At 36.2% G+C, this 72089-nt stretch overlaps 1 protein-coding gene across 4 annotated transcripts; it reads left to right on the top strand.

The window, feature by feature from the left end:
* The first annotated feature begins 25214 nt into the window (after positions 1–25214).
* Positions 25215–34754, top strand: LOC113333923 (protein SHORT ROOT IN SALT MEDIUM 1-like). 4 transcript variants are annotated; one of them, XM_026580286.1, is made up of 24 exons: positions 25215–25445; positions 25570–25671; positions 25840–26013; positions 26869–26935; positions 27053–27129; positions 27246–27275; positions 27895–27971; positions 28334–28978; positions 29085–29130; positions 29639–29731; positions 29817–29872; positions 29965–30079; positions 30234–30445; positions 30546–30609; positions 30778–30954; positions 31068–31095; positions 31176–32350; positions 32459–32533; positions 32652–32726; positions 32817–33125; positions 33597–33821; positions 33916–33957; positions 34289–34351; positions 34452–34754. In XM_026580286.1, exons 2-24 carry the CDS (start codon positions 25600–25602, stop codon positions 34545–34547), a joined length of 3993 nt encoding a protein of 1330 aa, XP_026436071.1. In that variant the 5' UTR covers positions 25215–25445; positions 25570–25599; the 3' UTR covers positions 34548–34754. The 4 variants fall into 4 exon arrangements, with proteins under 4 accessions (XP_026436071.1, XP_026436072.1, XP_026436069.1 ...); XM_026580287.1 differs by having other exon boundaries at positions 27249–27275; XM_026580284.1 differs by having other exon boundaries at positions 26869–27129.
* Positions 34755–72089: the final 37335 nt, after the last annotated feature.

A 72089-nucleotide genomic window follows, 5' to 3' on the forward strand; every position in this document is an offset into this window, starting at 1 on the left:
GTTAGTTTTATATGCTTTAATTACCAGCAATTAAATGCATATCTCTAGATAATCAAAATTAGTAATTTGCACTTACTAATTGGAGATTTTCTATTGAGAGATTTCGGGAAATGTTGTACAAAGCATTTACTGGGATTATGAAAACCGAATGGGAATTATTGCATATCTTGAGAATACTTTCCGTTTAGAAAATTCCTTGGTCTATAAATACCTAAGTTTTCATTTTTAGCAAACTATCCTAAGAACCAGGTTGTGTTGTTACTGGTGGAGCCGTCTAATCGGAGAGGAAAGTACCCTAATCATGCGAAATCTCTTACGACCGCTTGTTTAAAGACTTCTGCGGAATTAAGAAGCTCTACGAGTACCATTGGTGGGAAACTAGATAATTGCAGTGTTATTAGTTTTCGATTGATTTGATTGACTAACGGTTGTTCAAACTTTAATTGCACCTAGTTTGTTTATTCTTGGGAATCTTCTCTTCTGATATAAGATTCACTCAAACTAGATCGAAGTATCGACGGGATCTTTAGAACTGTTTGTATATCTAAAGACATATTGTGATAATCAATTGTTAACAGACTCCTTTTTGTGCGTGATTGATCACAAGAGATTCAAGTGGTGTTATGTAGGTTTTAATTGAAGATTAAAGAAGATTTGAAGACAAAGAAGATTTCTTATTGGTTTCTCATATCTTTGTGTTACACAAACCTTGATCAGTTGGGATACAATTAGAATCGGATTTATTCGATTGATTAGTTGCGTGAGATCGACATTCACAATATATCTCTTTGAGATTTATTTGGATTAAGTGTGAATCTAAACTTGACTGCTTCGGTAGTTACTGGATAGATTGATCAAACCATGCAAAGGAGTTATTAGCTTAAACGAAAGAGCCTTTGCATATGACTTGAGATTTCTTATCTTAAAGAATCAATGGAGTTGTTACCAAACAGATTTGTTGTTCCTTTAGTGTTTGGAATACGATCCAAAGGAATTGTTCCAGTGCGTGCACTCATCGAAGTCGGAAGCGCAGGGATACCGAGGAAACTAAGTGAACTAGGGGTAGTTGTTGGTCTCAATAATACGAAGTTGGTTTAGATTTTGTATAGCGGCTTAATTCTGAGAGTATTCAATTCTAGACTAGGTCACGGGGGTTTTCTGCATTTGCATTTCCTCGTTAACAAAATCTTTCTGTGTCTTTTACTTTTCTGTTTCCGCAATTATAATTATTTATTATAATTAGAAGTAAGATACACAAACGTTAACTCCTATTTACTTAATAGTGATCCTATAGAGTTTGGTTAAGACCAAACCTATTATCAAGTAATCACACTTTGGTAGTCGTATTGTCTCGATCTCGTATCCATAGAAAATCACAGAAAGTGTGAATACCGATTTGTAGTATTATCTCGACTTTGTTCATAGACAATCACTTTCGGTAGAGGACTTATAGGAGGATAAATTAAAAGATTGTGGTGTATTTGGGTACCCTCGTCTTTTCAATCTTCATAATTCATTCATCGGAATATTCACCAGATCCCAATGCGACATACGAATCCTCATCCTCTTCCATGTCATTTTTTTGCAAGCTCTTCTACAACTTGAGATTTACCACCTATACCATGTCCACTATATGGAGTTACGAAGTATAGTTTATGAAATTCGGGTTATCGACATTGCATTAATTGGTAGTTCATTATTATTTAATGTGTTGAACTTCTTCATGAATCCATACCTTGGAGTTATGTTTGAAAGCAATTTCAGTTACATAGTTCGAGGAAGTTGACTTGCTAAACTTGTTTCGTAGTTGAAAAGGTGATTTAAGGATGTATGCTAGGACCAACCAAATAAGGATTTAATCCAGGACCGATCCATAATCACGATATAATCCAGGACCAATCATAATAGAGTTTGTCCTGACTTTTCACTTTCGATATGTCTGTTATTTTCGGGTTTCTGCAGCCATCGAGATGTACATATATTATATTGGGAATGTTCATAAGTTTCGACATAGTGATTTGAACATGTGCTAAACTCTATTAGTATCTTAATCTTCAAGTATATTCCTTTGATACTCAAGGCATGATCCTAACCAATTCTTCAATATCTTTTTAGATATCGAAATATGCTTAACTCATCAAAGACATTCCACTGAGTATATCATAGGAGATGCCAATGCTAGAGTTATGACTCGAAGGAAATTCCAGAATGTCTGTCACTACACTTGCTTTCTCTTCTCAATAGAACCAAAAAACGTTGAGGAATCCCTCAACGATCCTGCTTGGGTAAGATCAATGCATGAGGAACTTAACCAATTCGAAAGACAAGGAGTATGGGAGCGAGTTCCTAAACCGGAAGGTGTAAATATTGTTGGAACAAAGTGGATTTTCAAGAACAAATCAGACGAATTCGGAACAATTGTCCGAAACAAATCCAGACTGGTTGTACAAGGGTATTCGCAAATTAAAGGTATTAATTTTGATGAAACTTTTGCGCATATTTCTCGTTTAGAATCTGTTAGAGCATAGCTCTGTTGAACCCACCAAGCATTGGCATTTCAAGTTTGGTTGTTATATTTTAGTGAATCAAAACTCAATTTAAGAGTCGCTTGATTATGTACTAGAGCCAACTTCGTATAGGTTAGCTTGAAAGTATTAGGATATGAGACATTACAAGTATTGCGAAGACTTGAAGAAGTGAAGAAGTAAGAAGCTACAACGACAACAACATCCTTCCACTTGAGGTTAGTGACATTTGACTTGAATTGTTTCATTCCCTAACGTATCTTTCAAGTCGTGCATATTGAAAACGAAACTGCGAAGCATGAACACTCTTCATAGACATAGTAGTAAGGAATACAATATGAAGTTTATTGCTTAACCATTAAACTTTGTAGATAAGACATTGACATAATCGTTTAAATGCTATTGTGATTATGTATGTGTATGAGGTGAGGATTTCATCCTAGGAAACAATGTTTTACATGTGTTTTAAGGAAGTAAGTTCATAAACTTGTTTATGAATCGAAAAGGAAATCGCCAGGCGTTATTTGGATTGTTATCCATTGTATATCTTGTGAACATCCAATATGTGTGATTTAGTATAACCGCTCATGACTTGTTTGTGTTCTTGGTAAAACTATTCACAAAGGCCTAACTTATGTATTGGTATGACTTTTTTTAGTGAAACCGATCTTAAGGAATCACCTAAGATGGTATGATCGAGTTTGTGTTTTGTTGAACCGAATCCGGGTAAAGGGGAACTGATCCTATGAAGAGGTGTAACACATCACAAAGGGGAATCGATCCTTGTATGAGGTGCAGCAAGTTTGTAGCAGTAAGGGGAACCTATCCTTTGGACATGTGCAACACGTTTTTAGGCAAAGGGGAACGATCCTATGGACATGTATAACACATATAAGTTAGATACCATATATATGCGGGGAACCGATCCTAGTACCTAGTCAACTGAATTTTGGAAAGCTAGTGTGACTATGCACAGTACTCACATGGAGGTAGAACCGAAACTTGTTTTGGTAGAACCATTAAACCCATGATTTGTGATTGAGTGTTTCTTAATCAATCGCATAATTCTTGAAAGTCAGATGAACCAATTTTAAACTTGTTTGTAAGTGTGGCAAAACGGTTTTAAGGTTGTAAGTATGAAAGAGGACTTACAAAGTAAGGATGTCGGCATACTTTGAACACGCACAGTAATGTTTATCTTTTATTTATTCAAATTTATTCCTTAATAGCTACAGGAAGAAAATCCCAGGATCGAAATATAAATAAGTTAAGAATCTTTTAATTAAGGTTGTTAGTTTTATTTTAGGAAAATGGAATTAGTAATGTGCATTTACTAGTTGAGATTTTCCAAAGAGATTTTCGGTCATTATTTTGGACAGAGCATTTCCAGGAATTATGAAAACCGAATTTGGATATATTGAATATCTTTGAGAATATTTTCGGTTTTGGAAATTCCTTGGCGTCCAAACTTCCTTGTCTATAAATACTTGAAGTTGGCATTTCTATCAAACTAATCCTTCGTGACAGCAAACTTCCTCGATTGTGTTGTTACTGGTGTAGCCGCCTATTCGGAGAGGAGAGTAACCTAATTAGGAAAAATTTCTTACGGCCACTCAGTTTAAAGTCTTCTTTGGGATTGAGAAGCTCTACGAGTACCGTTGGTGGGAAACTAGATAATTGCGGTTTATTTTGTGTTTTCGATTGATTTGATTGACTAACGGTGGTTGAAATTTGATTGCACCTAGTTTGTTTATGCTTGAGAATCTTCTCTTCTGATATAAGATTCACTCAAACTAGATCGAAGTTTCGACAGGGATCTTTAGACTGTTATTAGTGCTAAAGACGATCTTGTGATAATCCATTGTTAACAGACTCCGTTCTTTACGTGATTGATCACAAGAGATTCAAGTTGTTGTGTGCATGTGTTTATTGAAGATCTAAGAAGATTTGAAGACAAAGAATATATTGAAGATTTCTGATTTAGGGTTCATAATCTTTGGTGTGCACAATACTTGTTTCGGTATAAGAGGATCCAACTATAATCGGTTTATCCTTGTGGTAGATTGGATTGACTAGTTGTGTAGATAGGCATCAATACAACTCTTTTTGATTAAAAATATTGATTGCAAAATCTTAAAAATTAGCTTTGGTGATTGAACATAAGATAGATCTAAGAACCTGACGAAGGAGTTTATATTAAGATAAACACAAGTTCCTTTGTCCTACTCACATCACTTGGTTGAATAGAGTTGATACCAAACAGATTTGTTGTTCCTTTACTGTTTGGAATACGAACCAACGGAATTATTCCAAGTATGTGACTTATTCATAAGTTGGAGGCGTGGGAATACAAACGGAACTAGGTGAACTATAGGTTTAGTTACTTGGTCTCAACTATACGAAGTTAAGTTTAATTTTGTGTAGCATCTTAATCCTGAGAGTATTCAATTCTGGACAAGGTCCCGGGGTTTTGCTGCATTTGCGGTTTCCTCGTTAACAAAATCCTGCTGTGTCATTTACTTTATATTTCCGCATTATAATTGTTTTATTATAATTAAAGTAAATTACACAAACATTAATTCCTATTTACATGATAAGCAATACTATTGTGTTTGGTTAAGTCCGAACCTTTTTATCAAGTAAACATACTTCGTTATTATATTGTCTTGATCTCGTATCCATAGACGATCACACGAAGTGTGAACCGATTAGTTGCATTGTCTCGACTCAATCCATAGACAATCACTTTCGGAGAAAGGACTTATAGGTAGGAAAAGTTTTAGCTTGAGGTATATTTGGGTACTCTCGCCTTTTCAAAATCAATTATACTTTTACTTGCTTATGCCTGTAATCTTAAGATAAAGCTTTTTCAAATGGACATTAAATCTGCATTTCTCAATGGGGATTTAAAGGAAGAAGTTCTCGTTTCTCAACCCAAACGGTTTGAAGATCCATTATTTCCAGATCATGTCCTTAAACTCAAAAAGGCTTTATATGGTCTAAAACAAGCTCCGAGAGCTTGGTATGATAAGTTAACATCCTTTTTGCTTCAAAAGGGTTTTTCCAGAGGTGGTGCTGATAAGACACTTTTCACCAAATGGAATGGAAAGAACGTTCTCGTAACGCAAATTTATGTAGATGATATCATCTATGGATCCACCTCAAAGTCTCTAACAGATGAATTCCTAAATCTTATGAGTGGGGAATTCTAAATGAGTAATGTTGGAGAACTATCATATTTTCTTGGTTTGCAAATACAGCAACAAAAGGACAATATTTTTCTTTCCAAGAAAAATATGCCAGGAATTTGGTTGAAAAAATTGAGCTAAAAGATGCAACACCTATGGCAACGCCAATGCCAACTACTGGAAAACTCCAGTCTGGCCCAAGCGAAAAATCAATTGATCAAAAATTATACCGATCTATGATAGGTAGTTTGTTATACTTGACTGCAACAAGACCAGACATTGCCTTCAGCGTGGGATGCAAATGCTCATTGACTATGGCATAAATATTCCAACTATGAGTATTCTTTGTGATAACTCAAGCGCCATTCGTCTAACAGAAAATACTGTTGAACATTCTCGTACTAAACACATAGATATTATATACCATTTTATTAGAGAATTGTATGAGAATGGAGTTATCAAACTAGAATATGTTCCCTCTGAACGTCAACTAGCTGATATTCTCAGTAAGCCATTAGACAGGGAAACCTTTGAAAATCTAAGGAAGTCTATTGGCATTTTTAAGGTACATTAGTACCTTATGATTCCGGTTTTCAACTTTTACTATTGGCACGCATTAGTTAAAATCGATTCAACCTTTCTATGGTAAAGGTTGCTCTTGTTGTTCTTTTGTTCTTGCGAGAGGATGACAACATACTGGGGGAGAGTTCTAACTTGAACTTGTGCTTAATGATATATCTTTCTGGGGAGAAGAGGATGCGGAATCTGAGGTAACGAATTTTTTAGTTAATCGTTTTCCTTTTTAAAAAAAGCCTGCTTATATTGCATATATTTTACTTTTGCTTAATAAAATTTGGGTATGATTGAGATATATTCCATTATGTGTGTACGGATATGTGTGTGTGTGTGATTCAATTGTTTCCGGTTAAGGTTAACTGTGTCAATTTATTTGGCTTATTGTTCGATATCTTCTTTATTGTTTGGTATCAAGTGTTTTTGCTTAACGAAATTTCGGCGCAATTGCGGTGTTATAATGTTATGTTTGTTTCAATTGTTTCCGGTTAAGAGAAATAATTGTGCAAGAAAATTTATTTGGTTTGTATGTATTGTTTATGGCTTAACAAAATAAGGGATCATTTGTTTAGTCCAATTCGATTCCGGATAAGAGAAACTAAGTTAATTTTTGATCTTAGTTAGACTTATCAAATTGAAGGATTCAGTTATTCAAGTCTAATCGAATGCCTTGACAAGAAACACTAGTTAACTAACCTAGTACTTGTCTTGTCTAAAATGAAAGATCTAAGTTATTGTCTGAATAATTAAAACCTGATGAGAAAAATAAAGTTAATTCTGATCTTTATTTTGGTCTTATCGAAATAAGCGATTGTATGTGTAAAATCGGTTTAGTAAGGGAACTAAGTTTCTTAGTCAATTTTTTAAACTATTAGGGAAAATTGCTTCCGGAAATTGTTTCCTTGATAACATATTAAAACCAAATTACTTGTAGCTTTGGTTTTGATATTGGTTAAAAGTGGTATGTGAAACCCTCGTGCTTAACTCTTATAGGTTGTACAAGTCTTTTAGATTTGTAAGATCCTTTCGGTTTGACCTTTATTTGCTCGAACCTTTCTCATTTTGTGACAAAAAGGGGGAGAAATATATGGAGTAAAAAAATGACTTGTAATCACTAAGGAAAGGACAATTGTGCTTAAACGTTATATCTAACGAAAGAGTAAAACATTGACTAAGGGGAAGCAACATATCATATTGCTATTGTAGTTATCTGGACTACAAAAGGGGACTAACAAAGATGTTCAGATTGAAAATCTACTTATCTTACCTTTAGGTGGAGTATAAGCTTTGTTATTTAAATGTCAACAACGACATTTATTAATTGAATACATGCATATTATTGTGTTGTTGAAACTTGGAATCAAGCGTATGTTTAATGAATTATTGTAATTTGTTTATCCATATGTATTAAGAGTTTCGTCACTAAAATTGACAAAGGGGGAGATTGTTAGAGCATAGCTCAGTTGAACCCACCAAGCATTGGTATGTCAAGTTTGGTTGTCATATTTGCATAATGACATAAAAGATTATATAAAATAGAACTCTAGCAACTGGGAAACCTAATCCCCACACCTCATGTGTGATACTAGTTGCGACTAGAGTCGCTTCTCCATTAACCTAGGTTTTTCTAAAACCATTATAGGTTAATGACTTGAAGACTTCATTGGGATTGTGAAGCCATACCCAACTATTTTCTCTGTAGTTGCATGTTCTGATCTTGCTATTTTCTATCGTATTGAGTACTATCTTCTTTAAGATTTGCTCGAGATTTATTCTCCGATAGGCAAGATAAAAAGTAGTCACAAACATCTTCGTTTCATCGTTTGTGATTCCACAATATCTTGTTTAGCTACCATACGATTAAGATTATTGTGAGGTGATTTATATTACTAGGTTGTTCTTCAAAAGAAGGAACAAAACTCCTAGATATTTCTGTGGGAGACAGATTTATCTATTCAATAAAATTTTATGTGTGAGATAGATTGGTATATCAAGTCTTTAACTTTGGGCCGCAACAACTGTTAGTTGTGGGTGAGACCAGCTAAGGGAATCAAGTGCGTAGAGTCCTTCTGGGATTCAGAGACTAAGGAGCGAAACTGTACCTTGATCAGTGTGAGATTGGTTAGAGCTCAACTACATTCCAGTCCGAAATTAACTTGGAGTAGGCTAGTGTCTGTAGCGTCTTAATACAGTATGATGTTCAAATCTGGACTAGGTCCAGGGGTTTTTCTGCATTTGCAGTTTTCTCGTTAACAAAATTTCTAGTGTCTGTGTTATTTCTTTTCCGCATTATATTTTCCATATAATTGGAATATCACAAGTTGTGTGTAGTTCAATCAATTAGATAATCCAACCTTTGGTTGTTGATATAAATTGGTTGACACTTGAACATTGGTCTTTGGTACCACTCAAATTGTTTCACATAATAATCCGGCTCGCGGATTTCTATATGTTTGATTTGCTGATTACATTGTGAAACAGAGATACGACTCTTAGATATATAATTTCCATTGATTGAAGTTGATTCTCTTGGAGTTATATTAGAGTTTGTTCATACAGATTGCCTAAACGAAATATTGGGTGAGGTTGTTAGACCCCTGCATTTTCACAACATCTGGATCCTAAATCTCTTCACGCGCGATGATATTAACTTGTTGATCATTTGATGATGAACGATCAATGACATTAACTAATGCTTCATCATCTCCTAGGGTATGAGCTTTGAAGGTTCCAAGATCATCAGTGGATGGTGAAGCATTCTTGGCTTGCTCTGTCTGACGTTGCTTAGGCTTGAGAAATTCGAGTAACTTCGGTGATTATATCTCCTTAATTCTTATAAAGTATCTCTTGCATCTGCATCAGGTCGGCTATGGCAGGCAGAGCTTGAGTGTCTCCGAATTTTTTGTTATCGTTGTTTTTATTGACATCATTGTTTTTGACAGAATGATTGGAACGTGAAGTACCAATGTTGGAGAAAGGAGTAGTGTCATTAAGATACCATCGTCGCTGATTTTGTGATTACGGTTGATAGTTAACCTGAACTAAGACCGGCCATTTTATAAAATTAGGAAATTGAAAATTTTTGGGAATTGATTTGCAACCGAGAGATTAATATCCCACTATGGTCGCCAATTTTTAGTAGGGTAAAAAACTGATTCCGGAGAAAAGAGTAAAAACGGGTAGGTTGATGAGAAAAGAGTCTAGACCCTAAACAAATGTACAACGTGGGAGTACTTAAGATTCGAGAGATCAATCTATACAATCCTGGCCTAAACCAAGAAATGGTAGTTCCAGTCTTGCTTCGGTCAAAAAGAAAGGAGAAGGGTTGGTCTTAGGAAGCGAAGCAGAGGAAGTGTTGAGATCAGAGTGGTAGACTCTGTGAGAGGTGAAGGTGTATGAACGTGTATCAGAAAGTATAACTTGCTTGAAGGTTGTAAGCAGTGTTTCCGGTGTATTCTGAATACTTGTGTTAATGATGATGATTACCTCTTCCGAAATAGATCAGAAAACCTATTTATGCGTAATTAATCATGCATGTACACCCTGATCTCGGAAGTGGAGGTTGTGAAGTAGTGAAGAAGTGGAGATCGTGTGAAAGTGACAGAGACCGTGTCCCTGCTGTGAAGGTAGGACTAAACGGTTGTGCAACCACTTCTCTTTTACTCGTTGACTGTCCGCTCTTCCTGTTACTTTCTCATAATGGGTGTATATGGGAAAAACGATTTGGTGGTTTTTTTAGGGAATGGAGAGACGACCGTGTGGCCGAAGGCTCCTCAACCGAGCAAACTGCCTAACCTCAAACATATGCACTGCACGTGAGTGCTTTGAGTTCGAGAGATCAATCTGTAGGACTCCGGCCTAAACCAAGACAATAGCCATTCCAGAGTCAATTCGGTCACAAAGAGGGAAGAGGGTTGATCTGTAGGATGGAAGCTGAGAAGTGTTTGAGATCAATGATTATCAAGGATTATGAATATTTTTAAGGTTTCTGCAAGTTTTATGTGAATTATTGAGTTCGAGTAAGATCTGGTTGATTGATTGAATTCTTTAGAGTTATTGCTCGGACTAGAATTCTTTTGTTGTTCAATCATGGATTCAGAGAGTTATTTATATTTCCAGAATAGTAGACACATTGAGCTCCAGTAAGTGTGACGGTTGCTCAAGTGAAAGAGTGGGAAAGTGCGAAATCGTGGTTTAACCAGTTCTAGGTCGTGCGGAGACTTGGTTGATTGTCCACCCACTACTTTTCTAACTCCCTCAACTGCTTGTACGACGTACTTAAATTTCTCATCATGGATGAACACACGTGTCGTAGGCCGCCCGACCAAAACCCTAATTAATACCCCCCATATGACATGATTGATGTCTCACGAACGTGGAGTCTGCAAAGAAGACGTGTATTTGATTAGTCAGTCGTTGACTTGATTAGACGATAAATCTAAGTATTGCTCAGTCGAGCATGACTGCTGAATTCTCTAGGATTCATGAATTGAACATGTCTGCTGGGACGTATAGTTCCCGAATGAATGATGTTGATAATTGAATCAACATAATGAATATTGATAGTCTGAGCAAATATTGCTCATTCGATGAATTACTGAATATTGATAGTTGAATCAATATTCGAGCATCTGAGAAAATATTGCACATTCGATAAACTACTGAATATTGATAGTTGAATCAATATTCGAGCATCCGATCAAGTATTGCTCATTCAATAAATTACTGAATATTGATAGTTGGATCAATATTCGAGCATCTGACCAAGTATTGCTCATTCGATAAATTACTGAATATTGATAGTTGAATCAATGTTCGAGCATTTGAGCAAGTATTGCTCATTAGATAAATTATTGGTAACGTGACCAATAAAATATTAATTAAAATATTGGTAGCTGGACCAAATATTATAAATTTAACCCATATGTTTATTGTTGGATCAACATAAAATTATTAGTGTTTGAACTCGCTTAGAATTATGATTTACAGAGCATTTGTTCGAAACCTTAATTTTGATCAATTGATGATTTACTAAAAATAATTCACTGAGTGAAGGAGTTACCGGCTACATGGGATGATGGTAGACCATGTAGCGCCTAAGTGCTCGAGTGAGCATGCACCAAAGTCCTTTGTTGACCAGTTGGTGAACGAATGATCAAATGTTGGTTTAATCACTTATTAAAATTGTGCTCGTGTGAGCGTTAGGTAGTAAAACCTAGTTATGGAGAGATAAGGGACCAGCCAAGGGGTCATGGGACCGTCCTTTGGTGGTCGTGGGACCAACTGAAGGTCGATTGAGCTAGTCCCAAGTTGGTTGGAGAGAGTTTGGACTCAATATGAACAGTTGAGAGATATTTAGGTCAAAATTATGAAAGAGTGTGAGACCGTCTCTGTGACGGCCCGGAAATTTTTCGCTTCCGATCGGCCGTGGAGTTCGGTCAATCGGCAAGTTCCAAATTCTCTGAGCTTCCATTTGGGATGCACGAGTTGTAAACAGTTTGTAAACAAGAGTAAACGTCATGTTATTATTAAACATAACAAAAGAAGTTTCATTTATATAAACTAGTTAACTAAAAAGTATAGAATACAAGATATGAGACATGAAACCATTTAAACATGACCCACACTTACTAATAATAATACCCTTTTTACAAACAACAATTTCAAGAAAAGAAATTAACTCATTTTACAAACCAATCTAGAAGGAAACTACAACAATAAGAAAAGATAGAATCGTTTTCGTAAACCAACTCAGATACACATGAATATACATGAACACAAAGTGATATACTCACTTTGACCCCCAAATATTAATGCACCAAGCTTAAGCAAGCTTACTGCTTCAAGCCAACCCCAACCTCTGTGGAAAACAAAACAAAACAAAAGGGTGAGCCACAACCCAGTAGAGAGTTAACGACACGATAACACGAGTATAAAGAATGCCCAAATATGATAATGATAAGATATCGAATCAAATAAAGCATAAATAATGCGCTAAGTTGTTGAGCACATCCAAATCGAAGTATTAAAGGCCTTACAGAGCTAATACACAATCAAAATCATCTAAAACCAGTGAGTTCACATTGATCTACTGTGAGGGTCCAAATAACCATATGTCGAGGTTTATCAGAAAACCACCCTATCCTCCCGGACGATCTTCCGCAGGTCACCATTAATATGGATTGCCCCTTGTGGGCCTGACAAACTCATAAGTAGTGTTCGTAATCAAGAGGATGCTCAACGCATTTCATAAATAGTTTGCAAACATCGTTAAATACGAGTATCGAACAAACTATCAACACAATATTGATCTTAAATAATTCAAGTATTAAATCTTAGAGCTGGGCATAAACTCAGAATCAATGAGTTCATTCAACCCAAAGAGTTTACAAGAAGAGATCGTTTTAAACCACTTACTCTAAGAAATTACCATGGGCTTCGTTTCAAATCAAAATGCGACAAATCTTGCTATTTTAGAAACTAGAGAATACCTCCTTTCATACAAAAATCATTAACAAAAACAAGAAAGTCAAATAGCTTAGATGACAAGATATTTAGTTATAAGACAACTGTAGAACGTTTCTGAAATTCAGATTGCAGAGCCTGTTTTCAAAGAATTCTGTAGACTTCGTTACACAACGAAAATGAGTGCTTCTTGGCTCATTCTGAAGGATAAAAGGAAATCTTTCACATAAAACTTATAGTAAAAATCAATGAATTATATTTTTGTGTAAAAGTACCTCAACAAAACTTGACAGAATGTACGTTTTTCAGAAATCGCAGTTTCAGCAGTTTATATTCAAAAGTTCGTGTAAAATTCATCACACAATGAAATTCAGTAAACTTAGTCTTGTTAGAAATATAAGAGACTCATTTTTTAAATAAAAATCATAACTAGAAGAAATCAGGTATATAGTTGATTCGAAAATTCCCAAATAAACACGACAGTAACCAAGGTCTACAGAAATTACAGTTTTGGAAGTCTATAATCAAAAATTCACCCAGACTTCATTACTTATCGGAATTCGTTGATTCTTGGATAGTTTCAAAGAATAAAATTCTCTCCTTTACATAAAAAACATAACTAAAAATAAGAGTCGTATGAACAGGGTGATAATTTATCCCAAATACAGGACAGAAAATGTGTTTCAGAAAACCCTGAATTGCTTTTAAATTGAGTTTCAAGAGAAAGTAAAGATCAATTCCAATTAATTGAGAGTACCCATGTCTAAATTTTAGAAGCATAAAGTTTTCACATCAAATAAGAAGAAAACCCTAATTATCTCACGAACCCTAGAATCTAAATCAAGATGAACAAGTATGAATTCGTTTTAAACATCACAAATTCATCACATAGAGTTTCATGAGAGTGTAAAGAACATTCAAATACCATTGGTTATGAAATCAGGGAATTTAATATCATGTAAATAAATTTCAAAACAGTTTCAAAGATGATTTTCCCCTACCTTTTGTGCAACAAAAGCTTCCACAACAACCCAATCGAATTAAACGACCAAACGATTGTTAAATCGAGCTTCAAAATCAAGTTTTGTGACAGAATTTTATTTTCTTTTGTTGTGAGAAGAAAGAGAAATCAGAAGTGAAGAAAGGACTGGATTTTGATAGAAGTTCACCCGTAAAAACTTATTAAACAGGCCGAAATGTCCAAAATGCCCTTCTGTTCTCTTAAAATCGATACATCAACTAGGTGAGTGTAATTTTGCTGCAAATACGAGTAATAACAACTCGATTAACGTCCGGACACGCTACGAGCAGGCTCACACAAATAGAAACATAATTTTATCAAACAAAATCCAAGTGGTTTTCCATCAGAACATAATGACAACTAGATTTCACGCTCCACATTATGCTACATCTAGTCTTCCAATCCAAGTGGATTGGGCTGGAAACCTAATACTTTATGAAAAAGAACGCGGATATTACAGGCTCCTTGCAATCCTAAGGGACAACCTTAGTCGGTCAAGGTGGCATGACCGTGTCACAATACTGCCCGTGTCTCAGTCCTGAGAGTTTTGGTATAATCTGTTGCGCGTTTGAGCAATATCTTGGATTTTCAGAAGAGTTTGATCTTGACTGAAACTCTCAATTTTGCTAGAATTAGAAAGTAGAGCTTTGATCATGCGACCGATATTTTGAGAATATTAAATTTTAATTTTTGACGTGAGAAGCCTAGTCGGTCATGTGACTATTTAACTTTTTGGCTTTTTCATGGATTGAGCAATATTTGAGAAAATATTGAAAAACTAGGGTTTTCGCTCAAACGATGGAGTTCCATGAGATGAAGGAAATAATAATATGAGAAAATAAGGGATTGTAAGGTGTGGGACCGGCCACGGCTAGGGCATGGCCGGCCGGCTAGGTGGTCCGGTCCCGTGACACCTTTCCATATTTTTTTCACTATTCTTCATTGTTTGATGGAAAGTATGGGCAAAGTAAGAGTTTCGCTCAAATGATGGAGTTTGCTCAAATGAAGGAGTCTCTGTGAGATGAGGGAAATAAATTAAATTAAAATAAAATAATGGAAGAGGGGACCGGCTGCGGCAGTATGACCGGCCGGTCGGTGGTCCCGATCCCACGCCTTTTGTTTATTTTATTATTTTCCTTCATGAGTTCCTCGTTCGTCCATATTTTTGAATGCTCGTTCGTGCGTTTGGGTGCTCGTTCATGCATTATTGTCAAGTACACTTGCACCATTTTCTCGGGGCTTACTCGGTGATGTCCCAGACGCCCGATTGTTGAATATTTATTACTAATTCATGAAATTCAACTGAGAATAATTCATGAAACGGAGTAATAAAAATTACTTGAGTATTTATTACTAATTAATTAAATTCATCTGGGAATGATTCATGAAACTGAATAATAAAATGAGTTGAGTATTTATTATTAATCTATGGAATCCAGCTGAGGATCAGCCACATAACAGAGTAATGAGATATAATAGGTTATTTTCTAGGAATTCAGTTGATGAATGACACGCTAGAATTAATCTATTTGCAGAATCGAGATATGAGATAATTGAAGCATCATATTCGTTCTGAGGGGTGTATAGTCAGGGAACAACCAGCAGCGTGATGTCCTGAAGGCATTAAGCTCTCTAACAAACATTATGTCTAGGAACCTCCCAATCATTAAGAGATTCTATACACGGTATCTCTACGTAGTCAGGGAACAACGAGCGGCGTGACGTCCTGAAGGCGTTAAGCTATCTAACAAACATTATGTCTAGGAGTCGCCTAATCATTTTGATTCTATGTAGAGGTGATGATGAAATATGTGAAGCATCGAACGCTCAGCTGGGAGGCCTTTCGAAAAACATATTCATCATAGCTCTGAGAGGAATGTTCGCTCAGTCAGAGATCGTGAAATGGTACACGGATCATAAAATATGAATCGTCACATACATTCTTTAAGCTGGGTCAGAAACATGCAGTATCATGATTTTATGAATTTAACCCTTGCCGAAAATCCACCATCAATAATGTGTTGCACACCACATGTTGTAAGCCACCAGACCAATACCCTGATGAACATCCCTCATTTGTGACATTGTTGATGTCTCAAGTGAAAATATGAAAGAAGTCGTCTTACATGGCTAGCTTGTCATGCATGACTAGACTGACTTGTATAACTAGGTCGACAAGTTGTGTTGTATGTAACGTGGTTATTCTAACACCTCTCTTTGATTGAAGAGTAGTTTGCGAGAGGTGTATACCAAGACATGATTGTTTAATCAAATAAATATATGATATTGATCATGAATGTAAGGCATGGAACAATCACGTGTGAGTTATGCTACATGTAGGTTATGGCAAGACAAGTCTCTCTTGCCAGGAGAAGCACTAAGAGGCGTAGTGCTCTTCTATTGGTTGTTATTAGTTTTTTTTTTTAACAAAACCGATACATATAATGTATCGTTATTAAATTTTATTCAAAACCAATACATGTAACGTATCGTAATAATAAAGCAATTTAAATCTGCCGCAAAACTCTTAAAGTTAATGTTTAAAATATTTAACACTGGCGACTTATACGGTCAGTCTTAAATAATTTAAAGAAGCATGACCAGACCTCTTTGGTGGACCATTGGTTGCTGCGCATGTGAGTTATGTACAACGTGATTGATCCGTTGGAAAGAGGTCCGACAAGTAGCAGTCATGGCACCTCATTGGTCGACTAAAATTAAGTATAAGATGGCCAATTTCGCTAGACAAGTCGGAAAACCAAGATGAATCGCGATCGTAACAAGAAGCCTTTGACCTAATGAAGACGCTTCGAAGCAGCTCAACTTGCCTACTTTGGTCTACGATTTAGAGTGCAGCGTGTAGGCTACAAGCATTCTGATTGGCTGAAATAATAGAAGGGTGACAGGTAGTCACCATGAAGCTTGCTCCATCAAGCATGGTAAGAGCCGAGCTTGTTAAATCGACCGGCCAAGTTGAGTGGTCGTGATCGTTCTGCGACTGACTTGGACGACCAAGATTTATCTTTACATATAAATAGGAAGCTCGACTAGCCTACTTTAGTTGACGATTTAAAGCAGAGCATGTAGGATACAAGTAATCTAATTGGTCAGGATAACATGTGGATGACTAGTAGTCACAATGGCACCTTGTTCACCGAGTATGTAAAGAATTAGGCTAGTTAAATCGTCCAGCCAAGTTGGGTGGTCGTGATCGATTTGCGACTGACTTGGGAAGCCACGATTCAATCCTTAAGAAAATAAACCGACCCGACTTTTCTACTTTGGTCGATGATTTAAAGTAGAGCATGTAGGTTAGAAACAATCTGGTTGGTCGATAAAAGAGAGAGGCGCAAGGTGACCATTATGGGACATGTCCGACCGACCATGGGAGTGCAAAGCATGCTTAACTGACCATACATGTGGCACTGCCATGACGTTCTCGTGGCCGACTAAATCAGTCACATTTTCTTTTTTTCCACGGCCTTACACCCACCGCCTACTAAACACATCGATTCCTAGCTTGCCTAGGTTTAGTCTCGACCAATAGGAATCGAGATATCGCTCATGCTCCGTTTTTGGGCAAAGATAATTAAATTTTATACGTTGACATAAAATTTGGTCAAATTGTCAAATTTTGTGTATTGACACAAAATTGAGTAAATTAAATGGATTTTGCACGTTTAGCAAAATCATTAATTTCAAACTACTCTTGCAAGTAGTATGATGAAAGCCTGGTCTTGTTGGCACGACTTGCGTTTTTTTTATAAGGTACTTTTATGCATTTCTTAATTCAGACACTACAGAAAATTCATGCTACTCGACTGAGAATGAACATGAACTTCATGTTAGTACTAAGAGTTCGGCTGAGAACATAGCATTACATAAATACTCAACATGCTCTATATTATTCAACTGGGAGCTTGAGTTTTAATACAATAAAATTATAGAATATCTGAAAATATTTCAACATGCACCGGTATTAATCTAATAATTTTAGTACATGTAGGTACTGAGCCGTATAGCATATACAAATTGTGTAAGCATATATTTTCTAAATTCAGCCAGGCGAAGTTCATAAATATACACATGTAAGAAGAGAGGCATAAGCACTCATTAATTTTTAACACAATGTTCAAATTCTTTACAGAATGTCGGCACATAAATATAGGGTTTTACAGTTTTCTCCCTAGACTAAAAACCACCATCAACACTAAGATAACTTAAGAATCAAGTAAACTCTATTCTTGAAAAATACAATAGAAGATTATACACCTTGGTCCTGTTACGGAACCGTGTATAATGACCATTCAGTTTGGAAAGTTGGCCAAAGAATTAAAAGCAAATTGATATTCATTTAAACACCTAAGAGTTTAATCATGATGCACACACATAGGTGTTCAAGTGATCGATGAAGTCTTAAAAGTGTTCAAGATATTTATAGAAATTCTAAACATATTGAAAATAAGTCTTTGAGCATTTGCTAAAAATATAAATTGAGAAAGTTGGTAGAGCGGTTCGTGAACCGTAAGGCTTATTCACGAGTCAGGGTGCAATAGTTTGTGAACCGGGTTCTCCAACCCTACTAGACTACCGAACTCAGTTGAAAACGGTTCGTGAACCGGGTTCACCAACTGCTAGCCTATTATGCCAACTTTTGAAATTAAGTTCACCACGGTTCGTAAACTGTACCCAACTGAACTTACGGTTTGCAAACTGGATAGCCAACCTTCCTGTATTTCTATAACTCATATATATATGGTTTACAAACTAGTTCGCCAACCTACCATGAGAAGAAATATAAGAAGTTCATATTTCTCTCTTATGATGTTCGAAACATTCCCAAGTGATAAAATTAGTTGCATGGGAAATTTTCAATTGATCTACAAATTAATTCATATAACTAATATTGTTAAGGACCATTGAACATCTTTGCTAAATCATATTTCAAGACTTTTCCATAAGACAATCTTGACTCGAAACTTGTTTTTTGTACATCTACCAGAAATCATACGACATAGACTAAACAAACACAAAGGTAAGATAGTGAGTAAAATAGAATGGTTTAATATTCACATACCTAATTCAGAAGTTCTCCGAATGTCTTCGTCGATCTTCAGTCTTCAAGGGTGATCTCTGATACTCAACTACAAATTCTAGACCAGAAATAAAGATATAGTTTTGATCAACTAACATTACCAAGTTTGAGATATCAAAACTTGTGGGTTCAGCCGAGCAATGCTCTAATAGACATTCCTTGGTTTCATCTATGTAATTAGTTAGTCTAAACTTGTTCAGTAAAGTTATAATCAATAATTTCCAAATTATATGATTATCAGCTTTAAATTTCAAATGAATGATATAACAAATTGATTGAGACAGAACACAAGAAATTGATCGAGCAGTCTCCATTGGCGGTGAGGGAAAAACGAAGTCAAAGAAAAAATAGAAAGTTAGACGAAGAGATCAAACACAAATATGCATATAGATTAACAATCACACGAAGAGAATAATATGATTTCTTAGTCAATCAACACTTCAATAAAGTGAGTTAAAATGAGAAATCACATAACAAAACTGAGTAGAAGAAGCTAAAAGAAACTCCATTAATGAAAATCTAAAACCTGGATCGAGTTTGAGCTCTAATACCAAGTTAACAAGAAAAATAAAAAGAACAAAATGAACTCTCGCTGATCAAAACATATTGGTTACTTTTATACCCATATGCCAGAAATAGATGAGGCAAAGGCAGTCCAATAAAGAATACAAGTAACACATTTTGTTATAAACAAATATCAGAAAGTAAATTATGAGTGTTGTAAATCAGTATAACCATTAGCAGTGAGATATGGGAACCTCCAAGAAATAAATGTTTAATGGTGATAAGGACAAGCATATTGTTGTTATTAGAATAATCCCTATGGTGGCATCCAATCTAATAAATCATGAAAAACTTGTAGAAAATCAAGTATAGAGGTTCCAAGTACGTTTTTTTTTCTTCCAAACAATCTTTGATCCAACCTGAATCTGATAGTTTTGGAACACTAAATAATTTGAGCTTCTTCGTCGTTCGTTATGTGGCTTAAGATGTAGAACGTCAAGACCCGACGCTTTGGATTCCTTTTACAACTTGGAAGATCTCCGGAATAAGACTTTCTCGTGCATGAATTGGCATATGATAGCACGACGAGCCTTTGCAAGGAGGTAAGTATCAGTTCCTTAACTTAAACTAGTAAAAGGTCAAATTAAATGGTTCTAAGTGTTCATTTTCCAAGCTATCTTGAAAATCCAACCCGAAGCAATACATTTCTTGACAGCCAGCCTAATAATTTTGAAACGTTTAATAACTTGAATCTCTTTTCTATAAGGGTAAGAAAATGATGGGTGGATGCATATTTGGTATCACCTGCGTCTAATCCATCTTAATGACGTATTTGAGATTTTCATCCATTTTTATCAATACCAACAACAACAAAAACAAAGAAGATGATGATCATGCCCTAGTCCGTCCTTAAACAACGTCTTCATCGCAACACTCTTTTGATATTCACTCAGTATTCTTCGAGAATCATAAAGAAAATATATTCATCTAAAGCAATTCAAATAATCTGGTTAAACCAATATTCAATGAATTAGGGTTTCTCTTATTACTTATTCTTCCCCGTTGTAAAGGTAATCAGTATAAACACCAATTTTTTTTATTTCTTTAAAACCCTTAATCGACAAATTAGGGAATATTCATTATAGTCCCCAAATAGCTTTCTTTCGTATCTGTTTTGATTTTCATAATCTTTGTGCAGGAAAAAAATTAGGCATCAGATTAAACGAAAAATGTATTCCTCCAGAGGGAGTAATGCATAAAGGCAACAGTATGGCGCTCAACAGACATATGGACAAAATGTAATTACAATGAATATGAATTTTTTATGTCGAAGAAGACGCTAACCTAGATGTTGCATTATCAATTCTGGATGTATTTTTTTAAGTTCTTGATTGGCAATGTATATGCAAGAAAATATTTTGGTTCAATTATGTTTAGATGGACTTGTTGTTGTTTGTATCTTATCTTTCTGCTGTTTTTAAAGTAGGCATAATGAAGTATTACATCGGTTGGGATTGTTTTAGGATTAGTGATAATATGAAAGAGTGAATGATATGATTGATGTTCAACTGAATAAATGTATAGTGGTGGATGATGAATTCCTTAGCCAGTACTTTAGCTCATCAATTACAACTTTTTTAATTGTTGTATAACTTTCCATATTTCTATTTTCACCTTAAAACTCAATCAAAACCCCTTATTTTTATTGAATTCATTGAAAACAAACAACCTATAGCTCCATATGGAACGAACTTGTTCTTACTATTATGAGTAGTATATATTTTGTGAGGTTAATAAAGTGAATTAATTTTGATTCATTTTGACACTAATCAATTTAGTACAGCCATATTGTTGGTATCGTAGTAAGTCATATGTTTGAAATTCAAGCTATGAAAATCATGAAAGACTTGTAGAAGATCAAGTCTAATGGTTCCAATGTTTTTTCCGAGCCATCTTGAATTTAACCTGAACCATCAAACCCAAGATGGATTAAAAATATTATTGTATTTATTTATTTTTCGTAGTAAATTAATTAGAACATTCCTTGGTTCCATCAATGTAATTAGTTGGTCTAGACTTGTTGAGTAAATATATAATCAATATATTCCATATTATATGATTATCCGCTTTAAACTATAAAGAAATGATATAACAAATTGATTGAGAGGGAACACAAGAGATTTATAGAGCATTCTCCATTGCCGATAAGGGAAAAACGAAGTCAAAGAAAATAAAAAGTTAGACGAAGAGATCAAACACAATTATGCATATAAACTAATAATCACAGTAATATGATTTCTTAGTGAATCAACACTTCAATGAAAATAGTTAAAATGAGAAATCACAAAAAAAAAACACTGAGTAAAAGAATCCAAAAGAAACTCTATTAATAAAAATGTAAAACCTGGATCGAGTTTGAGCTCTAATACCAAGTTAACAACAAAAATAAAAAAACAAAATAAACTCTCACTGATCAAAAACATATTAGTTACGTTTGTACCCATCTGCTAGAAACAGAAAAGGCAATGGTGGTCCAATAAAGAATACGTGCAATACACTTTGTTGCAAACAAATATCAAAAAGTAAATTATGGGTGTTGTAACTCAGGTATAACCATTAGTAGTGATATGCGCACCTCCAAAAAATAAATATTTAATGGTGATAAGTACAACCATATTGTTGTTAATAGAACAAGTCCTGTGGTGGAATCCAAGATATGAAATCATAAAAGACTTGTATAAAATCAAGTATAACAGTTTCAAGCACGTTTTTTCTTTCCTAACAATCTTTAATCCAACTTGAATCTGATAGGTAGAACGGTTTCAAACACGTTTTTTCTTTCCTAACAATCTTTAATCCAACTTGAATCTGATAGTTTTGGAATGCTAAATTATAATGACCCGTCCCTCCACCGATATTGTCCCCTTTGTAATGACTCGTCCCTCCACCGATACTGTCCCTACTTAGCCACTGCGGTTATCCGGCAGTGTTGGGTTTTTAACGGGCATCCCTGCGGTAATACATCAAAAACTTTTCGTATGGTCACCCATCCCTAGATTACTCCCGCCGAGCACGCTTAACTGCAGATTTTTCTGCCAACTCTGGAGCCAATTGTGCTGAAAAGACCTGGGTGTTAGGAAAGGACAAATCATTAATTATATTCCATTCGGCCAACCACTACCGAATATCGGGATATTACAATACCACCACCTTAAATTGGAGCTGTCCTCGGCTCCAGAATATATTCGCAAGCCCAGATCTCCGACGTTCCCTGCCCCTCATGAGATGTACCTGGACCAACCCCGTCTAGCGTACCTTCCCACCCTCGGCAGGTGACCCGTCGTCGGCTCTGATACCATTTGTAATGACCCGTCCCTCCACCGATATTGTCCCCTTTGTAATGACTTGTCCCTCCACCGATACTTTCCCCACTTAGCCACTGCGGTTATCCGGCAGTGTGGGGTTTTCAACGGGCACCACTGCGGTAATCCAGCAGAAACTTCCCAGATGGTCACCCATTCCTGGATTACTTCCGCCCGAGCATGCTTAAATGCAGAGTTTTCTGCCAACTCTGGAGCCAATTGTGCTGAAAAGGGCTCAGTGTTAGGAAAGGACAAATCATTAATTATATTACACTCGGCCAACCACTACCGAATATCGGGATATTACATAAATAACTTGAGCTTATTCTCCGCTGATTATGTGGCTTAAGATGTGGAACGTTGGGACCTGACGCTTTGGATTCCTTTTTTTTATTTTTTGGTAAATCCAAATTGTATTAATAAATAACTTATATACAAAGAAAATGAGTATGTAATAAAAAAGGTCAGAAAACCCCAAAAACTTACAACTCATTTAAACCGAAAATAAGAAACATTTGGATACTCAACAGAAACTAAAAAATCAGGTCTTCCAACATAGTGTCTCCCCTCCTCATTAGGAAGATCACACCCTCTTTTTGCTATCTTGTCAGCTGCAAAGTTTGTCTGTCTATAAGCATGTTCAAGGCAAATTAATTCATAAATAAAAGACACCTCACTCCAACGTTGCCTAACAAACTAAGGAAGATTGGAAGAAGTGAAAGTCGTAACTGCACTTAAAGAATCAGAGCGAACACAAAATTTCAAAAAACCCCATTGAGATGCCCATTCCAGACCAACTATGATTTCATCTGGATTCCTTTTACAACTTGGAAGATTTCCGCCATAAGATTTGCTATCACACGAACTCGCGTATGATAGCAGGATGTGCCTTTGCAAGGAGGTAAGTATCTTTTCCTTAAATTAAACTAGCAGAAGATCAAATTTAATGATTTAAAGTGTGCTTTTTCTGCAATCATGTAGTTTCAAAATTGAGTTATCTTTCTCTTCCATTTCTCAAGAAAAAGAAAAAAACTCTAGCGCCGTCTTGCTCAAATCTGGTCCTTTTGGACCAGATTTGAGCAAGGACTTTTTTCCTTTTAAAGTTTTTGGTAGTAGGTAATTGAATAAGATGTTTTTACATCGTTTTTGGTGTCTTTTAACATATTTCTTCACCGTTTGGACGATTTTTCTTTGTCGTTGCGGGGCGAGTTCTACAAATTTTAATGGCTGGTTCCTGGCTCTCTATTCTCGATTTACAAACATCAAAGATTCATCACAACATCGCTTTGAATCGACATCCGTGTCCGTGTGGATCGACAAGTTTATGGGGAAAGTACTCTTTTGTTTTAGGAGCATCTCTCATCGAAGAAGAATACAATTAGGTTAAATGGTAGAAATTTACTTCCCCATATACCATCATCTTTCCCTTATACATTTTTTTTGGATATCTTTGTTGTTTATCACTCTTTCTCTTCACGATCTACTTGTAATTGATGTCCTTATTTGCATTTAGGGTTTCAATTATCTTCGATTTGGATGTTTTTGTTATTCTTTGCAAGCAAACATGCAATCACCATTTCAATATGAATGAATTGAAATATGTTGATTGTCCAAAAAAAAAGGTGTGCTTTTTCTAAGCCATATTAAAAATATAACATGAAGCAATAAATTTCTTGATGCCCAACTTGGAAGTTTTGAAACATTTAATAACTCAAATCTCTTTGATGTATGGGTGAGCAACGGATGAGTAGACGCGAATTTGGTATCACCCGCGTCCGATCCATCTAAATGACTGATTTGAGATTTTCATCCACGTCCATTGGTCGTCGGATGTGACACCCGCAGGCGAGCGGATGAGCAGATCAGATGCAAATGAATTTTCGCGGTTCTAAATAATTTTTAAACGAAAACAAATAAATGTTGAACATGGGAAATATAACTTAGTTTGAAACTTAAATTACTAAAATGTAGGATAATTAACATAATAAGAGTAACACGACGTCTTTTCAATAACCAAAATTATAATATTTAATGATATGAAGGTCTTCGAACAATCCAAAACTGATACTTTTGGAATATCATTGAGGATCTTCAATGCTTCTCAATAACAAACTATATATATATTATCTACCAATTTCCCTTCATATATGTATAATACTACTGACGTTATTCTTAGGGTCGGTGTTCAATAGATGTGTGATGTTTCACCAATGTCCACCCGTGAAAATGACCGGTTTCAAAATCCATCAGTGTCCAATCTGCTGAGAAACGAGTTGAGTATATACCCGCCAAAATGTGAATTAGTTTGGGTAGAATCCACGAATTTGGATATTTTTGCTCACACCTACACTTTTCTGTTGGTTTTGTGGTTTAAGATGGAGAGGGCCCGCCTGACCCGCCTTTGCAAGGAGGTAGGTGTCTTTTCATTAGATTGTAGCCGGCTAGCCGAGGGCACCCCTCATGGCTAGATGAAAGGAGCCAGATACAAGGAGAATTGGAAAAAGGAAGCCATTTTTATACCAATAGCAACAAAAACAGAGACGATGATGCCCTAGTCCGTTCTTAACATCATCTTCACCGCAGCGCTCTTTTAACATTCTTCGAGAATCTTAAAGGAAAAATATTCATCTAAAGCAATTCGGACGATCTGGTTAAACCCTTAATCAAACAAATTAGGGTTTCTCTTATTATTTCACCTTCCCCGTTGTAAAGGTAATCAATTAAAACACCAACTTTTTTTTTTCTGTAAAACCCTTAATCAACAAATTAGGGTATGTGCATATAATCCCCAAATAGCTTTCTTTCTTATCTGTTTCGATTTTCATAATCTGTGCAGGAGGAATTGGGGCATCCGATTAAACGAAAAATGAATTCCTCAAGAGGGAGTAATGCTTATGGGCAGCAGCAATACGCCGCTCAGCAGACGTATGGACAAAATGTAAGTTTATGTCCACGAAGACGCTAACCTAGATGTTGCATTATCAATTATAGCCGTCTTTTTTAAGTTCTTGATTGGCAATGTATATGCAAGAAAGGATTTAGGTTAAATTCTGGTTATATTGACTTGTTGCTGTTTATCTTGGCTTTCTGCTGTTTTTATATGTAGTCCGGAGCTGATGGAAGCTCCCTGCCTTCTCGACAATCATCTATGCAAGGATCTGCTGTTCAAGAGGCAGATATTGGTGCTGGATATAGAGGTCATCATCCTTCAGCGTCAACTCATTTTGGGGGACCATATGGTGCAGTCTATGGATCAACTGCGCTGAGCAGTGCCCAGCAGGTTAGAGATTTCTTTTTCTCCAATAACTTCAGTTCTATGTAATGCTTATTTTGGCTCCTGACTTCAAAAGTGTAAGAAAGTAGTTACCAAATTGCATTGCAAACCACTAAGATTTGAATGCACGTCTTATATTTTTCCATCTGAGGCTTTTCTATCAAGTTTCAGAACATATTGAACCCATGCTTGGTCATTTGCAGCTTTTATTAATTTCATAGATTTTAATGTCTTTCACAGAACTGAATCATTGCAATCAACTGTAGGTTGGTCATTTGGATTTCTTATCCCCCAGTGTAGAGATGTTGTAAACATTGTCTTGGGCTGTTTACTTCTCATTTAATGGTTCATCCTGAAGATCCCAATGTTTGGCTTTTCGATTTGTTACAAGATCCTCATGTTAGTGAAAACTTTGTGCATGACAGTGTATAGTTGAACTCAGTGCTCTCTACTAATTGTTTTTATATATTGAGTTGCTGTACTCTTAAGCTCCCTACAGACATTCTGTTCTTCATTTCGAATTTATTTCTACTCAAAAATGTTGACTGATCGGTCCTTTTGTTTTCACCAGTTTGTCTTTTGTATCCTTATTTATCTCCTTATTTTTCGAAATGAAAAACATCTTTTATTATTATGATGCACTACTGCCCCTGCATCATCTTATTTTCAAAACACTACAGCCGTTGCTTGCACATAGTATGTTAGACGTTGTGTGTTGCTATTCTGCCACTCTAGTTTAACGTCCTGCGCGTACAATGTACATAATAATGTCAGATACCGACATGTGCACCCATGTCACTGTTGCATAGCAAGCAACACATTGTTGGATGGACCTTCACTCTCAAACACATGCTTGTGCAGGTTGGACCAATGAGTGACAAGGGAGCAATTTCAGCAGCTCTTCAAGGTCGGACTGGCTATTCTTCAGGTATTGCAGGTTCTCCCATGTTTGCATCTGCTGACTATATTTCATCATCAAGTCATGGATATGGCCCTAAAAGCGATCAACTCTCATCTGGGAAGCTTTCTGACTACTCTATCGTAGATAGACGGCATTATGACTTGCAAAGTGAAGTAACTAGACGATACACAGACTCTGTTGGTCTTGGTCATCAACTTCAGGTACTTCGCTTTATCTTCTAATTTACTTCCTTTTTTTTTTAAATATTCTGGGATCATTATCTATTTTATAGATTTTATGACCTGACTAATTCTTCGTTTAAAACTTTTATCTGCAGCAGCCTGAGATTTACGATCGCATTGACCAGGTATTCAGCTTGGCTACTCAATACATATGTACATGCCCTGTATGAACTGTCATAGTTTTTACTGAGATTCTAAACTACAAATAGGTCTGTTTGTTAAAATCAGTGAATGGTTCACCTTTGGTTCTTTGGGTCACACAAACTCATCAGAGGGGAGATCATCAATTCCAATTAAAAATAAAACATTTTTCTGAACCAAAAAAACTACTGATTGTTTTATCTTTGAATCAAATAAGATGTGGAGAAATTTGTAATTTTCGCTTGTTATGTTGATTGATGCTGATCTATTATCTTTTTTATTGTATAACGGAGATAAGGTGTTGGAACTACAACAATGCAAATGTGAACTAGAACAGCTTGAGCCCTTACCTTTAATCAATTGCAAAATACAAGTTCAGCGTCTAGTTTCCTTTTGATAGAAACTTTAGATCTTCGATTTGAGGTCTTAGTATGAAAACTTATGCCGAGAATGATTCATTTGCGAAATCTTCCTTTAAACCCTGTATTCAGTGGCATGTTTTAAGAAATAAGTTCATCAACGTTTTGGTACATTAGTCTATATTATATTTGACATGTATAAGTTCAGTCTATCTAACACTTGTATATTTTTTTATCTTTCCAGGCTTCACTACTTAGACAGCAACAGCTGCTAAAATCTCAATCAATACAATCCGCTTCTCCTCTAGATGGTGGTGCTAGGTACTTATCACGGCGGTGCTACTAATTTTTTCTTGAATTAATGGTTATTGCATGGTCATGGTGATACACTTTTTATGTTCTTTATGTGAAGTTGGAAAATGCGAGCATCTGGTTCTTTCTTGCTCAGTCCCATGAAAGACGTTTTTCAATTAAAAGGTGTATATGTTAGTGTCAGTGTCCGCTTTTATGTTCTTTATGTGAGTTTGGAAAATGCGAGCATCTGCTTGTTTCTTGCTCAGTCCCATAAAAGATGTTTTTCAATTAAAAGGTGTCTATGTTACTGTCAGTGTCCGCTGCATGTCTTGTTACGTTGGATAGACTCATTTTCTTACTGGGCTAAGTAGCATTGGCATTTCTGGCAGACCAGCTGACTATCTTGCTGCGCGGGGTGCTCCCATTCGTCACTCCGCACAAGATTTAAGTGTCTATGGTGGAAGGCTGGATGCAGATCCTCGTACTTTATCAATGCTTAGTGGTCTTCCGTACGATGGGCAACATCAAGCTTCGTCCATATTAGGGGCAGCACCTCGAAGAAATGCTGATGACCTCATGTATGCTGCACAAGGTTCTGCAACTTCAGGTTATGGGGTGAGTCTGCCTCCTGGTCGGGACTACGGGAATGCGAAAGGACTTCATGTCACATCACGTGAATCTGATTATCCTAGTAGCCTTTTGTCACGTGGTGGTGGCCTTGGAGGTTCCAGGATGGAGGAAAGAAAAGATGATAGAGGAACTTTCCGGCGAGAGCTAGAAATAAAGGAGGAGGAGCGTCGTAGGGATCATGTGCGTGTGCGAGAGGAGCGAGAACGAGATCGCGATCGTGAACGAGAACGTGAACGAGAACGGGAGCGACGTGACAAAGATAGAGAACGTGAACGTAAACGTGTCCCCGAAATTAGGCGAGAAAGAACGCCACCAAGAATCACTAGAGAACAACCTGGTTCCACGTTAGGAAAAGAGGAGAAGTCTCTGGGACGAGATTTGCAACGTCATGATTCTCAGCAGAGGTGGATCTTGATGTTTTATTTTGTGACCTGCTATAGTTCTGAATAGATTGCTGCTTCATACATGGTGAAGCCTTCATAACTAACTCTGTGTTCTCTTATACTGAAGGCGCCATTCACCCGTTAAAGAGAAAAGGAGGGAATATGTCTGCAAGGTAAATTCACATAAGAACCTTAATCGTTCACTGACATGGGAACTATATCTACCAACCGCTAGGCTGTGGAGTTGTCGTCTTCGCCGTAGGATGTTACGTTTGATCTTAATCTTTTTGCTGGGGAACTCGGGGCTGTTGGTCAAGATTTAAACATTTTTTTTTTCACTTTCTGACCCTCGATTAGTTTTTAGGATATGTAGATGATTATGATTCACATAGTTTAATATTTAGCCGGATGTTGGTGGTGACCATTTCTTACTCGCTAATGATATTTATAGTAGCTGGTTTCTGTTTCAAGTATTTTTGCAAGGGTTCTTTGGTTCAGATACAAGGCTTTACTGCTTTGAAATGGTTTTCTATTAAATGTCTGTTGGCAATTAGTGTGGTTGTTTATCGTTGGAGCTATTGAAGTGTTGTTCAGCTGTTTTGCAATATCCCTTTTTTTCCCTTCTCTGTCTCTCCTATCTAGTGTTTTTTGCGTAGCTTTAATGAGGTGGTATGCCTGCAGGTATACCCATCTTGTTTGGTGGATGTTGAAAGGGATTATTTGTCCGTTAGCAAGCGCTATCCTAGGCTATTTGTCTCACCAGATTTCACGAAGGTAAGACCTTCTTACGTTTTTGTGTGGATCGCGATCGAAAGTAAATCCTGCTCTGGGCATTGACACGAACCTCTACATTCTGTAGGCTGTTGTGAACTGGCCAAAGGAGAACCAGAACATTTCTTTCGGCACTCCTGTTAGGTACTTCTCTTTTGCTCGCCCTCAAATTTTCTTTTACATATTGCTTTCGATGGAAACCTTTATAAATGAGTTTATTATGCCGAGTGTCCCAGCTTCGAGCATGACCTTGTTGAAGTGGAGAGCCTTTCTGTGAAAAAAGAGGCATCCGTCCAGTCAGTTGCTGAGTCTAGGGAACCCAGAACTGGTGCTACCATATGGAACGCAAAGGTGCCAATTTATTCATTCGGTCATTCGCATTCTGCCAAAGAGATGCTTTTGGTTGTCTGTAGTGTGTGGCCAGATCTTTTGTTCCACATTTGTTTTTGGATAGTGAACCTAAATAGCTCATTACTAATAGTGTGCTTATCATTATCCATTTTAGGTGATCTTGATGAGTGGAATCAGCAAGGATGCTTTGGAGGAGCTGTCTTCTAATAAAAACTATGAAGACCGTATACCACATATCAATAATATTCTGAGATTTTCTTTTCTGAGAAAAGATCGGGCTTTCATGGCTATTGGTGGCCCACAGGGTATTGTTGATGGAGGGGATTCTTCAGTTGATGATTCCTCGTTGATTAAGACTGCCATTAGGTAAGTACTTAATACATCTTTGTTCCTTGATTTAATTCTTCCTTTTTAAGCACAGAAATGAAATATTTAATATTGCCTGACAAATACATTTGTATTGCAGTTACACCAAGGATATAACCCAACTTGATTTGCAGAATTGCCAACAATGGAATCGTTTCCTTGAGGTATTTTCACTCCCCATGTTTCTTCCTTTCTCATGATTTTACGCCCTCAATCATGTTATAGTCTTCTATTGTTCAAGTGTCAAGTAATGGCACAAACTTAAGATGATGTCAGCGTTTTCCAGCACATTCATATCCTAAGATACAGTTATAAATGTTGAATTTCTGCAGATTCACTATAATAGACTTGGCAAGGATGGGCTTTTTAGCCACAAAGAAATCACTGTACTGTATATTCCAGATTTGTCAGAATGTCTCCCTTCATTAGAAGCATGGAGAGATCAATTGCTCGCACACAAGAAAGCCATAGCTGAGAGAGAGCAGCGTCTTGCTGCACAGAAAAACAAGGTTTAAATTTGAAATTTTCTTTGCCCAGATTAATAATATTTCTCTTTGCGTTTTTTTCTCTCTTTCTCCTCTTTATCTTGCTGACTAAAATTGTTAATTTTGTTTTTGTATAGAAATCTGTTGAGAAGAACACAGTGAAAGGTACTTGAGCAATCTGATAACTTTTCCATCTTAATTGTTATGGCTATTTCTTAGCTGATATTCGTTGCTTATTTCTTTAGGGGGGCAAAGTATTAAAAAATCTGATAAAGATGCTGATCCCTCAAAAACTGTTAAAGTGGAAGGCAAACTGATAACGCCCGTTAAAGAGGAAAAGAAAGAATCAGATGGTACACCCTCAAAACAGCCAATTGATGGTAAGAATATTGAAGGTGGAGGTGAGATGCCCCAAGAGAATGTCAAAGATCCCGAGAAGAAAGACGAAGTTGAAGGGGGTGATGATGAGAAGGCTCTAGAGAAAAAGGGTACTGAAGGAACACCTATTGTTCAGGGAACTGAAGCTAAAAAGCCTGGGAAGAAGAAAATTGTTAAGAAGGTTGTGAAACTGAAAAAAGCTGGCGAAGAGGTTACTATAAGCACTAATAGTCAGAAATGTGATGTAGACAAACAAGGTGCGTCCGACACTACCGTTAATCCTGATGGGACTACTGTTGATCCCTCTGGTGTTAAAACTTTCACCAAGAAGAAAGTTGTGAAGAAGGTTCCTGCTGGAAAGACTCCCCAGAAAGAAGATAAGGATTTGACTTCAAATGATACTCAAGATGTGTTAAAACTGGAGAAGCCAGTAGAGGGTCAAGAACATGGAAAAGATAATGCATCTGTTCAGCAAGTTGCTGTTAAAACAAGTGGAAAGAAGAAGATCATCAAAAGGGTACCTAAAAGAAAAGCTAGTCTAGTGGGAAGCTCTAGTGTGGGTGCTGATGGTAAGAAGGATGAGGATAATGATGAGAAGAAGGTAGTGCTGGAGGGAAGTGATGATGAAAAAATGAAAGAGCAAGCTGCAAGTGCAGAAAAGGTTACGGTTGAGGAGAAAAAAATGGTGAAGAAAACTAATACGAAACCAGAATCTATAAAGACTAGTGATGGTAAGAAAGAGGCTGCAAATAGTGTTGGTGAAAAGGATGAGAAACTGGATAGGGAGAAAAAAGGTCTTGACGACAAAAAAGATTCTAGTGCCAAAAAGGAGTCAAACACTTCGAAGGAAAAGAGCTCTGGGAAGGATAGTCCGCATCTCAACAAGGACAAGGTAAAAAATGCGAATGAGAAAAAAGGCAAAGATGAGAAAGATGATTCGAGGTATAAATTAAGTAAGATTGTGAAAGAAAAGGGTAAGGCCGAGGAGCCTCCAAAATACCCTGGTTTGGTTCTACAGACCAAATCGAGCAAAGATTCCAAAGTAGGTTACAGTTCATGGTATATGAAAATTGAATTTAAAATATTATGAAATGGTATCAACACCAACCTGCTGATACTAGTTTTATGACCATGGATTATTATCTTGCAGATACGCTCAATGTCACTATCGTTGGATGCACTTCTGGATTATAATGACAAGGATATCGATGAATCAACTTTTGAGGTTTGTTTGGTTTTGTACGTCAGATTCTGAAATATTTGCATCAATAAGTTGTTGGTATGCCAATTTTATTTTTATGTTGTGATGAGTTATATATCAAACTGATTTTTATCTTCTGCAGCTCTCACTTTTTGCGGAAGCACTCTATGAAATGCTACAGTACCAAATGGGTTGTCGACTGTTGACATTTCTCCAGGTTGATTCTGAGTGGTTAATCTCATCAATCATCATGCACTTTTTATTTTGTGCTTGATACTAATTTTACCAATTTGATCTCCATATGTAGAAACTGCGCTTAAACTTTGTGAAGAAAAGGGATCAAAGGAAAAGAGAATGTGATGAAAATCCTGTGAAGCAGGTGAAGCCTTCAAAAAAGAAACTGAAGATAACTGAAGCCACTCCTATGGATGAAGAGTCTACAAAAGATGCTAATTCAAATTCAAACCACAAAGAACTAAACAAGGATGATCCTATCATAGATGGGCGTGGCGAGTCCAAAATGGATGATGAAGCAGATGATTATGATCCTGAGGAAGATATCGATGATGATCAAGAAATGGAAGCTGAGTTTGATCAGCATGACAAACCCAAGGAGGTAAGGATTCTTTTACCCATTTCTCTTTTAATGTTGTTGGATCATCTTGAAATCTCATTTCATAGCTTGTCTTCTCCATTCTCTCGCTCTTAACTTTCTTCTTGTCCGAACATCTTTTATTTAGTTTGTCATATATTACAGTTCGGAATTTATGATAGAAAATTACTGCAAGTGATTTTAGGGAAATGAGGGTATGTGTGGTAATTTATTGGTGAATGAAAATATAACAGTCCGAATAGGGAAAATTAGGAAAGTAATAACATTTATGTTAAAGTTGAGGCCTTTCAGGTTCTAAAGGTCAGGTTACATGAGTGATCAATGTTATCGAATATCTTGAAATCATACTTGCTTTACTTTATTGATAAAATTACGTGTCAACGCATACAGGTAAAATACATGATACCTGCTCATGTTTTATTCCTTCCTGTAAAAATGAAATGATTGACATAACCTTCACCAACACAACTGCAGGCTAGAAATGAAGATGAACCGGCTGCTTCAGAGGTTAAGGTAGAAAAGGGAGTAAGTGAAACAAACATTAAAACTGAGGAGTCTGCGCTGGGAGATAAGACTGATGAGATAATTGCTGGGAAAGAAGACAAATCCAATTTGGCAGCAAAAGAAGCAGAGGTGGATAGAGAAACAAATAAAAAACCTGTCAAAGAGGAGGGGATTGTTGATAAGGAACTATTGCAGGTATGTTCTTGGTACCTCAATATTATTAACTCGTACATATCTCTAGGGCAGTTTCATTTGCAAAAGCTAAGAACATTTTTTCATTTCTGAACAGGCATTCAGGTTCTTTGATCGGAATCGGTTGGGCTACATCAAGGTACTTTCTTCATTGTTATTTTTGTTCCAGGTTTTTATTTTAGATGACTTCAGTTATACCTCCCACCACTATCCCCAAATTACTTGCACATTTCTTCCAAATCTGGTTTCAAAATCCGAGATATGTTGCCTTCTTGGTTTCATACCCCTCCGTCTCACTTCTTGGCGGAGGGAGTATGATGAGTCATGAGTGTAAAAGTATTCATGTGTTTAAAAAGTTTGAACTTTCCAATAGCTAAATTTGAACTTTAAAAGTTTGATGCTTGTTTCTTTCTCATTAAGATTTACTTAGGTAAAAGAGTAAATCCTTTGTTACGATCTTGCTTTTGCAGGTTGAGGACTTGAGGTCGATTATTCATAATCTAGGAAAATTTCTTTCTCATAGGGATGTCAAGGTGAGGCGCTTGTTTTTTGTTTTTCTAGCACAGTTTAGTATTTCCACGCCTTTCATTAGCCTATTTTTAATGTCTTATAATTGCTTGTCTAATGGAACAGGAACTTGTGCAGAGTGGGCTGATAGAAAGCAACACGGCTAGAGATAATCGGATACTCTACAATAAACTGGTGAAGCTCTCAAAATGTGATATTTGATCAAATAGACGATGTTGACATAGTTTTAGCATTTATTTTGGGGATATCTTGTTTTTGGTCGCGCTGAAGTTATTTTGCTTTCAGTTTGATGAAAAAGACCTTGTAACCGCAAGTCACTCTTGAAAAAACAGTAGAACCTCCTACTCCATTGTTATGCACCACTTTGAAAGGAAATTTAAAAATGCCAAAGAGGATTCTTTTTCTTTTTGTTGCTGCGTTTTTGAGTTTAAACTAAGATTGCCGTATTTGACCATTGGAGCATAATGTAGATGAAATAAGGTCTACAATTAGGAAACCGGGATGTTACTGATACTCTTTGCCTTCAATTTGCCTTCAATTAACCAAGTGGGAGAATGTTAGACTTTTTTATGGTTTAGCACCGGATTAGTCTAATCTTAATCAAGTGTGTGTTAGGTTTAGATCATGTACCAAAGGCAAAACTAGACTTTTTTATGGTTTAGCACCGAATTAGTCTAATCTTAATCAAGTGTGTGTTAGGTTTAGATCATGTACCAAAGGCAAAACTTTCTGTTTTGTGGGATGTGTACATAAGGCCAAAGTACATCAAGTTAATCCATAAAGTGGGCATATTAGTTTATTAAATTCATCTAAGGGATGTGTCTCCACCTCATGATGGCTGAGTGTGTGACACATGTCTAAGTTAGTGGGAGGTGGACTCCCTTCTAGCCTTACTTAAAGTTTATTTCTGCCGTTAGAAAAGGTAAGGGTGATAGAAGTGGATGAAGAACTTCCAAGAAAAGATCTTAGTAAAGAGTCTTCTGTTGTAAGTGATTATTTATAGAGAAACAACAATCTAAGATGAACAAGAACTTAGTCTAAGGTATCAACAAGCTATTCTCTCCTATTGTTTCTCAAGGAACTAAAGGTATCTTCTGATGACTATTGTTTGGTCTTCAATAAGGTAAAGAGAGGTATACCTAAACTCTAGTATTTCTTGTTTATCATGTACTGATTGTATACCCTAATCTTAAGTATGCAACATGATGGAGTATGAAGTAGTTGTACTTAAACATGACTAGGTTTAAGCATAAAGAATGTTCTCTGTGTTCATATCCATGCCAATGTTTTCAGATGTATAACATGTAATCCTAGGTGTAAAGTAAGGTGTCCATATCAGCATAGGTGTAACCTGTAATCCGTAGTTTGGTAAACCATGCTTAGTAACTAATAAAGCGTATCAAAAGCATGATTAGAGGCCGATATTACCGTCACTTCACCTTTGGGTAAAGTTAAAACATATCGAAATCCCCTGAATTGAAGTTCAAGACTAACCTACTCATATAAAGTAAGTAAAGGATCTGTTAAACCTTTGGGTTCATTAGAAATATCACTTACTAGATATGAACAAATCATCTTGTCCATTAAGGATAACATCTGTACGATTAACCTTTGGGTTTAGGCATACAGAATGTGATCCAAAATGCAACTTTATGCAGTCCCTATCATACATAAATATGCACTTTTGTATCTGTTAGAGCACTGCTCGGTTGAACCCACTAGCTTTGGTATGTCAAGTTAGTTGTCAATTTTAGTTGCCAAAATGCATTCTTGATTTAGCATACTAAAGATAGTTTCGGACTAGATTAGGTCTAAGAAGTTGAATCGAAGCTATCCTTAAAGGATGAAGATTGAAGACTACAAGAAGACATCAACAAGTACTTCATAAACAAAGGTATATGATTGATTTCATTTGGATTCTTGTTCAATTCTACCTTTCTAATTTATCAAGATATATGCTCACTCTATGGAACAATTTCGATGACGGTAAATGTACATTTATGTATATACACTTGAGATTATTTGATTCATGACCTTGGAGACAATAACCTTTATCCTTTTAAATAATCTCATGTTATAGTGAATGAGCTTATGAATCCAACGAGCCAAGAATCACCCAATTACGAGTTATAACGATGAAGTTATGAGTGATTTATTATAGTTCGTTAGTAGGAAACAATCCATGGGATGTTTGTAATAGTTCATGGACTTGGACCCATTTATATGACTAAAAGGCATTTTTGGTCAAGATGGTGATGTTTCCTTTTCTAGGCAAGATGGCTATTGGTCCAAACATATTTGATTACCATATTAAAGTGTTTGTGTTTCCTGCTTAAGTTAAAATGTGATTTATTCACATAAATATAATTTTTGCTAATTATTTATTTATTTAATTATTTTGTCAAGAGTTGTAACTTAGGAAAGACTCCCATATTTAGGGGAGTCTTGAAAAAGGAAAATAGTCAAAACCCTTGCTTAGCTTTTAAGCTACCTTTTTCACTATAAATAAAGGGTTCACGAGTTCACACGTTTTGATCCCATTTGAAAATTGGTGTAAGCTTTGAGGTTGTTTTCCACGTCTTCTGTTCTTCGTGAACAAGAGTGAGATAAAAGTCTTTGTATTGGGATAACAAAGCCAAGTTGGATTTAATATTTGTGATTGATCATACAACTTGTAATCTAGGTTTTTCACCTCTTGTCTATTCTAAGGTTTTATCTTCTGATATAAAACCATTCAAGAGTTGTTGATCATAAACCCTAGGTTTTGATAGATTTCAGTTTCCAATCGTATACCAACACTTGTTACTCGAAATCGGAGACTAGAAAGAAAAACTTCTATTGAGGCATCTCGTAAAAATCCTTGAGAAGTTTTAAATAAGATATCTCCAGATTTATTAGGGTTTTCTTAATTTGGAAATTGATCTTTGGAATCACCCAAGTTTACTTACGGAAATCAGGTTCACGGACTCCTTGTGTGTACGTATACTGAATGTAAGTTAAAACCCTAATCTACAAGTTTGTTTTGATATTACTTTTACCTAGTAATTGTCTTTATCAAAATAAACACAAGATTTCCAAAACCTTGATTTACATCTAAAGGGAAATCAAACTGGCGTTTTGTGCAAACAAAATATTGAATCGTATCAATCGTGTTGTGGTATCTTCTAAAGAGAACCTTAGGTTCTGCTAGAAGATTTGCGTGAAGAATTTCTAAAGACAATCGGTATTGTGCTAGGAGTTCTACAAGTACTAAAGAAGGTATTACATCTAGTCCGAATAGGTAGTAGGAAATTGTTGTAACAACTTATAATCAGTGTGTGTTTATTCTGGACTAGGTCCCGGGATTTTTCTGCATTTGCGGTTTCCTCGTTAACAAAATTTCTGGTGTCTGTGTTATTTAAGTTTCCGCATTATATTGATTTATCTTTATAATTGAAATAATACAGGTTGTGCGTTTAGATCATCAATTAGTATAATCCAACCTTTGGTTGTTGATTAACATTGATTGATCCTTGGACATTGGTTTTTGGTACCGTCCAAGTTATTCCTTGTGTTTGATTAAAGACTCGCTGATTTTTATTAGCTTGAGTAAATCAAAACAAGAGAGAGATATTAATTCCTTGAGATACTTTTACCTAGATTGAGTCTGACTGTCTAGTTAATTCTCTAGAAAGTGTTTCGGAGTTAGTCCATACAGATTTCTAAGCGAAATATTGGGCGGTGTTGTTAGACCCCCGCCTTTTCAATTGGTATCAGAGCAGGCAAACACGCTAAGACATCATAAGTCTGTGTTTGTAGCAATCTGATTCTATGGACAGAGGTGCTATCTCCATAAAAGTACCGCCAGTCTTCGATGGCACGAACTATTTATGGTGGAAAATTGTTATGTTTTCTTTCATTCAAGCGCGAGATTTTCAATCATGGGTTCGTATTGTTAATGGCTATGATCCTCCATCAGTTATAGTAGACGATGTAACTGTTGAAAAGAATATTGGTGATTATAATGATCTTGAGATTCTTGTTGCAAAGCAAAATTATGAAGGATTAAATGCGATCATCCACGCCATTACCCCCGATCTTCAGCACCACGTTACTACGTGTAATAAGTCTAAAGATGCTTGGGATATCTTAGAAACCGTATTCGAAGGGAATGTCGCTGAGAAAGAAGCAAGGCTTCAAAATCTAACTTCTTACTGGGAAAACCTTCGCATGTCTGATGATGAAACCTTTGATGAGTTTAACCAAATACTTTCTCAAATAGTTAACTCCTCATTTTCGTTAGGAAGAACTATTCCGGAGAAAGATATTGTGTGCAAAATTCTCAGGTCTTTACCATCAAGATACGAGTCTAATAAACACGCCATTGAAGAAGGAAATGATATTTCTGCACTCTCCAGAAGTACTCTTGCTGGAAAGTTAAAGATATTTGATAATGAACACGCAAGAAAAGAGGTGATTTCTCTTAAAGCTGCAAACAATTCTGAATCCTCTAAGGATAAATCTGGTTCGCCAGATACTAAGGATGTTACTCCACGAAAATATAGAAAACTCTTGAGAGACCGGAAAAAGAGTTTATCTAAAGTTACAACATCTCCCAATAATGATGTACAATGTTATAACTGTCGTGGTTTCGGGCATCTTTCTTCAGTATGTCCTAGTTGGAGCCGTAGACAATCGGCATATGCAGCAGATTTGCCTACTCTTGATGATGGACTTGAATATTATATCCTCAAGAGCTCACAGGCGAGGTTTCATTAGCTTCTGAAAAAATTCTTTCGGATACTGATTCTGATTCTAACGAAGAAGTGTTCCATGTGGATCCAGTTGCTAATAATCTTCTTAAGGAATGTCAATAAAAACTCTCGGAAGCTGAAAGCACCATTTTCAGTGAGAAAGTTAAATATGACAGACTTCGTAGTCGGAATAAAGACTTGCTAGACCAACTTGATTCTAGTGGTGCAAGAGATTATCTCAACGAAATACGAAAGCTTAAAGAAGAAATTGCCGAAGGTCGCGATCGGGAAATTATTCTTCAAGCTAAGCTAGATAACTTGGAGAACGTTGAGATGAACTTATTATTGGATTTGAAACGAGAAGATCTCAAAGCTCAATGTGAATCATCCAAGAATGATTTAGTTATTACACTTGAGAAGGTCAAAAGTTTGGAAGAAGAAAACTCAAGCTTAAAAGAGAGTTTGTCTAGAAATAACGGCTCAGATAAATTAACCTCGATATTGGGAGCATGTAGAATTCATCGTGATACACGAGGATTGGGATAAAAGTAGTTGACACTCCTAGTATTTGCAAAGAGGTAAAATTTGTCAAAGCTAAATATTCTTCTCAACCAAAACCTTCCACGGTTGAAAAAAGTAAAGTATCTCTACCAACCACGAGTGGCGAAAAAAAGAAATCCTGTCAAGCTCCAAAACAAGCATATACACATTCAGGTAAAGCTAAACATAACTTTTTACATTATATTAAATATTGTTTTTATTGTGGAAAACCAGGTCACTTGCGAAGGAATTGCAGATTTCTTAAACGTGATAAAACCAGATATGATTCTGTTAGGATGATAAGATCTGATGTTCCAAACTGGAGAAAAACTGAGTCTCATAATATCAGTTCTTTCAGTATTCCCCCAAAGAAGTTTCACAATTATATTGCGGAGAAAAAGAAATACGTTGCTGCAAAAGCTGCTCAGAATTGGGTACCAAAAAAGACCAATAAAACAACGAGTTATATTAATAAGGATCTCCCAGACAAGAGTTCGACAAGGGATAACATCTTAAAAATGTATGAAACATTTATTGAAAATTTCAAGGAAGTTGTTAAATTCCTGGATTCCGTGTTTGATCTTGTTTCAAATACCTGTGGTGAGCAAGATTTAGTTCACCTAAACACAACCTAATTGTGTTGGAAGTGCACCCTCACTAAGAAACCCTATTAAATGCGGTGAGGATTGCAAAAGAATTGGGGCGCGCATATTATGTTGGGAAATTTTTGAATATGTGGAACAATTTATTGTTTCGAGCTGAGTTTATCTCGCTTACATATTCCTCGAAATATGTGTTGGTAAGCTTTCGCTTTAACCAAGTTCATCTTTAGCTAGTGACGAAAGTCATGTTATGTTTCAATCACTTTGAAAATTGCTTTGACGAAAAATGGTTTGTGAATAACAACTATATAACGACCTCTAAGAATGTTTAAATGATTGAAATGAGAGTTTAGATTATATAACTAATGGTGGACATAAGAATTGTTGTGGAAACACATTTATGTATAAGTCTAATTCCTTGAACCAAAGTTTGCGAACTTTGTTAATCAAGAGAACCAGGAGAATGACGTGAGCCAAATTCGCGAACTCAGTCCGCGAACTTCCTAAGTTCTCAAACCCGAGAATTTCTGCTGGAGTTGACAAACTGTTGCATGATTACCAGTCCGCGAACTCAATCAGCGAACCCAGTCCGCGAACCGGGGAAGTTCTCTTTTCCGAGAATTTATGCTGGAGTTTGTAAACTCTGCACGGTAACTTAAGTCCGCGAACCTAGTCTGCGAACTTGAGAAGGTTATATATCTAAAGACGATTTTTCATGAACTTATATTTATATAAACTAAGGAATGCAAGTTTGCAAACGATGGCTATAAAGTTCATGGATCGATTCAAGTGAATCAAATCTTTTTTTCTTCAATTGTGTCTTGTGTAGTTACATAAGATTTCCTTGCAATTGAACAACTCTCTAACTAGTTCATTTGAGTCATTTGAACTAGTTATGGTTAAGATGAATATGGTTAGATACCAGATGTATGAGTCTTATTACCTAACTTGATTTGTGATTGGAATTCTTGAATATAACAGGTTAGAAGCAATTACCAAAGCCATGGATGTTGGTTTTTATTGTCAAAGAATCTTTTTCATACTCTTATGATAACCATTCTTGGTGTAAATCCTTGTGGAAATGATTATTCTTCCTTCTAAGCAAATCAATTCTTGTTCATACAAGTTTGTATCTTAGAAAAGATGATCACAATATTTGATCTTCATGATTACAGATTGTGTATTATTACCATGAGATAGTTCTTTTGTTCAGTAACTTGATCTCATGAGAGACTTTCAATGATTGGTTCTCAGTTCGCATCTCCTTGTGGGTTTTCTAAAATCCATTATATAAATCTTTATCTCTGGAGTAAGGTCACTCTTGTTGTTCTTTAGGGAATGACATCAAATGGGGGAGAGTTCTTTTGAACTTGTGTTTAATGGTCATATTTTAGAGGGGTTATCTTGTATCATTAAACTCCTTGATGAATGATGTTAGCTTCGCCTATATGATTGCATCTAAATAAGATGATGTGTGTTTTTTTCTCTCAGTCATGAAATGTCTCTTACGGAAATTTCATTATGATCCCGTTCTTGTACTTTTGCCAATTTTATTGACAAAAAAGAGGAAAATTAATATGTAGTTCACACTACAAATACATATGGTTTTCGGATCATTGTGTAAGGGGGAGTGGTTTCCATGTGATATGGAGTATTGACTAAGGGGGAGTGATACATATCACCGTAGTATTATTGTCAAAGTTGTGATACAATGAAACTTTGATACTGTGTAATAATACTATGATGGATCTTCAACAAGTACCGGATGAACACATGCAGAGTTAAAGAACCAAGGAAATCAAGATTGTCGTTTTTACTTTTAACAAGTACAAGCCATATGTAAAATGGTTTTGTCACTAAAATTGACAAGGAGGGGATTGTTAGAGCACTGCTCGGTTGAACCCACTAGCGTTGGTATGTCAAGTTAGTTGTCAAATTTAGTTGCCAAAATGCATTCTTTATTTAGCATACTAAAGATAGTTTCGGACTAGATTAGGTCTAAGAAGTTGAATCGAAGCTATCCTTAAAGGATGAAGATTGAAGATTGAAGACTACAAGAAGACATCAACAAGTACTTCATAAAAAAAGGTATATGATTGATTTCATTTGTATTCTTGTTCAATTCTACCTTTCTAATTTATCAAGATATATGCTCACTCTATGGAACAATTTCGATGACGGTAAATGTACATTTATGTATATACACTTGAGGTTATTTGATTCATGACCTTGGAGACAATAACATTTATCCTTTTAAATAATCTCATGTTATAGTGAATGAGCTTATGAATCCAACGAGCCAAGAATCACCCAATTCCGAGTTATAACGATGAAGTTATGAGTGATTTATTATAGTTCGTTAGTAGGAAACAATCCATGGGATGTTTGTAATAGTTCATGGACTTGGACCCATTTATATGACTAAAAGGCATTTTTGGTCAAGATGGTGATGTTTCCTTTTCTAGGCAAGATGGCTATTGGTCCAAACATATTTGATTACCATATTAAAGTGTTTGTGTTTCCTGCTTAAGTTAAAATGTGATTTATTCACATAAATATAATTTTTGCTAATTATTTATTTATTTAATTATTTTGGCAAGAGTTGTAACTTAGGAAAGACTCTCATATTTAGGGGAGTCTTGAAAAAGGAAAATAGTCAAAACCCTTGCTTAGCTTCTAAGCTACCTTTTTCACTATAAGTAAAGGGTTCACGAGTTCACACGTTTTGATCCCCTTTGAAAATTGGTGTAAGCTTTGAGGTTGTTGTCCACGTCTTCTGTTCTTCGTGAACAAGAGTGAGATAAAAGTCTTTGTATTGGGGATCACAAAGCCAAGTTGGATTTAATATTTGTGATTGATCATACAACTTGTAATCTAGGTTTTTCACCTCTTATCTATTCTAAGGTTTTTTCTTCTGATATAAAATAATTCAAGAGTTGTTGATCATAAACCTAGGTTTTGATAAATTTCAGTTTTCGATCGTATACTAACACTTGTTAGTCGAAATCAGAGACTAGAAATAAGAACTTCTATTGAGGCCTCTCGTAAAAATCCTTGAGAAGGTTTAGACAATATATCTCTAGATTTATTCTAGTTGTTCCTGTTGTAGAATTATTAGGGTTTTCTTAACTTGGAAATTGATCTTTGGAATCACCCAAGTTTACTTACGGAAATCAGGTTCACAGACTCCTTGTGTGTACATATACTGAATGCAAGTTAAAATCCTAATATACAAGTTTGTTTTGATATTACTTTTACCTAGTAATTTTTTTTTTATCAAAATAAACACAAGATTTCCAAAACCTTGATTTACATCTAAAGGGAAATCAAACTGGTGTTTTGTGCAAACAAAATATCGAATCGTATCAATTTTGTTGTGGTATCTTCTAAAGAGAACCTCGGGTTCTGCTAGAAGATTTGCATGAAGAATTTCTAAAGAGAATTGGTATTCTGCTAGGAGTTCTACAAGTGCTGAAGAAGGTATTACATCTAGTCTGAATAGGTAGTAGGAAATTGGTGTAACAACTTATTATCAGTATGTGATTATTCTGGACTAGGTCCCGGGATTTTTCTGCATTTGCGGTTTCCTCGTTAACAAAATTTCTGGTGTCTGTGTTATTTCAGTTTCCGCATTATATTGATTTATCTTTATAATTGAAATAATACAGGTTGTGCGTTTAGATCATCAATTAGTATAATCCAACCTTTGGTTGTTGATTAATATTGATTGATCCTTGGACATTGGTCTTTGGTACCGTCCAAGTTATTCCTTGTGTTTGATTAAAGACTCGCTGATTTCTATTAGCTTGAGTAAATCAAAACAAGAGATAGATATTAACTCCATGAGATACTTTTACCTAGATTGAGTCTGACTGTCTAGTTGATTCTCTAGAAAGTGTTTCAGGGTTAGTCCATACAGATTGCAAAGCGAAATATTGGGTGGTGTTGTTAGACCCCCGCTTTTTCAATTAGTATAAGAGCAGGCAAACACGCTAATAACTGATAAGTCTGTGTTTGTAGCAATATGATTCTAGGGACAGAGGTGCTATCTCCATAAACGTACCGCAAGTCTTCGATGGCACGGACTGTTTATGGATTAAAATTGCTATGCGCTCTTTCATTCAAGTGCGAGATTTTCAATCATGGGTTCGTATTGTCAACGGCTATGATCCTCAATCAGTTACAGTAGACGGTGTAACTGTTGAAAATAATATTGGTGATTATAATGATCCTGAGATTCTTGTTGCAAAGCAAAATTCTGAAGGATTAAATGTGATCATCCACACCATTACCCCAGATATTCAGCACCACGTTACTACGTGTAATAAGTCTAAAGATACTTGGTATATCTTAGAAACCGTATTCGAAGGGAATGCCGCTGAGAAAGAAGCAAGGCTTCAAAATCTAGTTTCTGAATGGGAAAACCTTCGCATGTATGATGATGAAACCTTTGATGAGTTTAACCAAAAACTTTCTCAAATAGTTAAGTCCTCATTTTCGTTAGGAAGAACTATTCCGGAGAAAGATATTGTGTGCAAAATTCTCAGGTCTTTACCATCAAGATACGAGTCTAAGAAACATGCCATTGAAGAAGGAAATGATCTTTCTACACTCTCCAGAAGTACTCTTGCTGGAAAGTTAAAGATATTTGATAATGAACACGCAAGAAAAGAGGTGATTTCTCTTGAAGCTGCAAACAATTCTGAGTCCTCTAAGGATAAATATGGTTCGCCAGATACTAAGGATGTTACTCCATGAAAATTTAGAAAACTGTTGAGAGACAGGAAAAAGAGTTTTTCTAAAGTTACAACATCTCCCAATAACGATGTACAATGCTATAACTGTCGTGGTTTCGGGCATCTTTCTTCAGTATGTCCTAGTTGGAGCCATAGACAATCGACATATGCAGCAGATTTGCCTACTCTTGATGATGGACCTGAATGTTATAATCCTCAAGAGCTTGCAGGCGAGGTTACATTAGCTTCTGAAAAAATTCTTTCGGATACTGATTCTGATTCTGACGAAGAAGTGTTCCATATGGATCCAGTTACTAATCATCTTCTTAAGGAATGTCATCAAAAACTCTCGGAAGCTGAAAGCACCATTTTCAGTGAGAAAATTAAATATGACAGACTTCGTAGTCGGAATAAAGACTTGCTAGATCAACTTGATTCTAGTGGTGCAAGAGCTTATCTCAACGAAATACGAAAGCTTAAAGAAGAAATTGCCGAAGGTCGCGATCGGGAAATTATTCTTCAAGCTAAGCTAGATAACTTGGAGAACGTTGAGATGAACTTGTTATTGGATTCGGAACGAGAATATCTCAAAGCTCAATGTGAATCATCCAAGAATGATCTAGTTATTGCGCTTGAGAAGGTCAAAAGTTTGGAAGAAGAAAACTCAAGCTTAAAAGAGAGTGATTCTAGAAATAGCAGCTCAGATAAATTAACCTCGATATTGGGAGCATGTAGAATTCATCGTGATACACGAGGATTGGGCTATAAAGGAATAAACACTCCTAGTGTTTGCAAAGAGGTAAAATTTGTCAAAGCTAAATATTCATCGCAACCAAAACCTTCCACGGTTGACAAAAGTAAAGTATCTCTACCAACTACGGATGGAGAAAAGAAGAAATCCTGTCAAGCTCCAAAGAAAGCACATACACATTCAGGTAATGCTAAACATAATTTTTTCCATTATACTAAACATTGTTTTTATTGTGGAAAACCAGGTCACTTGCAAAGGAATTGCAGATTTCTTAAACGAGATAAAACCCGATATGATTTTGTTAGGATGACAAGATCTGATGTTCCAAACTGGAGAAAAACTGAGTCTCATAATATCAGTTCTTTCAGTATTCCCCCAAAGAAGTTTCATAATTATATTGGGGAGAAAAAGAAATACGTTGCTCCAAAAGCTGCTCAGAAATGGGTACAAAGAAGACCAATAAAGCAACGATTTCTATTACGAAGGATCTCCCAGACAAGAGTTCGATAAGGGATAACATCTTAAAAAGGTATGAAACATTTATTGAAAGTTTCAAGGAAGTTGTTAAATTTCTAGACTCCATGCTTGATCTTGTTTCAAATACCTGTGGTGAGCAAGATTTTGTTCACCTAAACACAACCTAATTGTGTTGGAATGGCACCCTCACCAAGAAGCCCTATTAAATGCGGTGAGGATTGCAAAATAATTGGGGCACGCATATTTTGTTGGGAAATTTCAGAATATGTGGAACAATTTATTGTTTCGAGCTGAGTTTATCTCGCTTACATATTCCTCGAAATATGTGTTTGTAAGCTTTCGCTTTAACCAAGTTCATCTTTACCTAGTGACGAAAGTCATGTTATGTTTCAATCACTTTGAAAATTGCTTTGACGAGAAATGGTTTGTGAATAAAAACTATATAACGTCCTCTAAGAATGTTTCAATGATTCAAATGAGAGTTTAGATTATATAACCAATGGTGGACATATGAATTGTTGTGGAAACACATTTATGTATAAGTCTGATTCCTTGAACCAAAGTTTGTGAACTTTGTTGATCAAGAGAACCGGAAGAATGGCGTGAGCCAAATTCACGAACTCAGTCTGCAAACTACCAAAATTCTCAAGCCCGAGAATTTCTGCTGGAGTTGACAAACTGTTGCGTGATTACCAGTCCGCGAACCCAGTCCGCGAACCGGCGAAGTTCTCTTTTCCGAGAATTTATGCTGGAGTTTGTAAACTCTGCCCGGTAACTTAAGTCCGCGAACCTAGTCTGCGAACTTGAGAAGGTTATATATCTAAAGACGATTTTTCGTGAACTTATATTTATATAAACTAAGGAATGCAAGTTTGCAAACCGTGGATATAAAGTTCATGAATCGATTCAAGAGAATCAAATCGTTTTTGCTTTAATTGTGTCTTGTGTAGTTACATAAGATCTCATAGCAATTGAACAACTCTCTAACTAGTTTGTATTGAAGTCAATTGAACTAGTTATGGTGAAGAAGAATATGGTTAGTTACCACATGTATGAGTCTTAATTACTAACTTGATTTGTGATTGAAATTCTTAAATATAACATGTTAGAAGCAATTATCAAAGCCATGGATGTTGGTTTTTATTGTCAAAGAATCTTTTTCATACTCTTATGGTAACCATTCTTGGTGTAAATCCTTATGGAAATGATTATTCTTCCTTCTAAGCATATCAATTCTTGTTCATACAAGTTTGTATCTTAGAAAAGATGGTCACAATATTTGATCTTCATGATTACATATTGTGTATTATTACCATGAGATAGTTCTTTTGTTCAGTAAATTGATCTCATGAGAGACTTTCAATGATTAGTTCTCAGTTCACATCTCCTTGTGGGTTTTCTAAAATCCAATATATAAATCCTTATTTCTGGAGTAAGGTCACTCTTGTTGTTCTTTCGGGAATGAAATCAAATGGGGGAGAGTTCTTTTGAACTTGTGCTTAATGGTCATATTTTATAGGGGTAATCTTGTATCTTTAAACTCCTTGATGAATGTTGTTAGCTTCGGATATATGATTGCATCAAAATAAGATGATGTGCGTTTAATTCTCTCAGTCATGAAATTTCTCTTACGTAAATTTCATTATGATCCCGCTCTTGTACCTTTGCCAATTTTATTGACAAAAAGGGGGAGAATTAATATGTAGTTCACACTAAAAATACATTTGGTTTTCGGATCATTGTGTAAGGGGGAGTGGTTTCCATGTGAGATGGAGTATTGACTAAGGGGGAGTGATACATATCACCATAGTATTATTGTCAAAGTTGTGATGCAATGAAACTTTGATACTGTGTAATAATACAATGATGGATCTTCAACAAATATAGGATGAACACATGCAGAGTTGAAGAACCAAGGAAATCAAGATTGTCATTTTTATTTTTAACAAGTACAAGCCATACGTAAAATGGTTTTGTCACTAAAATTGACAAAGGGGGAGATTGTTAGAGCACTGCTCGGTTGAACCCACTAGCGTTGGTATGTCAAGTTGGTTGCAATTTTAGTTTCCAAAATGTATTCTTGATTTAGCATACTAAAGATAGTTTCGGATTAGATTAGGTCTAAGAAGTTGAATCGAAACTATCCTTAAAGGATGAAGATTGAAGATTGAAGACTACAAGAAGATATCAACAAGTACTTCATCAACAAAGTTATGTAATTGATTTCAATTGGATTCTTGTTCAATTCTACCTTTCTAATCTATCAAGATATATGCTCATTCTATGGAACAATTCCGATGAAGGTAAATGTACATTTATGTATATACACTTGAGGTTATTTGATTCATGACCTTGGAGACAATAACCTTTATCCTCTTAAATAAGCTCATGTTATAGTGAATGAGCTTATGAATCCAACGAGCAAGAATCACCCAATTCCGAGTTATGACGATGAAGTTATGAGTAATTTATTAAAGTTCGTTAGTAGGAAACAATCCATGGGCTGTCTATAATAGTTCATGGACTTGGGCCCAATTACGTGACTAAAAGGCATTTTTGGTCAAGATGGTGATGTTTCCTTTTCTAGGCAAGATGGCTATTGGTCCAAACATATTTGATTACCATATTAAAGTGTTTGTGTTTCCCGCCTAAGTTAAAATGTGATATATTCACATAAATATAATATTTTGCTAATTAGTTATTTATTTAAATATTTTGGCAAGAGTTGTAACTTAGGAAAGACTCTCATATTTAGGGGAGTCTTGAAAAAGGAAAATAGTCAAAACCCTTGCTTAGCTTCTAAGCTACCTTTTTCACTATAAATAAAGGGTTCACGAGTTTACACATTTTGATCCCATTTGAAAATTGGTGTAAGCTTTGAGGTTGTTTTCCACGTCTTCTGTTCTTTGTGAACAAGAGTGAGATAAAATTCTTTGTATTGGGGATCACAAAGCCAAGTTGGATTTAATCTATGTGATTGATCATACAACTTGTAATCTAGGTTTTTCACCTCTTGTCTATTCTAAGGGTTTCTCTTCTGATATAAAACCATTCAAGAGTTGTTGATCATAAACCCTAGGTTTTCATAGATTTCAGTTTCCGATCGTAAACCAACACTTGTTAGTCGAAATCGGAGACTAGAAAGAAAAACTTCTATTGAGGCATCTCATAAAAATCCTTGAGAAGTTTTAAACAAGATATCTCTAGATTTATTCTAGTTGTAGAATTATTAGGGTTTTCTTAACTTGGAAATTGATCTTTGGAATCACCCAAGTTTACTTACGGAAATCAAGTTCACGGACACCTTGTGTGTACATATACTGAATGTAAGTTAAAACCCTAATCTACAAGTTTGTTTTGATATTACTTTTACCTAGTGATTGTTTTTATCAAAATAAACACAAGATTTCAAAAACCTTGATTTACATCTAAAGGGAAATCAAACTGGTGTTTTGCGCAAACAAAATATCGAATCGTATCAATCGTATTGTGGTATCTTCTAAAGAGAACCTCGGGTTCTGCTAGAAGATTAGCGTGAAGAATTTCTAAAGAGAATCGGTATTCTTCTAGGAGTTCTACAAGTGTTGAAGAATGTATTACATCTAGTCCGAATAGGTAGTAGGAAATTGGTGTAACAACTTATAATCTGTGTGTGTTTATTTTGGACTAGGTCCCGGGGTTTTTCTGCATTTGCGGTTTCCTCGTTAACAAAATTTCTGGTGTCTGGGTTATTTCAGTTTCCGCATTATATTGATTTATCTTTATAATTGAAATAATACAGGTTGTGCGTTTAGATCATCAATTAGTATAATCCAACCTTTGGTTATTGATTAACATTAATTGATCTTTGGACATTGGTCTTTGGTACCGTCCAAGTTATTCCTTGTGTTTGATTAAAGACTCGCTGATTTTTATTAGCTTGAGTAAATCAAAACAAGAGAGAGATATTAACTCCTTGAGATAATTTTACCTAGATTGAGTATGACTGTCTAGTTGATTTTCTAGAAAGTGTTTCGGAGTTAGTCCATACATATTTCTAAGAGAAATATTGGGTGGTGTTGTTAGACCCCCACTTTTCAATTGGTATCAGAGCAGGCAAACACGCTAAGACCTCATAAGTCTGTGTTTGTAGCAATCTGATTCTATGGACAGAGGTGCTATCTCCATAAACGTACCGCCAGTCTTCGATGGCACGAACTATTTATGGTGGAAAATTGCTATGCGTTCTTCCATTCAAGCGCGAGATTTTCAATCATGGGTTTGTATTGTTAATGGCTATGATCCTCCATCAGTTACAGTAGACGGTGTAACTGTTGAAAAAATATTGGTGATTATAATGATCTTGAGATTCTTGTTAGAAATATTCTGAAGGATTAAATGCGATCATCCACGCCATTACCCCAGATCTTCAGCAGACGTTACTACGTGTAATAAGTCTTAAGATGCTTGGGATATCTTAGAAACCGTATTCAAAGGGAATGCCGTTGAGAAAGAAGCAAGGCTTAAAAACCTAGCTTCTGACTGGGAAAACTTTCACATGTCTGATGATGAAACCTTTGATGAGTTTAACCAAAGACTTTCTCAAATAGTAAACTCCTCATTTTTGTTAGGAAGAACTATTCCGGAGAAAGATATTGTGTTCAAAATTCTCAGGTCTTTACCATCAAGATACGAGTCTAAGAAAGATGTCATTGAAGAAGGAAATGATCTTTCTACACTCTCCAGAAGTGCTCTTGTCGTAAAGTGAAAGATCTTTGATAATGAACACGCAAGAAAAGAGGTGATTTCTCTTAAAGCTGCAAACAATTCTGAATCCTCTAAAGATAAATCTAGTTCGCCAGATACTAAGGATGTTACTCCACGACAATTTAGAAAACTCTTGAGAGACAGGAAAAAGAGTTTTTCTAAAGTTACAACATCTCCCAATAATGATGTACAATGCTATAACAGTCGTGGTTTCAGGCATCTTTCTTCAGTATGTCCTAGTTGGAGCCGTAGACAATCGGCATGTGCAGCAGATTTGCCTACTCTTGATGATGGACCTGAATATTATAATCCTCAAGAGCTCGCAGGAGAGGTTTCATTAGCTTCTGAAAAAAATCTTTCGGATACTGATTCTGACGTAGAAGTGTTCCATGTGGATCCAGTTGCTAATAATGTTCTTAAGGAATGTCATCAAAAACTCTCGGAAGCTGAAAGCACCATTTTCAGTGAGAAAGTTAAATATGACAGACTTCATAGTCGGAATAAGACTTGCAAGACCAACTTGATTCATGTGGTGCAAGAGATTATCCCAGAGAAATACGAAAGATGAAATAAGAAATTGCCTAAGGTCGCGATCGGGAAATCTTCAAGCTAAGCTAGATAACTTGGAGAACGTTGAGATGAACTTGTTATTGGATTCATAACGAGAAGATCTCAAAGCTCAATGTGAATCATCCAAGAATGATCTAGTTATTGCGCTTGAGAAGGTCAAAAGTTTGGAAGAAGAAAACTCAAGCTTAAAATAGAGTTTGTCTAGAAATAACAGCTCAGATAAATTAACCTCGATATTGGGAGCATGTAGAATTCATCGTGATACACGAGTATTGGGTTATAAAGGAATATACACTCCTAGTATTTGCAAAGAGGTAAACTTTGTCAAAGCTAAATATTCTTATCAACCAAAACCTTCCATGGTTGACAAAAGTAAAGTATCTCTACAAACCACGGATGGCGAAAAGAAGAAATCCTGTCAAGATCCAAAGCAAGCACATACACATTCAGGTAATGGTAAACATAACTTTTTCCATTATACTAAACATTGTTTTTATTGTTGAAAACCAGGTCACTTGTAAAGGAATTGCAGATTTATTAAACGAGATAAAACCAGATATGATTTTGTTAGGATGAATAGATATGATGTTCCAAACTGGAGAAAAACTGAGCCTCATAATATCAGTTCTTTCATTATTCCCCCAATAAAGTTTCACAATTATATTAGGGAGAACAAGAAATACGTTGCTCCAAAAGCTGCTCAGAAATGGGTACCAAAGAAGGCCAATAAAGCAACGAGTTTTATTAAGAAGGATCTCCTAGAAAAGAGTTCAACAAGGGATAACATCTTAAAAAGGTATGGAACATTTATTGAAAGTTTCAAGGAAGTTGTTAAATTCCTATATTCCATGTTTGATCTTGTTTCAAATACCTGTGGTGAGCAAGATTTTGTTCAGCTAATCAGGATTAAGATTACTCTAATCATGCTTTATATACGCTTTATTAGTTACTAAGCATGGTTAACCAAATTAGGATTACAGGTTACACGTATGATGATATGGACACCTTACTTTACACCTAGGATTACATGTTATACATCTGAAAACATTGGCATGGATATGAACACAGAGAGCATGCTTTATGCTTAAACCTAATCATGTTTAAGTACAACTACTTCATACTCCATCATGCTGCATACTTAATATTAGGGTATACAATCAGTACATGATAAACAAGAAATACTATATTTTAGGTATACCTGTCTTTACCCTATTGAAGACCAAACAATAGTCATCAGAAGATACCTTTAGTTCCTTGAGAAATAATATGAGAGAATAGCTTGCTGATACCTTAGACTAAGTTCTTCTTCATCTTAGCTTGTCGTTTCTCTGTAGATAATCACTTACAACAAAAGACTCTTTACTAAGATCTTTTCTTGGAAGTTCTTCATCCACTTCTATCACCCTTACCTTTTCTAATGGTAGAAATAAACTTTAAGTATGGCTAGAAGGGATTCCAACTCCAACTAACTTAGACATGTGTCACACACTCAACCATCATGAGGTGGAGACACATCCCTTAACTGAATTTCATAAACTAATATGCCCACTTTATGGATTAACTTGATGTACTTTGTCCTTATGTACACATCCCACAAAACAGAAAGTTTTGCCTTTGGTACATGATCTAAACCTAACACACACACCTTGATTAAGATTATGCTAATCCAGTTTTCTTAAAGTAAACATGATTTGCTGCTAAACCATACGAAAGTCTAACATTCTCCCACTTGTTTGAGTAACAAATATTTTTTGTTTCTTTTGAAAAACATTTAACAAAAGACCTCCCGGATCAGCAACTAAAAACGACTGTAGGTGCACCCATTTTGGAAAACAGGAAATCTTAATCAATGTGTAAATTATCATGTATAACTGAAGCTTAGATCAAATGGAATGCTATTGTCAGAGCATAAAGACACAAACACCATTTACAAGATGCATGGGTCATTTATACAATCACAAAACTAGATGGTCCATTATCCTTAAGCTAAACTTTACGTGAATACATAGTTCCAGGATGTCTACAAACTCAAATTTACACAATGATATACACTTTATGCTCATTGACAAGGACACTCTATGATCTGAACAAGATCCTTCATACCTCTAAGGTCTGTGATGAGCTTCACTCTATGCTCAAACTGAAACACAACTTGAAGATTTAACTTTATGATCTCAAAAGAGATCCACACCTGCACAAACACAATAATACAGCAAACATAATGTATGCATGCTCCCACTGTAATATACATTGCAACAAAAAAAAGGAACTTTACTCCCACTAGACTCTACCATACAACCATATATTAGAGTTACATCATTAGTGAGACCTAAACATGCATATTACCGACCTTATAAAGCTTATTTGTAAACAGAAATATGCTTGCATTAGCATATTCACAAGTAGAAACACACAGGGAAAGAAAACACACAAAGCTAAAGAGAAACCAATGTTAGCATATCAGCCTCTAATCATGCTTAAGATGTACTTTGTTAGCTTTAACATGCTTTACATAATTAGGATTGCAGGTTACACGTATGCTGATATGGACACCTTACTTTACACCTAGGATTACATGTTATACATCTGAAAATATTAGCATGGATATGAACACACAGAACATGCTTTATGCTTAAACCTAATCATGTTTAAGTACAACTACTTCATACTCCATCATGCTGCATACTTAAGATTAGGGTATACAATTAGTACATGATAAACAAGAAATACTAGAGTTTAGGTATACCTGTCTTTACCTTATTGAAGACCAAACAATACTCATCAGAAGATACCTTTAGTTCCTTGAGAAACAATAGGAGATAATAGCTTTCCGATACCTTAGACTAAGTTCTTGTTCATCTTAGATTGTTGTTTCTCTATAGATAATCACTTACAACAGAAGACTCTATTCTAAGATATTTTCTTGGAAGTTCTTCATCCACTTCTATCACCCTTATCTTTCTAATGACAGAAATTTACTTTAAATAAGGCTAGAAGGGAGTCCACCTCCAACTGACTTAGACATGTGTCATCTACTCAGCCATCATGAGGTGGAGACACATCCCTCAACTGAAAATATAAACTAATATGCCCACTTTATGGATTAACTTGATGTACTTTGGCCTTATGTACACATCCCACAAGACAGAAAGTTTTGTTAGTCCGATAACCACACCATCTTTCTGTTGTTATACCAAAAACTTGGTACCATTCAGTAGAATTACCTTTGGTGATGACTCATGAACCTTCGCATTGTGATGTTGCAGCTGCCGAAAAAGTTCAAGAGGGACTGGAAGTGAATTGGGCAGTGATCGTCTTGATTTCTTTCTGCTATCACTTCATTGCAAGATGAACAACCATCATTTCGACTGTTGCAAGCTTCGCACGGAAACACAAGATCTGTAACTTGCAAGTGGACAACCTCCATCAAATCCTTAATCTTCTCTTCAACAGGAAAACCTCATTGGACAACATTAGGTACATCGCCATGAACACTCTACTTGCATTTCTCACTTGAACTTGATTGCATATTACCAACATTCAACTTCTATTTCACCTAGTGATTACATATTCAGCAGCTAGAGTGATTGTATGGTTGAAGTTTTGGATTGTTTTCCCTATAAGGTTGTAGTTCTTCACGGTGGTTTGGTACTTCATGCTTGATGGTGTGGGGCTGAAAATTCAGGACAATAAGTATTGGAGCAGTTGTAGAAGGTTTGTGTATCACAATCAAGGTATGTTCACATCTGCAGCATATTTGGACTTCTCAATATGGCAGTTTTGTTATAAGTATAAGTCTGAATTTTTCTGTTTTGAAAAATCTTAACTTGTAATAGTTTGTAGCTTTCATTACCCGACTAAGTGTTGCCAAAGTGATGTTTTGAGAGTATGTGGAAGTGTTTTAATGAGAATACATGTGATTGTGGTGGTTTGTTTGATTCATTCAGAAATTATAAACACGAATCTTTCCTAAAGGTGTTTTGTGTTTATGAAATATGATGTGAATCAAGTCTCTTATGTGTGAAATCTTTTCATATGAGAATTTGTCTTAAACTTATTAAGACTCATTGTATGTCGTATTTCTGCCCAAAGGTGATTTGCGATGATATAGAGTCTTGTTTCGAGTTTAAGATGTTATATTTCTTGCTTATTGGTATTCTATCTATATGGTTTGTTTGCACAGCTAAATAAAGAGATAATAAGCATACTTGTGTTTTGTGAATCTGAATTCCGGTGGAATTGTGATTGAGATTTTCATCAAGTTTATTCCATGTATTTGAATATGAAATTCAGTGGGAGTGATGCTTGTAGCTTGGTTATAGCTTATTTGTCATCATTCTTACATTCTTGTTAGTTTTGTATGCTTATAAAGTAGCCTCTAGTTTGAGATGAAGCATAGTGTGGTTAAAGTAAATAGGAATATGATGTTATGGTTTTATCATTATATCCGTTTTTTTACTTTGTAAGGTGTTGTATGCTCATAAAGTGGTCTCTGGTAGGAGACATAGTTCTCATTCGATATCATTTATGTCCTAAAGTTCTTGGTCTCATGATGAATACGAGCATAGTGCTTAATTCGAGCAAGACAATGGGGATATCAATAAGGAGAAAAAGCGGGTGGCGGAAGAGCATATGTGTGTTGCTTGTATGTCTTTAACCCAAGCAAATAAAGTTACAAGTCCAATACAGTTTTGAAATAAGGTTAAGCCAAGTAAAGTCTTTAAGGTTCAGTTGGGTTTTGGCGCAAAACCAAGCCAATAAAATGTTTTCTGGTTTAAAAAATAAATTGTTTTACTTGATAATACTAGACCTTCTAGTTTCTGATTGTAGAAATGGCTTACGCATCTTAAATATGACGTGTAGCTAGCGTGCTATTTGACTCAAGTATGCGGCTAGCATAAAAATTCTTTTATAAAGTTTTTTTAAGAAAAGTTTTGTTACTTAAACAAGGGGGAGATGTTAGCATTTATGTGTTTTGCGCAACAAATTTCCATTTGGTTAAACTAATCTTGTTTATAATATGTTAAGTTGGATTAGTCTTAATCCGCATCAAGGAATGTGTATGGTATTAATCATGCACTAAAGACTAGCTTAAGGTTAATGCTAGATAAGATTGAGTCTAAGCATGACATGTCTTTTAGCTTGACATGTCATATGAGTTGTCCTTTGTATCCATGAGGTATCCTCCAACTTATGATGGAAAGTTTGGAGTGACATGTGGCAAGCATGACTAGGACTCTCTTCTAGCCTCACAAGTTTTCTTTAAAAGCAAATCAGTTTTTATCCATCATAAAGTAATTTGAGGAAATATAAGTTGATGATAAGTCATGAAGGTTTAAGTGTCTTGAATGTTTCTATTTCCTTGTACTACAACCTAACTTTGTATGAATCATATACGCTTTATTAGTTACTAAGCGTGGTTAACCAAATTAGGATTACAGGTTACACGTATGCTGATATGGACGCCTTACTTTACACCTAGGATTACATGTTATACATCTGAAAACATTGGAATGGATATGAACACAAAGAACATGCTTTATGCTTAAACCTAATCATGTTTAAGTACAACTACTTCATACTCCATCATGATGCATACTTAGGATTAGGGTATACAATCAGTACATGATAAACAAAAAATACTAGAGTTTAGGTATACCTGTCTTTACCTTATTGAAGACCAAACAATAGTCATCAGAAGATACCTTTAGTTCCTTGAGAAACAATAGGAGAGAATAGCTTGCTGATACCTTAGACTAAGTTCTTGTTCATCTTAGATTGTTGTTTCTCTATAGATAATCACTTACAACAAAAGACTCTTTACTAAGATCTTTTCTTGGAAGTTCTTCATCCACTTCTATCACCCTTACCTTTTCTAATGGCAGAAATAAAATTTAAGTAAGGCTAGAAGGGAATCCACCTCCAGTCACACACTCAGCCATCATGAGGTGAAGACACATCCCTTATCCAAATTTAATAAACTAATATGCCCACTTATGGATTAACTTGATGTACTTTGGCCTTATGTATACATCCCACAAAACAGAAAGTTTTGCCTTTGGTACATGATCTAAACCTAACACACACTTGATTAAGATTAGGCTAATCCGGTTTTCTTAAAGTAAACATGATTTGCTGTTAAACCAGGCAGAAATTTACTTCAAATAAGGCTATAAGGGAGTCCACCTCCAACTGACTTAGACATGTGTCATCCACTCAGCCATCATGAGATGGAGACACATCCCTCAACTGAAAATATAAACTAATATGCCCACTTTATGGATTAACTTGATGTACTTTGGCCTTATGTACACATTCCACAAAACAAAAAGTTTTGCCTTTAGTACATGATCTAAACCTAACACACACTTGATTAAGATTAGCCTAATCCGGTTTTAGTAAACTAAACATGATTTGTTGCTAAACCATAAAAAGTCTAACATTCTCCCACTTGGTTGAGTAACAAATCATTTGTATTTCTTTTGAAAAACATTTAACAAAAGACCTCCCGGATCAGTAAAAAAAACTACTGTAGGTGCGCACCCATATTGGAAAACAGAAAATCTTAATCAATGTGCCAAATATCATGTATAACTGAAGCTTAAATCAAATGAAACGCTATTGTCGGACCATAGAGACACAAACACCATTTAGAAGATGCATTGGCCATTTCGACAATCACCACACTAGAAGGGCCATTATCCTTAAGCTAAACTTCATGGGCATACATAGTTCTATGATGTGTATAAACTTAAGTTTACACAATGAGAGGCACTTTATTATCATTGACAAGGACACTTTATGATCTCAACAAGATCCTTCATACCTCTAAGATCTAAAATGAGCTTCACTTTATGCACAAACTGAAACACTAGCTGAGGATTTAACTTTATGATCTCAAAAGAGATCCACACCTGCACAAACACAATTATGCAGCAAACATAATATATGCATGCTCCCAGTGTAATATAAATTTCAACAAAAACAAGAACTTTACTCCCACTAGACTCTACAATACAACCATATATTAGAGTTACATTATTAGTGAGACCTAAACATGCATATTACCGACCTTAAAAAGAGGTAATGTAATGGTTGTGACATGGGAGAAGACGAAGTCGACAACTACTGGAGTTGGGATAAAGAATTTAGTATACCATGGGATGGCACTAAATCTAAGTACTATATGTCATCGTATCATCCATTTGCGGTTACAAAGAGCAATCAGGTGCTAGTATGGTTCAACGGAGTTCTCTCTTGTTATGATGCAAAAACTTCAACTATGATAGAACTATGGGATGATTCTTCGAGGATATGGGTGGAGGCATTTCCCCACTTGAATAGTCTTGTTTCTCTAAAAGCACTAGGAGAAAAGTCCACAAAAAGAAGGGAAATTGCATGTCAGGCCTAAACACATTTGGAGCAAACTTTTTGTTTGCAGTTTTGTTGTGTCTGGAATGCAAAGATGTTAAGCTATTAAAATAGTTGACACAATAACATTAATCTTTATTTTTTTTAATTTTTTTGAATAGACGGGTGTCACAGTATGACAATTAGAGTTATTACTACCTGGTAGTTATATTAGTTACTGCCGAGTCCGCCGTTAGTAATTTGTATGAGTGCCCAATCGAGTGTTGATTGGAGGAGTGGGATCCTGACACGTGTGTTACATCCATTGCGTCTTATCTAGGGTTATTGATTGATATTTAATCCTGTAAGAGAAACTCATCTTTATATATCTGAAAATTAGTGAAGTTTTACTTCTTTGGTTGCACTACTTAGCACAGATTTAGGCCTGAGTCTCGATTCAGGAGGCGATTCATCACAGTTTTATCCAAATATCACTCATGTGCTTGTCTAATTATTGTCACTATACAACATTTGGCATTAAAGCCGTTTCATTCAGCTTAAATCAATCCATTTTTTTTTCGTCATGACCTTAAAGGATGTTGAAGCTGATGTAAACAATCAGAGGATCTTACGATAAAATCACTACAGATATGACTGACGTACGGGGAGCAATCGATACTTTAAACAAGAAGTTTGACACTCTGCTGAAGTTTTTGGAGAAACCCCATCACACTCTGAGAAACCAATTGGACCTCAATCTGAAGAGAGTGATGCTCATTCTGCTAACCTTAACACCCCACCGTTCTATCATCCTCACCATTACAGAGTTCCAAAATTGGATTTTCCGCGATTTGATGGTGATAATACTAGGGGATGGATTCAGAAGAGTGAATGGTACTTTCAACTTAACAATATTGAAGACCTTTTGAAGGTAAATATTGCTGCTATTTACTTAGAGGGTAAGGCCGAAAAGTGGTTTTTAAATTTTCAAGTCAATAGAAATCGCATTACATGGTCAGATCTAGCTACACATTTAATTTCCATATTTGAAAATCTAGTTGAGGAAAATTTTGTGGGTAGCTTCAACAAACTGATTCAAAGCTCCACAGTTGATGATTATGATGAAGAGTTTGAATCTCTAAAAGCCTTAATGTTAAACATGAATCCCTCTCTTACTGAAGCCTATTTTGTAATGAGCTTTCTTAGTGGCCTTAAGGAAGAAATTGGTAAATCTGTATCCATGTTTCAACCAGAGACTCTTACTGAAGCTTTCTCACTAGCTAGACTACAAGAGTAGAAGGTCAAGCTTGCAGCTACAGCTACAAAACCATTTACTAGATCCTTTAATACATCATTTACTTCTAATAGACAATATTCTTCACCATCTTTCCCCCAAGCCCATCCTCACTTCACGTAAATCCACACCTCAAGCACCAAATTCTTTTTCACTCCTCAATAGAAACCTACAACTGCAAGTCCTAGAATTAAAAGAATCACTTTAGAGGAAATGCAGAAAAAAAGAGATCAAGGACTTTGTTACAATTATGATGTTGTTTATAAACCAGGCCATGTTTTCAAAGGAAAACATAATTTATTCATGTTACAAATGGAACCTTCTGACTCGCAAGAGATTGGAGAAGAAGAAGAAGTATTTGAAGAGGCTGTTGACTCACCAGTCCAATCTGACATGGAAATTTCATTACATGCTTTGACAGGCTCTGTTATAGGGGACACCATCATAATTCCAGGCATTCTTCATAAGAAGAAGGTATCCATTTTAATTGATTCAGGTAGCATAACAAGCTTTATTGATAACACTCTAGCTTATACTATTAAGTGCAATATTAGTCACACTGCTCCTATGATGGTCACTGTTGCCAATGGTGAAAAAACTGTCAGTACTGGTGTGTGCCCTCAGCTGCAATGGACTATGCAGGGACATAAGTTTGTAGAAGACTTGAGAATTTTACCCTTAGGGGTGTGTAATATTGTACTTGGAGCTGACTGGCTCAGGAAATTGGGTGATGTGCTATTTAATTTCTCTAAGTTGAGCATTTCTTTCAAGCACCGTAATATGAAAATTACACTCCAAGGTGCTCCTCCAAACACTTCTTTGCTGATGATGAGTGGTGCAGCTATCAAGAAATTTCTCTCCAAAACCATTCATGGAATTGTTGGTCAGCTATTTTCTATTTCAACAACTCCTACACATACTACAACTCCTGCAGCTTTATCACCATTATTAAAGAGTTCAGTGATATCTTTCAAGAACCTACCTAACTTCCACCTCAAAGAAGTTTGGATCACAAAATTCCATTGCAGCCACTTTCAACTCCTGTTAATCAAAGAGCTTAGAAATGCCCATATATTCAAAATTCTGCAGTTGAGCAAATTGTGCAGGAAATGCTTCAAAATGGCATCATTCAACCAAGCCAAGGTCCTTTTGCTTCTCCCATACTCTTGGTCAAAAAGAAAGACAATTCATGGAGGTTCTGTGTTGATTATAAAAAACTCAACAGTATCACCATTAAAGATAAATTTCCATTCGATTTGTGGATGAATTATTGGATGAGCTGAAAGGAGCAATAATCTTCACCAAAATTGATCTTAGAGCTGGTTATCACCAAATTAGAGTTCATGACTTTGACACCTTTAAAATATATTTTAGAACTCATCAAGGGCATTATGAATTCAAGGTCATGCCATTTGGCCTCACAAAAGCTCCTGCTACATTCCAGGCATTAATGAATGAAAATTTTCAACCTTATTTGAGAAAGTTTGTTCTGGTTTTCTTTGATGACATACTTATTTGTAGCTCCAGCATGTCTGAGCATTTGAAGATTGTTTTCTCTCTCCTCAGACAACATCAACTATTTGCTAAGTTATCTAAATGTTTCTTTGGACAACCTTCCTTGGAGTACCTTGGTCATATCATTATTGCTGATTATGCTGATCCCAAAAAGATTGCTTGTATGCAGAATTGGCCAGTACCCAAAACCATTAAGGAGATAAGAGGATTTCTTGGACTCACTGGTTACTATAGAAAATTTGTGCAGGGATATGGCTCTATTGGTAAACCATTCACAAGTATTCTCAAGAAAAAATCTTTTCTGTGGAATCCAGCTGCTACCACTGCTTTTGAACAGCTCAAACAAGCAATGAACACTACTCGTATTCTAGAATTACCAGATTTCACTAAGCCATTTATTGTTGAGAGTGATGCTAGTGATAGATGTCTAGGTGCAGTACTACTTCAAGAAGGAAGACCAATTTCCTTCTTCATCAAACCAATTAGGTCCAAGAGCTCAAGCACTTTCTACTTATAAGAAGGAGCTCCTTGCCATTGTCATGGCTATGCAAAGATGGAGACAATATCTACAAGGTAATAAGTTAATTATCAGAACTGATCACCAGAGCATCAAATATTTTCTATAGCAAAAGATAACTACTCCTTTACAAAAAATATGGCTGATCAAAATTCTAGGATTTGATTATGATATTCAGTACAAGAAGGGATCTGAGAATATGGTGGCTGATGCTATGTCCAGAAGACATGTTGGGTCTAGTACTTGACATTCTTTGGTTCTCTCTACACCAACATGGGTTCAAGAAGTCACCAACAACTATATCAATGATGACAAGGCACATCAAATCATTTCAACTTCTGCTCAACCGTACTAGTGTTCCACATTTGCTTACAAGGATGGTGTTTTGAGATACAAAGAAAAGCTCTACATAGGAGTAGGAGGAAACATCAGGAACAATCTACTTGCATCACTTCACGCTTCTGCCATTGGTATTCAAACAACTTCTGTTAGATCAAGAAGTCATTTCTATTGGAAAGGCATGCATAAGGATATATTGTGCTTTTTGTTTCTCAATGTGAGGTTTGTCAAAGAAATAAAAGTGATCACACAACTGCTGCTGGATTGCTTCAACCTCTCCATATACCTTAGCAAGCATGGAAACATATCACTATGGACTTCATAGAGGGTTTACCTGTCAGCAACAAAAAAAGTGTTATTATGGTGACTATGGATAGATTGACCAAATATGCTCACTTTGTGGCTCTTCAACACCCTTACACAACTGTTACTGTGGCCAAATCTTTTCTCACTCAAGTTTTTAAATTACATGGCATACCATATTCCATTGTCTCTAATATAGACAAGGTTTTCACAAGCCATTTTTTCCAAGATTTATTTAAATCTTTGGGGACAAGTCTCAACTTAAGCACAACTTATGATCCTCAAACAGATGGTCAGACTGAGAGAGTTAATGCTATTTAGAAACTTATTTGAGATTTCTCACAGGTCACAAGCCTAGAAAATGGAGTGAGTGGTTAGCTCTGTCTGAATGGTGGTACAATACCATCTATCATACCATCTTGAAGATATCTCCATTCCAAGCACTTTATGGGTATGTACCTCCTAACTTGGCTTTTCCCTCTCAGATTACTACATCATTGAGGTAGTGGAGGTTTACCTCAAAGAAAGAGAAACTCTTCTTGATATACTTAAGGAATCTCTCCAGAAGGCCCAAGAGAGAATGAAACTATATGCTGATCAATCAAGAATGAAAAGTCTTTTGAAGTGGGTGACATGGTGTATTTGAAGCTTCAGCCTTATAGACAGGCTTATCTGTCACTGCGCAACAACTTTAAACTCTCCTCCAAATTATATGTACCATTTCAGGTGTTGCAGAAAGTTGGACCAGTTGCCTACAGATTAGAGCTTCATTCTCATGCTCGTATTCACCTCATTCTCTCATCTCAATCAACATATTGGCCGCAAACACACTCCCTCACCTACCTTACCAATTTTTGATCAAGAGAGTGAAATCATCATGGTTCCTCAGCAAGTTTTACGCACTCGCACCATGTTGAGAGGCAAGAGCTTAGTGCGTCAATTGTTGATTCAATGGACCAACTCGTCACCGGAAATGCTACCTGGGAGGAAATTTCTAACGTCAAAGCTCACTATCCAAAATTTATCCTAGAGGACAATGATCTTCTTCAGGGGAAGGCAATGTCACTGTGTGACATCTAGAGTTATTACTACCTGGTAGTTATATTAATTACTGCTGAGTCCGCTGTTAGTAATCCGTATGAGTGCCCAATCGAGTGTTGATTGGTGGAGTGGGATCGTGACACGTATGTTACATCCATTGAGTCATAGCTAGGGTTATTGATTGTTACTTAATCCTGTAAGAGAAACTCATCTCTACCTATCTGAAAATTAATGAGTTTTACCTTCTTTAGCTGCGCTACTTAGCAAAAATTTAGGTCTGAGTCTCGATTCAGAGGTGATTCATCACCATTTTATCCAAATATCACTCATCTTCTTGTGTAATTGTTGTCACTATACAACAACGGGATACTTCATTGAAACTTGAAACTAACTGAGAATATTTACAGACATAAAGTTTGTTTTACAACGGCAATAGGGGTTTATGAGGACGTGTTGGGCCGTGGGTGGAGGCATTTTTTTTATCATTTTTTTTTACTTGGTATCCATTGTTTTGACCTGGAAAAAAAATTCGGGCCGTGGGTATTGTGGGCTTTTTGTTTCGGAATAAGAAAATAGAGTTCAAATCATAATCCGCAAAATTCTCCAGAAAAATCCCCCCTAAATTCTCCTCTTTCCTCTTCTTCTTCTTCGATTGGAGCAGATTCGAAGTAAAGAAATCAAACAATTTCTTCCTCTGGTTGAAATGGTTTTCGGGGAAACAAAAAGAAAACTAAAACCCTAATTAGAAACCGTGTCCAGTTTGGCATTCAAAAAGTTTAACAACTCATCTATGTAACTACTTTTAAAGGAGATTAAATGGAGATTAAATATTAGAAATATTGTGTGTCAAGTCAAGGTCTGCTGAGCTAAAATGGATTTCTTATGTTTTGACTGATCTACATGTTTCTCTTACATTACCAGTTCAGCTGTTTTGTGATAACACAAGTGCTATTGCATTGTCAGCTAATCCTGTTTATCATGCCATGACCAAACATATAGAGATTGAGTATCATACTATCAGGGAGCTGGTGGAATCTGGATTTCTTATGGTTTCTCATGTTTCCAGTGAAGAGAAGATAGCTGATATCTTTACTAAAGGCTCGTGCTTTCCTACATATTCCAGACTACTCCATTTGCTATTGGATGCTGCAGTTACTTAGACCTACTGATGTTGTTGGATATTCACTACTGATGCTGCAGTTACTTAGCACTACTGATGATGTTGTATATTCACTACTGATTTTGTTGGTTGTTCGTAGTTACTTAGCCTTTGAGAGAACTTCATTGTTTAGTCTTGAAAAAGAAGTGTTTGTGTGATCATATTTGTAAAGATGTTGAGATAAAAGTTTGAAAAAGAGTATACAACAAACTATGTTAAGATAAAAATTGTATCAATATCTAGATTGATGAAATTCAAAAATAATCATTGAAGTACAACATTATGCACCCATAAAAATTGGGGTGCACGTTCCATATAATGTTATTACATAAATCATTGCAAAAAATGAGCTACAAAACAAGAAAAGTATTTTATATCGCACATAGCATACCAGATTTATTAATTTTGTTTCCACATAAACCAATTTATTGTGGATGTAAAATCCACATTATATGATTGGACATTGTTTGCTAATTTGTTTGTGAGTTTCTCTCGTACTCTTTATTATATGTAATTAAATACTGTTTCAGGTATGAATTAGCTTTGTTAGGTCAATTTATTTTGATCTCACTGCTTCAGTGATTTCAGTTTGAATTGGATTTTGTTCTTTTTTGTTAAAGATTGGAGCCCAACTTGTTGCTAGGCTTCCATCCAATGCTTGTAAACTTCTTTCTGTCGATGATGATTAAAAAAAAAAACTTTTTTCTAATGGAGAATGAGTACCCTTGTTTAAAAGGTACACATATTTTAATCGCATGTACCAATTGCAAAAGAAGATCAACTTAAGAGCTTGGTGGAACTTCCACGATAAAAAATATGTGGAGACTAAAACTTATCTATCACTCATAAGTCTATTCAATTATATCTACTAATTAATGAGACTAAGTCGTAGCTATAGACTTTGTGTTATACATATTTGAAATTTCGAATCGAGTTTATCTCATTTATATAATTCTCTAAATACGAGTTTAAAGATCAGAGTGCTTCATCATCTATTTGACAACTTTAGTTGTAAACAATTCATTTATTGGAAACTAAATATTAAGTCAAGATGATCATGTGAAAATTACCTTGGATATCTTACATGATTTGTGTGAGACAATCATTTGATGTTAACTTGGGAAGTTTCGTATTGATCGTATAATCATTTGAAAATAACTTGAAGCTAGTGGTATGTGTAAGATTACCATTGTCTTCTTCTAAGGACGTTTCAAATCGATTAATGAGAGTTTTAGAACTACTACCAATTTCTGGATACAACATAGCATGCGTACCACGTGTGCGAACAGTGAAGTGCTAGTTCAGGTACGAAACTCTTGATTGCGAATTTTATTCACAAACGAGTTTATCTGTGATGGTTCCGAAACTATGGTATGCATAAAGTGTTTGCGAACGACAAAACTAGGAAAGGTCCAGAATGGTAGATCGCGAATTCAGTTTGCGAACTCAGTGGTTAGGTTCTAAAATCGGTAAGTATGACATCCTGTTCACGTACTCTGTATGCTAACTATTGTATATACTCATGGACTCAGGTTTGTTTGCAATATATGTTTGCGAACTGAATTCCATGGATTCTTAATGTTTTTAAGGTATGTGAACTCGGTTTGCAAACCGTGGCATTATGTTCATGAATTGGTTCTTGTATAAGTACTTTGTACACTTACAAAACCAAGTCGAATATGTTTCAAATGCTTCATGAATATTTCTATGAGATAGCGAACATTTGAAAAACTCTAGTAGAACACATTTAGATACATTTGATTATCTATCATGATTGATTGATTATCAGATTGAGTCTAGAAGTGTTAGATGAATTTAGCTAAGCTAAAAGTGTTCATATGGCTAACTTCGGTTAACTGTTATTGAGCCAACTAATTATACACGTTTAGGTATAGTTCATCCATATCTAAATATAGGTATGTAGATGGTGGATTTTCGACAAGGGATAAAATCGTGAACTCATAATTATACGAAGCTCTGATCCAGCAATCAGACGTGAGTATTGAGACACGGTCTCTCATCGAATTCTCAACGGAGAGTACTTTCTCTCGGAGTACATGTAGATATGTAGTCTCACGACTGGACAACGACATATCTCATGAACACTGAACACTTTCAGTGATTATTTCTATATATTATCACGAGATGGACGGCTCCTAGACAGCTTACTCTGCTAGTATAGAGCGATAACGTCTTCAGGAACAAACAACGAGTTTACCCTGACTATATAAAGGATATGACTTACCGACAAGCTCATATCAGGATAATTAATGCTCCTAGACAGTTGCTCTGCTAGTATAGATCCACAAAGTTAATTTTTCCTAATTAAGATTAATTCTGCCGTGACATTCACTACTGAATTCCTAGAATAATCTATTATTACTCCTATTCCATGGTCGAATCCACGACTGGTCCCATGGAATGGCAATAAACAATTGTTCTGATTCTATGATCGAATCCACGGCTTGATCTCATAGAATAACAATAACTATATTATCTCATTACTCCAATTTCATGATCGAATCCACAACTGGTCTCATAAATTGTAATAGATAAAACTTAATTACTCCGATTCTATGGTCGAATCTACGATCCCATGGAAAGATAATGTTCACTTTATTATTCTGAATTCGTAGTCGAATCCTCAGCTGATCCTATGAATTAATAATAAACATCTTATTACTCAATTTTGTGAATTATTCTCCACTGAATTCCACAATTAATAATAAATAATCAACAACTGGGCGTCTGAGCTACCTCTAAGTAAGCCCCGATCCAAATGGTGAAAGTGTGTTCAATGACGATGCACTAACAGTCACCGCACAAACGAGTATTTTAAAATACGACGAAACGATTAACCTATTGCAAAATAGGAAGAAAATAATAAATAGTCAAAATATTGACCAAGGCGCCAAGGGATTGGACTCATTGACTAGCCGACCATGCCATGACCAATCCCACGCCAGTTTTATATTTTATTATTTTCCTTCATTTGATGAAAATCCTTTCATTTGAACAAATCTCCTTCGTCTCGAGGAAACTCCTCGACTTCATGGCGTTTTCATAAATCCATGAAAATAATATAAAATTAAGGAAAACTAGTGTGGGGCGTGACCATTGGCCAACTGGCCATGCCTTGGATCCAGTCGGCCCCACACCTTATGGTTCCTCATTATTTTATTGTTATTATTATTATTATTTCCCTGATTTCATGAAAATTCCTTCAAATCATGGTATTTTCAAAATACATAAAAAATAATAATATAACATTAGGGAAACACGTGGGACCGGGCCCAGTCGGCCGGCCATGCCTCAGCCGATCCCACACGCCCATGTATTTTATTATTATTATTTTTAAGATATCCTTCATCCCATGAAACTCCTTGATTTCATGGTATTTCTCTCAAATTAGGAAAATCCCTTCAAATCATGGAAAAATACATAAAAAAGTAATAATATAAAATTAGGGAAACACGTGGGACCGGGCCCCAGCCGGTCGGCCATGCCTCAGCTGGTCCCACACGCCCATGTATTTTATTATTATTATTTTTAGGATTTCCTTCATCCCATGAAACCCTTGATTTCATGGTATTTCCCTCAAATCATGAAAAAATACCTAAAAATATTAAAAATTATGAAAACTTGTGGGACGGGGCCCTAGCCGGCCGGCCATGCCTCCCACGGCCCCACACGCCCTTGTTTTTATTATTTTAATATTTTTGGCTTCCTTGAACTCATGAAACTCCTTCACTTCAGGGAAACTCCCTAAATTCATCAAAACTCTTTAAATCCATGATATTTTTCATAAAATCATCAAAATATTATAAAATTAAGGAAAAGGCACCACGTGACCGTGGACACGACCGACCGACCATGCCTTGGCCTCGGCGGTCCCACGCCTCCTCATTCCTTATTTTATAATTATTTTCCATCATCTCATGGTGTTTTCCTCAGTTTCGTCGAAACCCTAATTTTGGCATATTTTCTCGAATGGATGCTCAATTGCTCGCCAGAAAATATCAAAATTCTCAGGACTGAGACGCGGACGCCTTGGGGACACGAGCACGCTATCATGACCAACCAAGATTGGTTCTGTGGCTTACAGAAGCCAGTCCCATCAAGTTTCACAGTTTTGACCTAATTTGCACAATTGCACGTATTAGGTCCAAGACTCTTCCAAACACTTTGGATTTTCATGAAGTGATCATCGGGCGGTTATGTGACTACCCAGGGCCGGTTTCATGACCCCATGGTCGGTCCCTCACTCCGTCATAATTAATTAGGTTTTCTCACCTAAGGCTCATATGAGCATTTTCGAATAAGTGATTAAACCATCATTTAATCATTCTTTCACCAACAAATCGTCAACTCTTCAGGAGTTCTTTGTATTTTCTCACGTGAGCATATGGACACTACATGGTTGATCCACGGTCCCATGTAGTCGCTCCCTCCTTCATCCCATGGTTAAAATTCTGACGAACCATGAATTGATCATCAATTGATCAAATTAGGGTTTCTGAATCCAAGGATCATCATTCCAGATTCCAACCTTAATAATTTTACGACGACCTCATGGTCATTAATTTTATTAATTATGCTCAGTTCAACAATCAATATTCAACGGTCCATCGAATGAGCAATACTTGCTCGCTTCATCGTAAAAACTATACCTGTGTCTCATGACATGTTCAACTCATGAGTTTCAAAACATCATGTTCAACTCAGCAACTACATGGACTCATCGTCCCATCAAACCATGAAGTCATCAGTTCACTAACATACCACGAGACGTCAATCGTGTCACTTTGGGGGATATCACTTAAGGTTTTGGTCTGGCGGTCTACGGCACGTGTGTTCAAACACACGATGGAATGTGAGAAAATCGTGCAATCAGTTGAAGGAATTCACGAGGTAGTGGGTGGAAAATCGATCAAGTCTTCACACGTTGAGCAACTGGTTTAAAACACGATATCCACTTCCCCACTCCTTGATTCCATCAACTGTCACACTTTATGGGATCATGGTGTCTAAAATTCCAGCAATATAAATAAGTCTCTGAATCATGATTGAATCATCAGCATCGACAGTATCATCAATCTCACGTCTCATCGACAACACGAGATCATCAACTCATCAACTGAGCAACTACTCTCAATTGAGCAATTTCAATCATTCAGAGCTTATCATATCCAGAATTCACACACCCACAATCTTTGATTACCATTGATTCCACACATTTCCCAGCTTCCCTCCTATAGATCAACCCATCCTCTCTTGTGACTGAATTTACTCTGGAACGGTCATTGTCTTGATTTAGGCCGGAGTACTACAGATTGATCTCTCGAATCTAAAGAACCCCCTTTGCAGCGGTGCATCTGTGTGAGGTTTAACATTTCGCTCGGTTCGAGGAGTCCCCTCCGTATGGTCGTCTCCACAATTCCTTAAAAACCAGCAAATCGTTTTTCCCCATCTACAGATTGGCGACCACAGTGGGAGATCATTCTCTCGGTTGCAATTTCACAATTCCACAAGAAAGTTGATCTCAGGTCAGGTTCCGTTATGAATCCTAACACAAACAATGCTAGCACTAGAAACAACAACAATCAGAATACCCCGGAGACAACTCCGACCTCCAACACTGATGGTGGTGACATTAATCCCCCTCACGTCGAAGGTCATCCACTGTCCGTGCGACACCCTGAAGAAGTCAGAGGATACCCACCACCTACCATTGCTGATCTTATCAAAGCGCATGAGACTCTTGCAAAGAATCAGACTGACATGGCTGCTACACAGAAGGAGCTGTGTAATTATCTCACAAATCTTACTGACCAGATGTCAGAGAAAACTCAAGAGAAGGAAAAAGAGAATAACAAATCCTCAGACGATGATCCTGAAGTAATTCCAATTCATACAGTAGAATACGACGAAGTCCGCAAAACTGCTGCAGACAACTCATCAGCGAAGGGATCATCGAACTTCATCACTCGCGAGGATCTGGAGCACCTCTTGGAGAACCGTGGAAAATACAAAACATCGCATGTTCATCGTCATCAACCTCCTTATGCTGCCGCTACGCAGAGGATTCCACTCCCCAAAGGTTACGTTTCTCCAACTTTCACCTTATATGATGGAACTGGCAATGCTCGGGAACACGTCTCTCGTTTTCTCGAAGCCTTGGGAGAACATGAACATAATCATGTCGTTCGTCTCAAGGTATTCTCAAAGTATCTGAAAGACAGAGCATACACCTGGTATAACAACATCGCACCCGGGACTATCAATAATTTGGGAGAAATGGTTAACGCATTCTACAGAAAATACTTCTTCGTGTCAGAACAAGTCACCCTCTCCGACCTTGGAAGAATGTTTTCAGAGGGTCAGTGAAAATCCCAATGATTATGTGAAAAGGTTCAGAGTCCAAGCCCTGGATTGTCATGACCCAAACGTCACGGAGAAACAACTGGTGGACTTGTGCATCAATGGCATGCTCCCGGTCTACAGGTCCTTGTTGGAGAACCTTCAATTCCGGACTTTCTCAGAGATTCACGAAGCTGCGAAACGGTCGGCAACCACTGCACCCGCTCTTTTGGAAAGAGCAAAGTCTACAAAGACTGAGGATTCAAAAGACACTCGAGGAAGCAGGCGTTTGATCAACAAGCAGTACAAACCTGCAACCTTCAACAAATGATGTCGCAGAAGGGAGTAAGCGAAAAGCAGAACCACAGCACAAGCAGACTTCCTCCACCCCTTCAAAGGCACACAAGAAGGAGAATTCGAAAGTCTCTCCTCAGCATACAGAGATCCATAAGCTCCTGATTTTCCCTGTTCAATGGAAGAAGTTAATGAACTACTCAATGCCTGGATCCAAGTTGGTGCAATCAAATTGCCTTATGTCAAGAAGGAACCAACTGAAGAAGCCATGGAAAATCCTCTGTATTGCCGCTTCCATAGATACGTCAGCCATCCCACAAGTGATTGCAAAATTTTGAAGCGCATATTCAAAGAAAAGGTCGAATCAGGAGAGCTCAACCTGGGGACTGAGCGAGTACACAAAAAACCCCTCCCAG

The sequence above is a fragment of the Papaver somniferum genome, unplaced genomic scaffold (genome assembly GCF_003573695.1).
Source record: "Papaver somniferum cultivar HN1 unplaced genomic scaffold, ASM357369v1 unplaced-scaffold_135, whole genome shotgun sequence".
NCBI classification, from domain to species: Eukaryota; Viridiplantae; Streptophyta; class Magnoliopsida; order Ranunculales; family Papaveraceae; genus Papaver; species Papaver somniferum.

Coding starts and splice junctions, on each gene's coding strand:
- LOC113333923 (XM_026580284.1), top strand. CDS start 25,600: ATGAATTCCTCAAGAGGGAGTAATGCTTATGGGCAGCAGCAATACGCC. Junction 30,080..30,233: donor CTACCATATGGAACGCAAAG/GTGCCAATTTAT, acceptor TATCCATTTTAG/GTGATCTTGATGAGTGGAAT. Junction 32,351..32,458: donor AATCGAGCAAAGATTCCAAA/GTAGGTTACAGT, acceptor ATTATCTTGCAG/ATACGCTCAATGTCACTATC.